Source organism: Bos indicus, chromosome 9 (assembly GCF_029378745.1).
Source record: "Bos indicus isolate NIAB-ARS_2022 breed Sahiwal x Tharparkar chromosome 9, NIAB-ARS_B.indTharparkar_mat_pri_1.0, whole genome shotgun sequence".
Taxonomy (NCBI): domain Eukaryota; kingdom Metazoa; phylum Chordata; class Mammalia; order Artiodactyla; family Bovidae; genus Bos; species Bos indicus.
The window spans coordinates 72,917,983-72,990,071 of NC_091768.1; the positions used below are offsets into that span (position 1 = coordinate 72,917,983).

At 39.4% G+C, this 72,089-nt stretch overlaps 1 long non-coding RNA gene across 1 annotated transcript; it reads left to right on the forward strand.

Annotated features, from left to right (window-relative positions):
* The first annotated feature begins 21,341 nt into the window (after nucleotides 1-21,341).
* LOC139184939 (uncharacterized) lies at nucleotides 21,342-50,627 on the forward strand. The gene is made up of 3 exons (XR_011568500.1): nucleotides 21,342-21,788; nucleotides 40,388-40,473; nucleotides 47,703-50,627. It is a non-coding gene; the product is annotated as an uncharacterized lncRNA (long non-coding RNA).
* The last annotated feature ends 21,462 nt before the right edge of the window (nucleotides 50,628-72,089 follow it).

The following is a 72,089-nucleotide window of genomic DNA, read 5'->3' on the forward strand; positions in this document are numbered from 1 at the left end:
TAGCACCATATATAAACATGGATGTGATAGGGAAAATGTGATTATATCCTCCAAACCCCTGAAAGATGGGCCCTGAAGCAGACAAGTTGTTTGGCTAAACTGGAGAAAGATGGCAATAGCAATGAGGTATTAGAGGCAACCTATTTCCATTTTCTGACTCTCTGAGCCCTGAAAATCAGGAACCTAGGTATCAGAAAGTCCATAGATTTTTTATGGATATCAAAATATATCAGTGTCTCCTTCTTAACTGCCAGAGTAAATAGGTGAGTCAAAGTTCATTTTTATGAACTTTGCAAAACAGAATCATAAAAGAAGAACTCAGTGTCCCCCTCATACTCATCACTTCATCAAAATTAATTCTGTACTGAAGGAACAATTTAACCATTGTGAAGTTTAACTGAAAAATAAACAAGTTATTTAAATCCAGGGCCTCTGTTAGGAACACAAACAAAAAAGCAACCAAGTTAAAGGAAATGCCAAGAATGTGCCAAGCTCTTGTCAGAGATCTTTCACCTCCATGTATAAAACTCAAGTTCTCGCTGATCTTTGGTGCAATAAAAAATGTAGAGTACAGCGTGAGATGAATCACCATAAACAACGCAGACTGTCATCTCATGGAAACGTGGAAGTCTTGTATAAAGGACACTGAGAAGAGGAAGGGGACTAAGGAAGATGGACAGTCCAGACAAGGGTTGAGCCAGCCAATGCAGTCTCTACACCACAGTCCTTTTCTTACTCTCGCTTTGAGAGCTACTTGCTCAAAATTAGACTCCACAGTCAAATAGGAGGGGTCTGCAGAAGACACCACTAGTTAAATGACTACTACCCTTGGCCTTCCAAGTCATCAGTAATCTTCTGTTAGGTAGCAGGAATATTTCTACATTATTGACAGTGGTGGAGGGAAAACTTTCAAAATTTTCAGACAGAAAGACTTGGGTCCCAGTCTGGCTCAGTCATTTATTAGTTGCTTGCGTTTGTGAAAGTCTTTTATTCTCTGAATACATTTCCTGATGCATAAAACAGTGTTAATGATATCTACTTGGCAAGAGCTCTCTGAGGATTAAAAGAAATATTATATGTAAAATGCCTAAAGTAATGCCTGGCACACAATAGTTGTTTAATAATAGATGCCCTCTTTTATCACCTTCTCTAGGTATAAGTTCTATTTAGTAGTTGCTTAAAAATAGTGAGAAAGCAGAGGAGGAAGAGAACAAAGAAAATTATTTTAGTAAGTTCAGATGTAATTTAAAAGTCCCAAAGACATGACAGGTTATTATAGACTCTAGAGGTTTCCTATTTATGCCCAGATGTCAGTTAATGCTATGTATGTGCAGGTGTGTGTGCCTTGTTAAAAGAATTATACTCTTAAGCTGTTTAACTGCAAAAGTTTGTGTGCATGTATTGGCATTGACCGTTGTGTATATATTTTTATTTTGCTATTAGAATTAGGAAAATAATATCTAGAGAAAAAATTCTTAGGCATTTTTCCAGAGATCAAAAGAAACTTGAGACTTATCTTCAGCAAAACTATATAGGAACTACATGGAGAGATGGCTTAATTTTAATTAATTTCCATGAAGCAAATGAGCAAGAGAGATTGAAAGTGTGAGTTTGTAGTGTGGTCCTCTATCTGAACAGCTATATAACAAATCCACTTATTTTACAAACATTTATTTGTAACCTTTTTCTGCCAAGACTGTGCTATATCCATGTGCCAATTCTGTGCTAAGAACATGGACCTTTCCCAAGCCATTAATTGCACATGGTTTCTTAAGCTAGTGCTGCAAACACCCAAAGTCATTTTCTAGCTGCTTTCTTGCTATTTTCAATTAAGTGTCAGCATCTGGGTCTAATCTGACCTGCACCAAACCAGAAGCTCCAGGATATAATTCTTCATAATTTGTAACAAGGAGGAGCCAGAAGTAACAACTAAAGGTTTAGTTACTTTTCCAGAGCAGTGAGGACTACGAAGCATGAAGCAACACTGCCAACTGGATTTTGCTGGTCCCAGGAAAGCGACTTGAAGGACATGCAACTAGCTGAGGCGTGATTTGAATGCTGCAAAATCCATTCCCATATTGCTTTTAGCTCATCTGAATGCTCATGCAATATGCAGCTATTCCTCGGTACCCGTGGGAGATTTCTAAGCAAAGTAAAATATTTCTACACAAAACTTGTCACTTGTGTGAAAGAAACTACAATTGTCAAAAATTCTTATAATTACACCTATTTCTTTGTAACTAGAGCATGTCAGCATAATACCCAGGTAGGGTACAGTTATCAACACTTTCACAGAGGGAAAATCTACCTGGTTTATTTTTCTAGTTCCTTTGGTAATGAGTGTCTTGTTTGCTAGTTCTCTGGCTTTGGGAACATAGACTATCCTTTCTCTCAATTTCTCTCTCTTTCTCTTTTCTTTAAAAAAAGCATTGTGTTGTGGAAAAAGTCTTAGTTAAAGGAAAACAACTGCTTTGATCTGATAACGTGGAAAATAATAGTTATGTAATATTCACAGGAACAATTCTTCCAATTCTTGTTTATCTTTTAAAAATTTTTGATAGAAAAATGAGCCAAGAGAAGCAAGTTTTTAAAAATGTATGCCTAATCACTTCACTTAGAGATACTGTTAGCACTTTAGTATACATCCTCTGGTTCTGTGCATGTATAAATAGACAGCTATAATTTCCTTTAGCTAAAATGGAATCATATCTCTATGATATTATATACCTCACTTCCCCAAGGCGTTCAGTGTTCTCCTACATCATTATTTCTAATGACAGTGCAGTATTCCCTGTATTATTATTTATTTAACCAATAGAAGCATATATGAATGGCTTCAGGATAAATAACGCCTTCAGAACTTCAGTTTTTAAACCACCTTTCCCCTCTCCCAGATGGTAAAGCGACTGCCTACAATGCGGAGACCTGGGTTTGATCCGTGGGTCGGGAAGATCCCCTGGAGAAGGCCATGGCAATCCACTCCAGTTCTCTTGCCTGGAAACTCCCATGGATGCAGGAGCCTGGTAGTCTACAGTCCATAGGGTCGCAAAGAGTCGGACACGACTGAGCGACTTCACTTTCACTTTCCCCTCTAGGTCATCTTGGAAATCGTATTCTCTATCCTATTCTGAGAATAGAGTTAGCTAATTGATAATTATCTTTTGAAAGGAGTGGAATGAAAGTGGTCTAGTGAGTAGAGCTTGGATGTGGCAGTCATCTCCCACTCAGCTACTCACTTGCCATAGGAGCATGGACAATTCCTTAACATCTGTAACACGATGTCTCAGACTCTTCATCTCTGGCTCTGAGAAAGAAAACATCTGGATGCAAGGCAATTAGCATTGCCTCGAAGAGTGGTGTGATGAGCATTGTGCCGTCTCCCACCACAGAACTTGGGAATTTGGGGCCCCTTTTCCAGGACTTAATCTTTGAAGTTGAGCCCATATCTCCACAGTTATTAGAAGACTTCTGAGAATCAAATCAGCCTGGACAGACTGCTCAGAATTCTTGGCTCAACCCAGGCTTTGGTATTCAATGGTCAAAATGCAAAAACAGGCAACTTTTGCTCACAGTGCTAAGTTGCAAACCATCTGCTTCTCATTTCTAGTGAGTGCTATTGGGTAGCACAGAACAAAAGTCATCATCCCCAAATCCCAATTCTAAAGTTCTCTTGATCTGTGCATTAAGTCAGAGTCAGTTCTACCTAGGTGGCAAGCCAGCGTCATCTGGCTGTCAATATCTACTATGTGACATTTGAGAAAAGGAAGGAAGGGAGAGCCAAACAGCCAAAGATTGTATCTTAATTCACACAAGGGCAGGGGAGAAAATGGAGAAGAACACAAGGACAGTGCTCACAACAATTGTTGCTGACAGTGTCAGCTAAAATAGCAGCTGGCTCTCATCCAGGGAGTTCCCCATTCAGCTGCTGTGTGTGTGTCCCAGGTCTAAAGAGCACACACAGCCCATACCTGGCCAGTCCAAGTTCCCATACATCCTGCAGTGGGTTACACACTGCTTTTACTAGCCTCCCAAAAAAATGTTGGGGAAGAAGAAAACGGTATGTAGTCCTTCCAAGTTACCTGATCTATTGAACAGTATTGCACTTTTTCAAAAGTGAAGGCTGAATTTTGATGCTTAGGCTGTTGTGTAGGCCTATGTCCTGCTGCTTTCCCTTCATTCTTAGCTTCTGATCATCACAGTGTTAGATGCTGTACAAGGAAAAGAGCAAAGACATAGACCTTTAGGAATTGACAAAACTCCTATCTCAATGGGGGTGAGAAATGAAAAATAAGAGATATGGAACACAAGAGCTGAGTGACTGAATTTTAGGGTTGGAGGTAGGAGCCCCACATACTGAGTGGGAAGACGAGTGAGCTGCCAATCAAAATCTCCTTCAGATGATACAGCAGGAGGAGGGAGAGGAGAGGGGGCGATCACTTAGTTCGCTGAGCATGAGGGGAGTATCTTGCAGTTCTAGAGAATGTTGAGAAGTGGAAGTGTGAGTGGGAAGCCTGCATTTTTTCCACACCCACCACCACACCATCTCCTTGGCTGCAAGAAGTCCGTTATTGCACCACGAAGCATTCGTGGTCCAAGTTAGGCAAATGAAAATGCATATGATTCCATCTACCTAGGATCTGTTCTGTTAAGCAAATGCCCTCACATGAAAATGGTTTTTAAAGAATGGAAACATGAGAAAACTTGACTATCTAATCAGGCTCTTGATGTTCTCTTAAACTAATCTGTACTTTACGTTTAAATTGTACCCAGGGGAGGAAATAACTGGTGGAAAGAGCACTTCCTGGGCATCTAGAAACCAGCTCCCTAGCTTCCAGTTTACAACACAGGAACTCTGGGCCTGGTGAAAAGTCTCCTAACTTATTTGATTATCAGATTCCTCATTAAGATTAAAAAAAAAACAAAAATTAGACTAAGTCACTTCTCAATTCCCTTTCCACTGCAGAATTCTGGTTTTTGCCAAAAATCATAGGATGAGGACTAACATTTACTTAGATTGGTGCTACTGACTCAGGACAGAATTCTCAAACTATCTGCTACTAAATCCTACTGGCTTAAGAGAATCCAAGTAGTTGGTAAAAGAGCTTTGCATTCTTGGAAATACATAATGCCCCTGGAGAATTTATAATCATTTTATAAATAGGCAATGACTCTGCTTTTCTTTAAGCTATACATCATGAAACCTTTGGGGGGCGGGAATAGGGGGCGGGGTAGCTCAGTGCAGTGATGGCTTTAGAAGGACAAAGCCCTCTTTTCTGTGAACAGTGGAGGCCCTTAACTTCTCTTAGTCTCAATTTTCTCATCTGTGACTTGGAAACAGTGAGAGCCACCTTGAAGGGCTGGAGGGGTGGAGGAGGAGCCTGGCTTTCCACAGAGCAGTGGATCAGGCTCCCCTAATAAGAAAGTGTGAAGCTTTGCTCTCAAGCAGGCCAAGTTCAAGGGCTGGTTCATGGTTTGGAAGTCACTTCATTTCTACAATCTCGGCTTCTTCACGTGTGATATGGGAATAATAACCTTTACCACACACATTTACTATATGTGAAAAGTTGAGCAGGGTTCATAGCACTTAGTAAGAACCCAGTTGATAAGCATAATTACTGTGCATTACCCACAGATTCAGAATTGGCCTACTCGGGCACTGCAACTGGGCTTTTACATGACAAAGGGAAGGGGTCTCACTAGAAAACAGTTCAAATAGTAATGCAAGAATGTAAGTCTAATCTACCAAGAGGATGAGCTCTGTTTACATGGAGATAACAAATTCCATATGTTGAATTTATGTGTAAATACCAATTAGGATGAAAACAAAAGTCAACAATGTTTTATTTGCATAATATTCTATTTACAATCAGGACCACTACCTAATCTTTAACTTGTGAAGTTCTTGAAATACAGAAAAAACTGTGTATTTTCCTGACACAGAATGGGGTTGGAGGAATTACAAATGCTCTTACTTTGAGGCATTAGTTAGGTTCTTTGGTTACAGGCAACAAATGCCAGCTCTGGTTCAAGTTCTTAGAAGGATGTTGGTGAGCACAATGCACCAACTTCATGGAAGTCTGCAGAAGCAGGTTTAAAGTTGGGGGGGAAAATCAGGAGGGCCTCCTGGTAGGGGCAGTTTTTTGCCCTCCTTACATCAGAATTGAAGAGAGAGGGCTTCCTTGGCCGTCTAGTGGTTTAGACTCTGTTCTTCCTCTACAGGGGGCACAGGTTCGATCCCTGGTCATGGAAGTCCTGCATGCTGTTAAGTGCAACCAAAAAAAAAAAAACAGAAGAGAATTGAAGACAGGAAGTCCAGTTGACCAGGCTTAGATCTTAGAAGACCTTCCCTTCAAATTCTTCCCAGAGGAAGGATGTAGCCAAAAGATATTCCTGGAACCTCTTTGCCTTCATGGAAGAAGAAGAGCTTATTTGAATTTTCTGACCTACCAAGACTACCCACTATGGGGTGAGAAGCAAATTCCCCAAAGGAAACAGAGATGCTGATAGGAAGAGGGGGTGGATACTGCGTGCTCTATCAACAAAGGTCTACTACTGAGAGAACTGTTTCCACAGGTGAAGAAAACTACTCCCCTCTCCCTGTCTCTTATAAGACAGAGATAATAGTACACCCAACTCTACAGGGTTGGTTTGAAGTATATATATAGTCATGCTTAACAAGTGGCCAGGACAATGTCTATCACATGTCTAGGGTGTCTATTAACTTTCCCTAAATCATACTATTCCTTCTAATTTTAATTGTACCTGTGTTAAGCTTTTCTACTTTTGTTGCATGTATAAACATATTTGTGGGATGTTTCTTAGATCCCTGCATATTAGTATTCTTTATCAAAGTGTGTATTTCTAGAGAAGAGATCATGCCTCACTTTATTTATTTATTTGGGCCACAACTTGTAGCTTGTGAGATCTTAGTTCGCAGGCCAGGGATTCAACCAGGGCCACTGCACTGAAAGCACCAAGTCCTAACCACTGGACCACCAGGGAATTCCTCATGCTTCACTACAAACAGTACAATTTGCTTTTGAATAACCGATGATGATGATAATAACAGAAAGGCATTGCCCTAGTGATTAGTTTCAAGTGTTGTTTTTAGACTTTTTTACTATCTACATATTATTTATAACATAGTCAGTGTTTAAAATTATGCTTGATCAATAGGCTTCCATTTTCTTTTCCATGATCATGTTCAAAAGCCTTGATTATACAGACTACATTGTCCATACAAGGCTTTTGATAATGGAATGGTCGGCACAGACTTCCCTTCCTAAATATTTCGCTGACTCACTTGTTCCATTTTTAAACACCAGCAGATTAGCATTGGTGACATCTGCTAATTATTTGGTTTGACTCGTGGCTGGCATAAGACTTCCATCTGCAGCAATCAGGAAGACGTGATCAGCGTGAGGCTAATGCTACCCAGTCCGTGACCAATTTGTAGTAATGAGTAGCCTTGTCTATTCTCTGTTTTCCCCAGAGGTATCATTATTTATCATGTGTTGGAAACAGAGCTGCCAGAAGTTTAGCATAAACCTGGTAAGAGTGAATCTAACTCCCATCAAGTGGAAGGTGCATGGTCTTCCTATTAACAGCAAATCAGCTCTAGAATTGTATTAATCTGATTACATATTTAAAACCTTCTACAGTCCTGGGTGTTCTTTGGAAGGAATGATGCTAAAGCTGAAAATCCAGTACTTTGGCCACCTCATGCGAAGAGTTGACTCATTGGAAAAGACTCTGATGCTGGGAGGGATTGCGGGCAGGAGGAGAAGGGGACGACAGAGGATGAGATGGCTGGATGGCATCACTGACTCGATGGACGTGAGTTTGAGCGAACTCCGGGAGTTGGTGATGGACAGGGAGGCCTGGCGTGCTGCGATTCATGGGGTCGCAAAGAGTCGGACACGACTGAGCAACTGAACTGCACATCTCTCTTAGGGCTTGCCAGGTGGTAGGGTGGTAAAGAATCCACCTGTCAATGCAGGAGACACAAGAGTTGTGGTTTGATCTCTGGGCTGGGAAGATCCCCTGGAGGAGGAAATGGCAACCCACTCCAGTATTCTTGCCTGTAAAACCCATGGACAGAGGAGCCTGGTGGGCTATAGTCCACAGGGCTGCAAGAGTCGGACATAGCAACTAAGCAACAACATCTCTCTTAAACTCTCCTTCTAGCCCTCATTCTGATGTAGAAGCAGTCTTAGAAGAGAGCTGAAAACTGACTTTTTTTGCTTCCTGGTACCAGGTTTTGAAAAGTCCCTTCACTTGGCCTTTGCTTCTTTGTTTCTTTCCCACCATCATGTGACTGCCTCAGCTTCATTAAGGCATGCTAGTGAAGCTTCCAGGCTTAATTCTGAGCAAATTAAATCATACTCTATAAGCTGACTAATAATTTTGCCTACTTATTTTTGTGATGCTCAGCCAGGATTAGAGAGGCAGTGAACTCAGATCCTGGCAGTTGCCACATTTGTTAATTCTAACTCTTTATTCAATACTTTGGGTCAAAATTGGTGTACATTTTCCCCATAATGTGGGCTACCGAAGCAAAAAAAGGATAATGCTTTCTGCCCCCTGGTGCTCCTTGCCTGCAACTGCAGCAGATGACTGAGCTCAGGGATCCTCCAGACAGGAGGAGAGGGATTTGTTCATCTGTTCATGGTGCTTGGGAAAGCCAAATTTGAGGGCTTAACATAAGCGGTGGGTGCTAGAAACCTAAGTATCAGGTAAATGAATGAAGAGGAACACTCAATTATTTACAGCAAGCCCTCCTGGAGAGAACAGAAGGCACTCTGGATTCTGGCCTTTGTTGCTCTCTTAGCCCCTCACTGGGGAGACTGCTGGGGTGGCAACCCTGGCCTTTGCTTCTTCTATTGACTCTGCCAGGTTCCTCCCACCTTAGAGCATCAACCTCCGCTGCTCCCTCTGCCTAAAAATCTCCCTAACCCCCTTCACCCACTGAACCCTCCCCTCTTTTCAGGTTTCCTCTGACAGGACTCTTTGGGCAGATGACTAAATCAAGATTCCATTAAATCTTCTCACACCACCTGGGTCTTCTCCTTCAAGGCATTCATTGTGATTGTAATCAAATAATTAATCCCAGAAACTGTTGTTTAATGAATGTGTAACCTGCTAAAATGAAAGCCCTCTAAGGTCTTATGTCTGCATTTCAATTTTCATATGCAAAGTAGATTCACAAAATATTATTTTTAAATAAATGAGTGAAATTCAGAATTGAAAACTCAACATTCTGAAACTTGACAACCCTTCTTTAGGTTTTCTAAATAAGCCATAGCCAGGTTTATTCTGGAGCACAGTTTCAATTACCCAGATGAGGGAGAGAGAAAAAAATATGGAGAGGATGGGCTGAATTGGGTCAAATTTCTCTTCTTTCTGTTTCACCCAGGAGTAGTTGTATGCTCATGTGATTAAATGCCAAAACAAGCTTGCAGGGACTTTTCTCTTTCCACAAACTCCTCTAACTGTAGAAAGGGTAAGCATTCTTTTCAAATCCCATTCCCATTTTACCATTTGCCTCACATACTGACTCACCCTCCAAGACTCTAACCATTTTTTTTTATTAAAATATAATTGATTTACAATGCCATGCCAATCTCTGCTGTACAGCAAAATTGCTCAGTTATACACATTTATACGTCCTTTTTTCACATTTTTTTCATTATGGCTTATCCCAGGAGATGGGATATAGTTCCCTTATATGGGCTGTACAGTAAGACCTTGTTGTTTATCTATTCTACATGTAATAGTTTGCATCTGCTGCTGCTAAGTCACCTCAGTCGTGTCCAACTCTGTGCGACCCCATAGATGGCAGCCCACCAGGCTCCCCCATCCCTGGGATTCTTCAGGCAAGAACACTGGAGTGGGTTGCCATTTCCTTCTCCAATGCATGAAAGTGAAAAGTGAAAGTGAAGTCGCTCAGTCGTGTCCGACTCTTAGCGACCCCATGGACTGAAGCCTACCAGGGTCCTCTGTTCATGGGATTTTCCAGGCGAGAGTACTGGAGTGGGGTGCCATAGCCTTCTCCCAATAGTTTGCATCTACCAACCCCAAACTCCCAGTCCACTCCTCTCCCTCCTCTCTGCCTGGGCAACCACAAGTCTGAGCTCTATGTCTGTGACTGTTTCTGTTTTGTAGATAGTTCCACTTGTGCCATATTTTAGATTCTATGTATATGACCCTAACCATTTTTATTTTGATATCTCATTTAGAAGAGAATCCTAGGCACCAAGTCAGGGCTCATTGCTTAGTATGACTAGCAATGATGCTTTTCATTACTGAGCTTATGATACTTTCTGGTTATTTTCTCTATAGCCTTTTTAATTTTTTTTTTAACTTATTGATTTTTCTCTACAGTCTTATACTGGAAATAAGCAATAAGTGTGACTTTCCTTTGACAGATGGAGGAAATGAGCAAGGGCAAATTTGGAGCCCTGGAACCACTGTCATGCTGGCAAGACTGGGTCACTTCCAGGACAGCAGTGGAAGAAAACCTCCAGAACTCTGGGCCTCAGGGCAGTTTCCACAAGGCCTCCAACTGATTACAGATCCAGGGTTTCCTCCCATTGACTGAAAGTATAATAAATACAAGTGACAGTCTGAATACCTTCTGAGATAATCTTGTAATGGTTAGGAGGGGAAAGAAGAGACAATCCAGCTGTTTGCCCATTTTTATCCTGCCTAGTGTGAGCTGAATGCTAACTTGAGAGCCCCTTTTTAAGATGGGCTGTAAAGTACCATCTCTTAAGGAAACGACCCCATATCAGAAAATTGGTTGGATCCAAACAACACAGTGTATTTACTGGAGGACCTGGATGGGGGAAGGGACTGGGGCAGCAAGGTGTGGTCATTATTATTCCACTGACCTGAAACCTAGCATGAGGGGTGAAAGGCTTAAACAGCAAAAGTCATACGGACTCATTATTTTAACAGTACATCAGTTTCTTGTTCATCTAACTTTCAACAAATATTTATTGAAAACTGGCAATAGACTAAGTTTGGTGGATACAGCCAAGAATAAAAAGAAACTCTTGGTCTCTTAGATTTTTCATTTCAGGGTAGGGGGCTCATAATGGATGGAAGGAGAGATTATATACAAGGAAATAAACAAACAGAATGACTTCAAACACTAATAAATATCCCAGTAATGATAAATCAGAGTAATATGGTAGAGAGTGGCTGGAGGCAGTGGGTTATCCTAGGTCTGTGTGGTCCAATACCAGTTAGCCACCAGTTGCAATGTGGTTGGTCTAAATGTCCTGAAGAAACATGCCAATTTCAAGGACCTAGAATGAGAAAAAAGAATGCAAACTATCTTATTAGTATTGAAATGACAATATGTTACCTATATGGGGTTAAATTAAAGTAGCATTAAAATTGATTTTATCTTTTTTTAATTTTTTTTAATGTAGCTACTAGAAGATGTACCATTACATGTCTGACTCACATTGTCTCACCTGATGTGTCTACTGGACAGTCTCGTGTGGACAGAGGGGGCAGGGAAGACTGCCTGAGGAGATGATAATACATGTAGGGGGTGACAGGCCATATGATTGTCTGATGAGGGCAAAGGGAATTATAGAGAATAGGTGGGAACCAGTATGATGAGTTAGAAAAGAAAGCCAGAAAGCCAGTGTGCCTGGAGAGAAGAATGGATGGGAGATGCTAGGCTCCTGAGACTAAGGCTTGCCTACACAGGGCCTTGTAGACTAGAGGAAGAAGTTAGAACTTTATAGAAAACATAAATCTTCTATAAAATATGGGAGCAGATTTGCTTCTGTGCAATTTTCCAGGCACAGCTCCAAAATATCAACATTCAGTATAAATGCTGGCTTAAAACATGCAAAGAATCCCACTCGGCTCAGAATATCTCTATGCTAATAGAGGCTTGCATGGGGATATGCATTTATTAAATTTGTCTACTTTCACATAGTAACTATGATGTTTATATATAAACTTTTTATGAGGAGGAACACAGGTGGACAGAGAATGAACTCATCTAGATTAAATGAAAATCTCAGCTTCATCTTCTACTTTACTCAAGTTCAAACTCTGATTGTATATGTAATAGCACAGGCAGATAAACTCAAGTTTATCCAGAAAGTACAAAGTGCAGATTGAGAGACAAACATTGAATATTTCATTCACTATACGTGAGTGTGCAGATAGAAGGTTTGTAGATGATAGATCCATTTATGCCATATTTTAGAGTCTACATATATGACCCTAACCATTTTTATTTTGATACCTCATTTAGAAGAGACTCCTAGGCACCAGTCAGGGCTCATTGCTTAGTATGACTAGCAATGATGCTTTTCATTACTGAGCTTATGATACTTTCTGGTTATTTTCTCTATAGCCTTTTTTATTTTTTTTTTTAACTTATTGATTTTTCTCTACAGTCTTATACTGGAAATAAGCAATAAGTGTGACTTTCCTTTGACAGATGTGGGAAATGAGCAAGGGCAAATCTGGAGTCCTGGAACCATGTCACTCTGGCAAGACTGGGTCACCTCCAGAGCAACAGTGGAAGGAAACCTCCAGAACTCTGCGCCTCGGGGCAATTTCCACAATTGGGCTGTTTTTTTTTTTTCCTACTGGGCTACTCCCAGGAAGAGGAAAATAAACTGAATATGTCCTTCCTTCCCCTAGCCCTACCCCTGGGGGAGTGGTTATTTAAAAAAGTAGTGAATCATTTTAATGATCATATATTTCAGATGTATTTTGAAGTTTATATAATGAATGTATTGCCATAAAAGCAAAAATTTAAGTTTCACAAGTGAAGTGGAAACATGTTTGTTCTCAATTATCAAAGGGAAACTTATATCCATAATTACCAGGTAACTCTTACACAATAAAAGGCAAAAAAGAACATGTCCTAACTAGGGCTAAGTGTTCACAAAATTAAAAGGGAATGAGCCCAAGTGCTCAAATTATCCACAGGCAGCATCAAGGTTGGTGCTTAGCCAAAACACATTAAACTCTACCAGCTGACAGCAATAAGAAATCTCCAAATCCTGAGCTGGTCTGAGCCACTCTTATTGTGGTTCCTGAGAGAGGTATGTATACAAGGAAAAAGGACATGTGAAAAATAAAAACACATATTTAATATTAGTTACAAGAGATCCTGGTATCCCAATAATAGACTCTCTGGCCAGCTGAACTGGAGCCCATGTGTAGGCCCAAGCCTGCCATCAGCCCAGCTTCACTTCTAATTCCCAGACTTTCCACAGGCTGACAGCAGAGTCTGAAGGGATGAGTTCTGAGCACTGAAAACTATTCTACATTAAGAGAGGAGGCAAATGACTGGGCCTGCACTTTTTTTTTTTAAGTCTTTATTGAATTTGTTAACAATACTGTTCTAGTTTATGTTTTGGTTTTTTGGCTATGAGACACTTGGGATCTTAGCTTGCCAACCAGGGATGGAACCTGCACCCCCTGCATTGGAAGGCAAAGTCTTAACCACTGGACCAGGGAACCCTCTGGGCCTGCACTTCCTGCCAGACAATTGGCATGGCCCCATCCACATCCTTGAATTCCATAGATTTACTACTCCTCCCTCCTGGGACCTGAGGGTTCTTGAGCTAGCAGTGATCTCAATAGGGGGAAAACGAAAATGGAAATTAAGGATAGGTGGTTATAATCTGACAATTTTAAGGAAAAAAATGTAAATGCAATTAAAAAAAGAACGTGCATAAATGTATAATGGAACGGTGTACAGCAGAAACCAATGCAACATTGTAAAAAAAATGTACTTCAGTTTGAAAAAATACAATTTTGAAAATGTGCATGCATATAGTCGTCACCATTACTAAGCACAGACTCTGAAAAGTAAGTTTTATGAAGCCTATTTAAAATGAAATCAAATTGAGGTTCACAGTAATTAAGCCACTTGCCAGGGCCAAAAGATAGCCTGATGGTATGTGTTCAGTCACTTCAGTTGTGTCCAACTCTTTGCAACCCTCTGGACTGTAACCTGCCATGCTCCTCTGTTCATGGGATTCTCCAGGCAGGAATATTGGAGTGGGTAACCATGCCCTCCTCCAGGGAATCTTCCCAACCCAGGGATCAAACCTGTGTCTCCTGTGTTTCCTGCATTGCAGGCAGATTCTTTACCCACTGAGCCACCTGAGAAGCTCCAGCCTAGTGGAGGAGCAGCTATCTGAGCCCAGGTCTGTGTTCCTTCTTTTCTGCCACACTGAGCATAGACATACGTCTGTGAATTGAAATAAGAGCAGAACATTATCACCAACATTAGTGTCATGAAAGCACTAACAGAATTTTCAAATAGGAAATTGTTCAGTACATTATGTGTTATCCATTATTGCTATTGATATAAATTGCATTCATTATACTTACAAGGCATAAATAATTAATAGACAATGTAGCAAGGAGTAACCATTTATGATTCTTCCAGGTCCACAGCAAGGAAAAGAAATATATGTGTCTTATGGTCTCATTTCCCGACATGCCTACCCTGAGCTTTCTCTGAAGGCATCTTCAACTCACACTCAATATGAAAGTATAAAATCTGGTTTATTAACTTCTTTACCAAACAGCTCATCTTTTCGATGTCTGAAGGGGAAGGCCGTTCCAGTTTAAATCAGTGGCTCATATCATCATCAAGAAATCAGATCTCTTGGATATTTGCTTTGTCCATGGACTAGTTCCTCTTTTCACAGCAAAATGGTGAACTGGCAGTTCCAAGTGCCACATGGAGACACCTTTTGGCAGGAGAGGCTGTCTCTTGCTCAAAGAGACAAAACAAAGAAGACATTTCCCAGGAGTCCCTAGAGGACTTTCTTCACATCTCTTTGACTAGAAATGGACTCCATAGTCTCATCCTAGAGCAGATTCATCCTCTGAGCAGGGAATAGTGCTTCTTCTTCTGAAGCCCAGGGCTAGGAAAAGGAGAAAGGAGGGGAGATAATAGAACAAAACCGGGATTCAGCTAGAAAGGAAGAGCAAGAGCAGGGACAGAACAGATGGTAGATCGGGAGTATCTCCAAGCTGTCACTATAGACTTTAAGCTGTGTCCTGGGCCCTAGGGTCTCCCTGTAGTAATCCATTTCATAGGCCTTTTCCAGAGCAGTCTTCCTAAAGTACAGCATTGGCGGTTTCTGTTCTCACAGAACTCAATGCCAACGCTTCAATCTGGCCTCCAAAGCTCTCTACAGTTCACTCTAAATTTCCCTGTTCCTAGCCCACATTGCCATGTAAGGCTCTGTCTGTTCAGGGCACCTCCTCCTTACCTCCCCTGCACCACATCTCCTGTGTTACCTCTCTCATGTCCCCAAAATGATATTTCTAAATGCAGAGATCTGAACTATACTGTTTTACTTAAAACAATGTCTTCTAGGATGAAGTTTAAATTCCATAGCATCACATGCCTTGCCTTTCACAAATTAGCCTCTATATGTCTTTCCAGGCATTTTCTCCGTTCATCTCCATTTCCATCCTCACCTCCTCCCCTGACACTCTTACCACATAGAAGCTTCTCACCCTTCCCAAATGTGTTCTGTTCTTTTATGCCTTCATGGTTTGTCATATGTTGTGATCATTGCCTGGGATATATTTCTCATCTTTTCCATCTGGTAAAACTCTATTCATTATTCAAGCCCAGATCAAAGTTCATTTCCTTTAGAAATGCTTTTTCAATCTCCCAGGCAGAAATAATTTCTTCCTCCATAGTTGCGTCTAAAGAGTGCTATTACACCAGTTAATACATTGTGTGGTAACAATTTCCACTGAAGTGTTTTTCTATAACAGATTATTATTATTATCATCAACAACATTATATTACTCTTTGCACCTTCAGCTCCTAGTACAGAGCATATTATCAATGAAAGTTGGAGGATGATCCATCTAGAATATCTACTTTGAATTCTGCTAATTCTTCAGATCTCATCTCAAATATCATCTCTTTTAGGACTTTGTTGTTATCCCCTATGACTAACCTAGACAGCATATTAAAAAGCAGAGACATTACTTTACCAACAAAGGTCTGTTTAGTCAAAGCTATGGTTTTTCCAGTAGTCATGTATATATGCGAGACCTGGACTATCAAGAAAGCTGAGCACCAAAGAACTGATGCTTTTGAACTGTGGTGTTGGAGAAGACTCTTGAGAGTCCCTTGGACTGCAAGGAGATCCAACCAGTCAATCCTAAAGGAAATGAGTCCTGAATATTCATTGGAAGGACTGATGCTGAAGCTGAAGCTCCAATACTTTGGCCAACTGATGTGAAGATCTGACTCATTGGAAAAGACCCTGATGCTGGGAAAGATTGAAGGCAGGAGGAGAAGAGGATGACAAAGGATGAGATGGTTGGATGGCATCACCAATGGGATGGACATGAGTTTGAGTAGGCTCCGGGAGTTGGTGATGGACAGGGAAGCCTGGCATGCTGCAGTCCATGGGATCACAAAGAATCAGACATGACTGAGCGGCTGAACTGAACTGAACTGAACTAATGAAAAGTTTTCTTCTTTCAAATCCCCATAACTTTGATTTGCGCAATTACATCCCTCCTGCATATCCTGTCCTGTCTGATGGTTGCCCTACCCCCCTCTCTCTGCCCCACTAGCCTGTGGGCTCCTTTGGTATTCTCTCGCTGTGTTCCAACTCCCAGTGTGGTACCAACTCCCAGTGTGATCTGCTAGTATATGTGTAGATATAGTCAAGGGAGAATGATTCTTTCCTTTGCATTTCAGTTTTGGGGTCAGTATTATTTGGGGATTCTAGACTTTAGAGAGTAGGAAGTTAGAAAAAATAGTTAAATGTGTTTGTGAAGCCAAATATTTCTTAAATATCCTAGGCATGGGGGGATCTTAAAGTTCTATAAGAATTTTTGAAAATATATTTATTTGGAGAGTATTTTCTAAAATATACAGACATTCTTGGTGTTTATGACTTTTTTTTTTAACCAAATCTTATCACGAGTCCTTGCTCTCAATGGCACCATGTTTGCAATTGTATTGATGTCAATGGATCTAATTTTCAGAGGCTTCTCTGAAGTTTAAAGGTAGACAGGGCTACCAATGTATGCTTATTTCAGAGGACAATGAAAGATGAAGATTAAAAAGTACCATTAAATCTAAATACCTAAACAACATTTACATTTTATTAATATGTCAAAAGGTTAGAGTTATCAGTGATTGTGTCTATCTTACAGTAAATAAACACCCAGTTGACTTGGCTGAGTCAGTGAAAAAAAATCAACCAACCAGTAAAGCTTGAGAAACACTCAAACTTCCCAGAAACCAATATTTCCTAAGTTTCTATTGTTTACATACCAACTGCCCAACCTGTGCCCTACCTCTATATCACCAATGATGTAGTAAAATTAATAATTCTTGGAATAAAACAATCATAAATTTTATACTAAAATCATGTGTAATAAACAAAAGGTAATTACTTAAAAAAATCATAACAGTGTGATTACAATTCTAGCTGGAATGTAGGAAAGCCCTTGCTTTCTTTTTTAAGATGGGAGATTAACAAGTGGAGTTGAAAAAAATGCCAGACTAAGAAGGACTGAAAAGACTTTTAAGAAGACATAGTTTTCTCTTTACATAATTCATTTAATAGTAATCTTTGTCCCTCTGAAAATCACCTCCATACATGAGTAACATCATCTTGGCATTGGGAATTATAACTATAACTAAAAAAATTAAGCAGTTGATTAAAGTTAAAGTTTTTAAAGCACTGTTCTGGTTTATGATCATGTGTTTTGCAAGATTACAATGTGTTTTGCAAGACTACAATATGTTTTGCTAAAGACAATACTTCACCATTTTTGAAGGATTTATAATGTTTGACCAAGTAGGTTATATTCAGGAGTTAAAATCTGAAACTCAATTTTATGAGAAAACAAGTTACACTTAAATAAGACTTTTAGAGAAAGAACAATGAAAAAATGTAGGTGGATTTAGAAGATTTCCCTATTTCAATTTACACCTTAAGAGCATTTCTCTTATTATTGGGCATTTAATGGCTTATTGAGTAGGAGGCTTATTTCTGAAAGAAGTAAAAAAAAAAAAGAAAAAGATAAATGTTGTTATCTCCTTTATTTCTTCCAGAACATAAAAAAGAATTAAAGACTCTTACTTGAAGATACCTCTTGGGAGTGTATTTTCATGCATCAGCCTTCATTTTAATCATTCTGAGATTTTTCAAGTTCAAAGTATCTCAAAAAACTCCCTTTGTTTAAAGGGTATTCAGAGCTGCAGCAATTCAACTATGGAATCCTGGTGCTTTCACTCAGCACCCAGATGGACTGGAAGAAGACAGCACCAGGTACACAGGCCCACATGGCCAGGACTTTACCGCTGTAGAAGCTGGGATGGCAGAGCACAGTTTACCTGATGGAGGCAGATAGCAAGGACAGGTCTCTACCCCTGCTAACCCGTGTCAAAGACTGTCCCAGGGAATCACAATTTCAGCTCACAGTAAAGGAATCGAGAATAATAGAGGTTTTTTTCCTTCCTTCAACCAAACACAGTGTTCTTTCCATGGGCAACTTTAGACCAACTTACTCCTTGCAGTAGATGACTCTTAAGTGCTGAAATTATTTTGTTATTTAGTTAAGAATTCACTGGGAGGGCTCAGACTTATAGGAATTGAAAAAAGCACGTATCCATCTAAGTGGATTAGGTTTTTAGGGAGCAGATGGAGCTGTAGGCAATGGGAGAAAATCAGCTTGCCCTACAGGTTACAGATTGACAAGAGGAAGGCAGAGGCAACAAGGAGGACATCAGCAGGACCAGGGATATTCAAGTATTAGAGCAGGTGGGTGGAGCCAGGGAAGGGGAAGTCGAAACTGTCACAAACAGGTGGGCAGGTGGGCAGCTCAGAAAAGGCTGTGAGCAAGAAACCAGACTCAAGCTACAAACTCTGAGTTGAGGACACTGGGGAGAAGTGACCTTTGTGTGGCTAGAAATAAGAGAGGGAAGAGCTTAAAGCTGGGAAGAAATAAGTACTGGGTGGCATATCAGGGCTGTCTTGGGCATAGAAACAAAGCAGGGGGCTCCCAGAAGAGGTACAAGAGGAGAGCTTGGCCATAAAAAAGAGGCAAAAATCCATTTATTAGAACTGGGGCAGGGATAGCAGTCAGAGGGTTCAGTAAATGAAAGGCAGTGGGAAATTGAGCCATTCCCTAAATGACATGAATTTCTAAGTTTCTTCATTTCTGTTTATATATTTGATCTCTCTTTTGTGTTGGAGGCTTTCCTAGAACATCTGATGATCCTTGGCCACCAATCAACGTTTAAGAACAAAGCACTGACAGCTCTGTGTGCAAGCACAGAGGTTATCAACTGATGAGACTCATTGTGAAATAGTCAGGATGGAAGTCAAATATTTTGGGTGAGACTCAAACATCAGGATGAGGAAATCTCTGATGACATTTATCCCTTCCAAGAAGAGTTTCTGCCTGAAGAGTAAATATCTGGAAGATAAACACAGCAGTAAAAAGGGAGGGGGTTACTAGTATTCAATGTGCAGGGCCTTTCAATGCCTCTGTGATCAGCCCATGTCTCAAATATCTTCACACCTCCATATCTGAAGTTTTCTCCCTTCAGTGCTGCTTGAGAATAAATTTCAAATCTCCTGCTCTTGGTAAGAGTGTAGGTTAACTACAGGCTATATTCAGTCCAGAAAGAGATCAAAGAGCCCAGTCACTCTAGTGCTAGCTTCTTAGGGATTCAATGATGGCGATAAGCTCATTTTGCATTAGCACTTTTACTTTGAAGGTCATGTAAGTTATAGCTTCCTCCTCTCTTTTGAGGCAGTTACCACTTCTCCATCTACTTTGTGTCTCGTAAAAAGGTTGAAATCTTTCATCCTATTTTTCTTCTGTTTTGTCTTTAAGGCTTTGTAGTCTTCTCTCTTTGTGTGTGCTAAGTTGCTTCAATTGCGTCTGACTCTGTGACGCTATGGACTGTAGCACACCAGGCTCCTCTGCCATGGGTTTCTCCAGGCAAGAATATTAGAGTGGGTTGCCATGCCCCGAGCCAGGGGATCTTCCCAACCCAGGGATCGAACCAGCCTCTCTTATATCTCTTGCATTGGCAGATGGGATCTTTGCCACTAGTGCCACCTGGGAAGCTAGTAAAGGCTTCTCTTACTAGCATATTATTATGCTTTTGAGAAGAGTTTAAATTGTCATCTTTAATGAAAACTCCCTTTTGGTACCGATTGACAACATGAAAAGTGAAGTAGAATTTCAAGGGTAGGCTTTAGTGAGTTCAGTTCAGTCACTCAGTCATGTGCAACTCTTTGCAACTCCATGAACCACAGCACACCAGACCTCCCTGTCCATCACCAACTCCTGGAGTCCACCCAAACCCATGTCCATCTAGTCGGTGATGCCATCCAACCATCTCATCCTCTGTCATCCCCTTCTCCTCCTGCCCTCAATCCCTCCTAGCATCAGGGTCTTTTCAAATGAGTCAGCTCTTTGCATCAGCTGGCCAAAGTATTGGAGTTTCAGCTCTGACATCAGTCCTTCCAGTGAACACCCAGGACCAATCTCCTTTAGGATGGACTGGTTGGATCTCCTTGTAGTCCAAGGGACTCTCAAGAGTCTTCTCCAACACCACAGTTCAAAAGCATCAATTCTTCTGCACTCAGCTTTCTTTATAGTCCAACTCTCACATCCATACATGACTACAACCATAGCCTTGACTAGATGGACCTTTGTTGGCAAAGTAATGTTACTGCTTTTTAATATGCTATCTAGGTTGGTCATAACTTTCCTTCCAAGAAGTAAGCATCTTTTAATTTCATGGCCGCAATCGCCATCCGCAGTGATTTTGGAGCCCAGAAAAATAAAGTCAGCCACTGTTCCCACTGTTTCCCCATCTATTTGCCATGAAGTGATGGGACCGGATGCCATGATCTTAGTTTTCTGAATGTTGAGCTTTAAGCCAACCCTTTCACTCTCCTCTTTCACTTTCATCAAGAGGCTTTTTAGTTCTTCACTTTCTGCCATAAGGGTGGTGTCATCTGCATATCTGAGGTTATTGATATTTCTCCCGGCAATCTTGATTCCAGCTTGTGCTTCTTCCAGCCCAGCGTTTCTCTTGATGTACTCTGCATATAAGTTAAAGAAGCAGGGTGACAATATACAGCCTTGACGTACTCCTTTTCCTATTTGGAACCAGTCTGTTGTTCCATGTCCAGTTCTAACTGTTGCTTCCTGGCCTGCATACAGGTTTCTCAAGAGGCAGGTCAGGTTTCTGGTATTCCCATCTCTTTCAGAATTTTCCACAGTTTATTGTGATTCACACAGTCAAAGGCTTTGGCATAGTCAATAAAGCAGAAATAGATGTTTTTCTGGAACTCTCTTCCTTTTTCCATGATCCAGTGGATGTCGGCAATTTGATCTCTGGTTCCTCTGCTTTTTCTAAAACCAGCTTGAACATCTGCAAGTTCACGGTTCACTGAACTTTGCTGAAGCCTGACTTGGAGAATTTTAAGCATTACTTTACTAGCGTGTGAGATGAGTGCAATTGTGAGGTAGTTTGAGCATTCTTTGGCATTGATTTTCTTTGGGATTGGAATGAAAACTGATCTTTTCCAGTCCTGTGGCCACTGCTGCATTTTCCAAATTTGCTGGCATATTGAGTGCAGCACTTTCACAGCAACATCTTTCAGGATTTGAAATAGCTCAACTGGAATTCCATCACCTCCACTAGCTTTGTTCATAATGATGCTTCCTAAGGCCCACTTGACTTCACATTCCAGGATGTCTGGCTCTAGGTGAGTGATTACACCATTGTGATTATCTGGGTGGTGAAGATCTTTTTTGTACAGTTCTCTGTGTATTCTTGCCACCTCTTTTTAATATCTTCTGTTTCTGTTAGGTCCCTACATTTCTGTCCTTTATTGAGCCCATCTTTGCATGAAATGTTCCCTTGGTATCTCTAATTTTCTTGAAGAGATCTCTAGTCTTTCCCATTCTATTGTTTTCCTCTACTTCTTTGCACTGATCGCTGAGGAAGGCTTTCTTATCTCTTCTTGCTATTCTTTGGAACTCTGCATTCAAATGGGTATATCTTTCCTTTTCTCTTTTGCTTTTCGCTTCCCTTCTTTTCACAGCTATTTGTAAGGCCTCCTCAGACATACAGTAAAGTTATTATAACAGGTCTTGATGGAAAAAAATGACAATTATTCTGATAACTCATGGGGAACAAGAAAGTGTATCAAAGCCTCCTTAGTGGTCTTACTTTAACTCTTCATTGGGTATGAATGGGACTGGACTTACTAGGCAGAATTGACTCAGATTTTCTCCAGAAAAGTGGCTTTACCTAAATTACCAGCCAATTTCACTGCCAGTTGATATCTACTGTTACTTGCTTTTAGAGACCTTCCATTATTCTTATTTCCCCTTAGAAACAGTTTGCCCATTCTCTGATAATTACTTGAACTCATGGTGAACATACCTCACAAGCACACAAAGATGAACTTTATATCCGACTGATTTATTGGTGAGTGATTCCCAAATGCTACTGGTGCAAGATGCCTGTCTGACTTTATGTGAACAACTTGGGCAGTCTCTTAAAAATAATAGAATTGCAGATCCTACCACCACCACCCCCCATGCCTAGAAGAACTGATTCAATAGGTAGAGTATACAGGATTTTGACAAGGTAATTCTGAGTTACTGTTATAAAACAGTCATTTCATTGACTTATTCATACTTATTCATATTGTTTATTTTTAGATGACTAGTGCACTAGTCAAAAAGTATGAATAGACAGTTTTTGCCTTTGAAGAATTATTATTTAGTAGAAAACACAGGGCCTTTTCTGGTGGCTCAGATGGTAAAGAATCTGCTTGCAATGAGGGTGACCTGGGTTCAATCCCTGGGTCAGGAAGATCCCCTGGAGAAGGGAATAGCTACCCACTCCAATATTCTTGCCTGGAGAATCCAATGGACCGAGGAGCCTGGGGGACTACAGTCCATGGGGTTGCCAAGAGTTGGATACAACTGAGTGACTAATACACACACGCAGATGACACAGACTTAACAGAAAGAATTTTAATTAAAATCAGTGTGTAATTATGAGGACAAAGTGAATCAACTAAAGTACTGTGGACATTTGGAAGAGTCATAAATGACTTAGAGGGGATCAGGGAAGGTCTTATGAGGAAGTGGTCACTTAATTGGGCTTTGAAGAGTAAGTGAGGTTTCCATGGGCAGAAATGGAGAGCATTTGGGTAGGTTTTTTCAGACATATTATCAAAAGAAAGTGCTCAAAACAAAAATTATGTCATACTAGATTTATTTTCATTTTTATATATTCTGTATTGATGAGCATAAGTAAATATTCCAAGTCAAACGTTTAAGTTTTCAGATATTTTCAAGAGCTTTAATTCATATTAATAATCATTGTCACATACTTACTAAGTACCCATCATGTATTGAAATCTGTAAGCTGATATAGGACAAATTACAACAATAGCCTAAAATTTGTCTGCCTTGAAGAAGCTAGGAAATAATAAGACACAGAAATATTAATATAAAAATACTCAATATTTTTTAGTAAATATTTTGATAATGTTCCTTATTCTTTCAACTTGATCCACCTCTCCTCTAATTAGTATGTAGATTGATTCTTATTGTAGATCAGTTTTTGGGTAAAGATGAACATTTTTTTAAGCTTCTATTTTAATATCATCAACCAGCAATACTTCCTCCTGTAATAATAGGGGAACGTTTTATACTGTCCTTCCCTTATTCTATTTATAGTTAAAAGTCATTTTTAAATTTTCCCTTTCCTCTCAAAGGTCCCATCTCATCTCTTGCATTGCTTTTCCAATTTTACATCAATATGTCTTTGCTATTTCTTGGTAATCTTTGCTTTCTTTATTAGTTTCAAAAACAATATTCCCTTTATATTAGCTTCAAGCTCTTCTTTCAGTTAAAGTACAAAATTATGTTGGAATTTCTCCAGAACTTTTTCAAAGAAAAATGCTAATGATGGTAGTGTGATGCACTCTGTATATCATCATTAAAATGATTAAAACTGTTATAAAACACCTTTTTGTGCTCTGCAGTGTACAAAGAAATGGAAATTATTGCTATTCTCTAGAGAATCTAATACTGAGGATGAATCAGTAAAGGACATAAATTGTGAGCAAAACATAAGCAAAGTAATATAACTGTTAAGGAAGATAAACTCTAGGCATTAATGAAGAGAAAGTATTGCAGAATACACTTGGTTTCAGAGACCATATACAGAGAAAAGTGGCATCATTATGGGATACACTTGACCATCTTTTCTTTTGACTCCACTTCAATACAACTCCTTCTCTGCATTCTGCGCTCTCTTTTCTTCTCTTTTTGTGCGCATTTCTCTTTTTCCTCCCCCAATCTCTTCTCCACTCAATGAAAGAACAGTCTCCCAGCCTTTTTGGGTCCTATAAAGAGCATTTACCCTTCTCTTAAATTGGTCCTTGCCCAGTGACAGTGGCACAGTGATTAAGAATCCACCAGCCAATGCAGGAGACACAGAAGATGTGGGTTTGACCCCTGGGTTGGGAAGATCCCCTGGAGGAGGAAATGACAACCCACTCCAGTATTCTTGCCTGGAAAATTCCCCGGACAGAGGAGGCTGGTGGTCTATAGTCCATGGGATTGCAGAGTCAGACACAATTGAGTGACTGAGCACTCAGTGACACTAAGTATGAAGAAGCTTCTTCAGTCCTAAAAAGCCACTCTGGGTGCTTCTGATCAGTTCCAGTCTCAGCTGATTGGAATCTCTGCCTTTCAAAAGCACCACCAGTTCCTCACTGAAAGCATGGGAAGACTGACATTATGGTACAGTGTCTACAGCTACTCGTATGACCTTATACCAAGCTGGATCTGAACATGCTACTTTACAAAACGTGGAGGTTTGTGGCAGGCTAAATGATGCCCCATCCCCTTGCCAATATGTCTACATCCTAGTCTCTGAAACCTATGAGTGTTACTTTATTTGGCAAAAGGGATTTTGCGAAAGTGATCGTTAAAGAACTTGAGATGGGGAGATAGTCTTACATTACCTAGGTAGACCCGAGATAATCACAACTATTCTTATCAAAGGGGCCCAGAAGGATTCAATCAGAGGAGAAGGCGAGGTGATGATGGAAGCATAAACTGGAGTGAGATGATCTGAAGATGAAAGAACTGGCCACAAGCCTATGAACACAGGTGTCCACCCTTGAAACCAGCCCCAACTGGAAAAGGAGAGCAAAAGAAATTTTCCCTCAGATTTTCCAGAAAGAACTAGCCCTCTAGGCAACTTGAGTTAGCCCAGTGAAACTGATTTCAGACTTCTGGCCTACAGAACTGAAAGAGAGTAAGTTTGTGTTGTGTTAAGTCGCTACGTTTATGGTAACTTGTCACAGCGGCCATAAGAAACTAGTACATAGTAGCACTAGATGACTTCTGTGGCTCTTTCTAATCCTAACTGCTACTTCCTAGCTATGGCCCGTTGCTAAGTGGCCTAGACTTGGCAATACTTGGGTGCCTTAAGAGATCTTGTTTTGTTTGTTTTTTTTTAAAAAAAAACATTGTTTGACATAGCAAGTGCATTCAAAGAAGGTAATTAAAGAAGAGTGTCTGCAGGTTCACATGAGATTTTGTTCCCTAAAGAATTGGTATGCAGAGAAAAACATTCATCTTCCCCTAGAATCTGAACCCAAACTTCATTCCAACTTTCTCTCCTACTATGTCCTGCTCTCCAGCCCTATCAGTCTTCCTGTCACTTCCCAAACAGGCTCTTCCATGTTCACATTTCTTGGTTGGTCCTCAGCATGAAGGGCCATGTCCCCAAAGTTCCAACCAAGTGCAAATTCTCAAAATCTCTCCCTGACCACCCAGGTCACATTTACTCTTTCCTTCTTCTATTTTCTCTAAATATATCATTTGAGTTGCTTGTGTTCAGACTCTTAAATCCACGTTCTATATAGTGCTTGCACATCAGTCTCCTCCATTAGACAGAAGGAACATGGAAGGCAATGTGCACAGCTTATTCATTTTGGTGTTTCCTGAGCAGCATCTACTAAAGTAGACGGGCCATGTTTCTGGTATCAAACTCACAGATGACTAGAGCCAAAGAATCAATTATTGTTGCTTTTCATAAGTGCAACATTTTTCTATATGAAAAGTTGTGAAGGAACATTTATTTATGAGTGCTCCGTATCTTTTTCTCCTTATGTTCTAGTGTTTTACTTTAGTGTAAATTTCCTAGGATTACCCTTCCTCTGACACACCATAAATAAGTAGGGAAAAAATTAGCCAAATCTTACTTGCAATTTTTTTCCCCTTTAAAAGTATTAAAAGTTAACTCAGGAGCCAGGGAAACTGTTAAGAGTTTTTTTTTAAAGCATGATACATTGCAATTACATAAGCCCATCTGATTTTTACCTTTACCCATCATTCTTTCTCTTCCTTAAAACTTAGGATTAGGGGCATTTTAAGAGCTTAAAAACTATTTAAAAGTGTCAGGAGTAATCATTGATAATAAGTCTTTGCCCCCGTGTTCCAAAAACAAATTCAGACTAAGTAAAGCTTGTCAATAGACCCTGAACAGTAAAGGCAATTTATTCCACCTTTTTTGTATTAAGCCATATCCCAGTCTGGATTTGATGATGGAGAACAAAGCGGTAAAATTAGTTCACTCCAGAAATACCTTCCAGTGGTAGAATGCTTGTCATCTTACTCATTTCCTTGATCATAGTTGGTGATGATGCCAAACCCTTCATTTGGATAGCTAAGGGAGCTTAACTCTTAAATCCTCAGTACACCAAAAAAGGAGATAAATAGATAGTACCAAAGTGCCTATTACCGTTATTTTTCAGACGGGTAAATAGATCCAAAGGTCAAGTTCTCATAGTATGTCTGTGAACAAACCACAAAGAGGATGAAGCTAATGGGTGCCCAGTGTTGCTTTATGACCACTTGTCTGATCAAGACAGTCAACTGAAAGCCCCTGACTTGTTTGAACACAGGCGTGTGAATTCACACATGATGCATTTGAGTGACAGCGATACTGAAGGAGAGTCCACATAACAGCTGTTCAGATTTAGCAGCAGCATCAATAATTTTATCTTTATAAACAATAAATAGATACTGGTTCTTTAAAGAAAAAAAGTCTGCTAATTCTTCTGATAACAAGAGAACATCAATGATATGTTACTATCTACAAATAAATAAACAAACCTCTCAAACTAAACCCAGGTCACCCACATATACTAACATCTTCTTTCATCATTGGTCTTCAGGGACACAAGGATGTTCTAAGTATTTTCCGGTCCATTCTCCTCTTTAAGACACAGGTCAGGACAGTACAACCTCAAGGCTAAGATTTGGGATGAATGTTTATACTGCTGCTCTCTCCCATCAAAAGAATTACAATGACATAACAACCTGAATATCTCTGGAAAAACCTAAGGGGAGAGGTCTTTATTCCAAAAAAAGATCTAGCAGCTAAAGCAGGACAGAATAAAAAGTGCCTGGTTCAGAAAATCTGGCCAAGTCAGTGCATTCTGTACAAAGTAAGTTTTATCTGTTGTCTAGTAAAAAAAAAAAAAAAATGTAGGAACACATTGTGAATGTGAATTTTCAACAAATATATGTGCATTCTGGATTAGTTAATTATTCTATTGCTTTTTAGTACCTTGAAAGGTAAATTTAAAGTTAAGTGTTTGATCTGTATATTTTGAGGACTGCTGCTGCTGCTGCTGCTAAGTCGCTTCAGTCGTGTCTGACTCTGTGCGACCCCATAGACGGCAGCCCACCAGGCTCCCCTGTCCCTGGGATTCTCCAGGCAAGAACACTGGAGTGGATTGCCATTTCTTCCTCCAATGCATGAAAGTGAAAGGTAAAAGTGAAGTCGCTCAGTCGTGTCCGACTCTTAGCGACCCCATGGACTGCAGCCTACCAGGCTCCCCTGTCCATGGGATTTTCCAGGCAAGAGTACTTGAGTGGGTTGCCATTGCCTTCTCCGATTTTGAGGACAGAAAGGCCCAGATCTGGGATAGGAAACTGCCAAGCTAGAAATGGTTCTTGGCAGAATTCCATCTGGCCATCCACTGATTTTCTAAAATTAAGTGTTCTTTGCTTTTTTCTCTAATTATTTGGATGAATAAAATTTAAGAGAAAGCATGTCATCTCAGACTTCATAATACTGGGTATAGTCAGATGTGTAATTTACAGAAGGAAGTACATCTCTGAAACTTTCATAAAAAGCACAAACCAAAGTCAGGCCAATGTAAGTTCAAATTTTGATTATGCCATTTGGCTTATGTACCCTAGGACAAGGAACTTAAACTCTCTGAGTTTCAGTCTCCTTATCCATAAAATAAAAATAACAGTACTTCTTTGCAGTGTTAATAAGTTGAAACATGTCATCAAGTCCACACACAACCTGTAGACACTCCAAAAGTGGCAGCTGTTATCCATTATATAAAGCAGCACTATTTATAGAATGGACACATAAAATATCCTTTAGAATGTTTTAAACTCTGTGAGCTTGAGTTCTAATAGACTGCCTTTTATAAACCGTTAGACCTCGTATCTCTAGCTGGCACTAAATAAGGATGTGCTAATTTGTTTAATTATATATTTTCTTCAAAACAAACAAATTATACCAACTTTCACCCAGAGCTTCCATTTCCCTTGCTTACTTTATTCATTTCATCAATGTCTCTGGAAGTAGTTTGCCACTAAATGGTAAAGAGCAAAACAATAGCAACAAAACTATTTTGGCGATAGAACAACAAATAGGCCCCAACGGAATAGAGAAAAATAATCTAAAGCAGGAAAGTCTGCCTCAGGAAGGTTGGTCTTGGCTGTCTGTGATGCTGTGTTGAGAAGGAAGTTAAGGTAATAGAATAGGGCACAGTGGATGCAATGAGGAGTAGTGGACAAGGTAGAATAATTCCAAGTTCAGCTCCAGGGAAGTCACAACCATTTATCAGCAGAGCCAGAGCTATAACCAAGGTCATCAGATTTGGACAGAAACAGCTGAGATCATAAATCACCATCCAGAGTATGTGAAGCTTTCTACCATGATGCCTTTAGCTGGGAGCTTTGGTGAATTCCATCACCCTTTCTGATCTGTTTCCTTATCTGTTAATTGAAAGGGTTGGACTAGATGAACTCTCAGATCCTTTCCAGTATTAATAGTCTATGTGCATATGTTTCTATATAGTACAACTTGGCTCTCTAGATTAAGAAGATTACATTTTTAATAGTGCTTTAGAGTTTACCAAAAGCTTTTGAAGTTACCATTCTATTTGACCTTTACAACTACTTTGTAAGTCATGCATTTTCATCCTGCAATTTTATGGAATAGTGAAAACCACTCAGTCATGTCTGACTCTTTGCAATCCTATCTACTGTAGTTTACCAGGCTCCTCTGTCCATGGGATTCTCCAGGCAATAATACTGGAGTGGGTAGTCATTCCCTTCTCCAGGGGATCTTCCTGACCCAGGGATTGAACCTAGGTCTCCTGCATTGCAGCAGATTCTTTACCATCTGAGCCAACAGGGAAGAAATTTTACAGATGAAGGAACTTAATCTCTGAGAGATCAAGCGAGTCAGCCAAGGGTACAGGATTTGCTAGCAATGGAAATGTGCACATTCAGGCCTCAAAATAAGCTGAGGGACTTAGTATTAAAAATACAAATGTATAATATACAAGAAAAAAAGTGCAAGTAAGTGAGATAGAAAGGGTTGGAGGGAGAGGTGTCAGGGAAGAGAAAATACTTACAGGCTGAAATAAGAAGCTAAAAGGCCAGAAGCACTTGTACAAATTGCCAAGGGCAGGTAAAGACTTTTCTAAAAACAAAGAAGAGGTAGCCCCACTGCTTGGCAGATGGCTTAAAATTAAAAGGCTCAAGAGGGAGGGTATAGTATATATGAATAATTATGGCTGATTTGCATTGTTATATGGTAGAAGCCAACACAGCATTGTAAAACAATTTTCCTCCAATTAAAAAATAAATTTAAAAATACTTTAAAAAAAACAGACAAGAAAGGATGAGCAAATTCTCTCCTATTTTGTTTCTGCCTTAGAAAGAGTATCTTTCAGTTGGAAAGTATAGAACATAGTAAGGCTTTGAGATCAAAACACTATCTGCCCTATTTATCCAAAGTCAAGTTCCTAGGCTTGGATAAGCTATCTCAAGTTTCTAGAAGGATCCTATTGTGATTGGAAGATCAATTTCTGAAATCTCAGCATTCATAGAAACTAAAAAAATGTTGGAAATGTAGAGATGGACAAAAGTTCCAATTTTTTTTAAAAAGCAGTTTCCAAAAATTATTGATGAATGTTTGATATCAATCTTTAACAAAGTTCTACAAAGATAGGTTGGTTAAACAGATGATATGCAGAACTTATGAAAGGAAGTACCAACCAGAGAGAGCTCCCATTAGTTGACCAAGAATAAGTCAAGGTCATGTAGCCTCATGATGAAGTTATTAGACTACCGTCAGTTTAGAAATGCTATAGATGTGGTAAATATTCATTTCTAAAGATATTTGGCACCTTTTTCTTTAATATCTTCGTAGAATCTGCTTGATAGTATAGTTAGTGGAGTCATAATAAACTGAATAATTCAAAGAGAATTGATAAACATTGATTAATCAAATTTGCACATGAGGCAAAGAAGGATAAACAATGTCTCAAAAGACAGCTCAAGATTTAAAAGAATCTCGCAGTGCTGAAACTATAGATTTAAACGTTACCAAGGATCAGTGAAAAGGTGCACTTGGGTTCTAAGAAACAACCTAAAGGGACTTGTTGGTTGCTTTGAGAAATTTGAAAATTTCTTGTGTGCTAAGGACATCATGACACTCAGTCCTAAATTCTTTGATGATATGAAGCATAATTGCATGCATATGCATAGAAGTGCTGAGAGCTATGGGTCCCACCTTCTATGAGGGACTGTCAGATCGGATACTGCACCCCTAAAACAGAGGACTAAAGAAAAGACCCAGCAGTAAATTCTCACCATGTGATTTTGACACTGAGATGGATGAAGGACAAAGACCCATGTCACATGAAGAATGTTTATGATGGCATGTGGCCTTGATTGGGGGCTTCCCAGATGGCTCAGTGGTAAAGAATTAGCCTGCCAATACAGGAGATGCAGGTTTGATCTCTGTGTTGGGAAGATCTCCTGGAAAAGGAAATGGCAACCCACTCCAGTATTCTTGCTGGGATAATTCCACAGACAGAGGAGCCTGGTGGGCTACAGTTCATGGAGTCACAAAGAGTCAGAGGTGACTGAGCATGCATGCATGCCTGAAGTGGCCTTTATTAGAAAATATATCACATTCTTAGCTGAGAAAAAGGAAAATGTTTTTAATGAATGAATGAACGGATCAGTCGACAAATGAATGTCTGAGGACAGAGTACTGATTTCTGGCCTTTTCCCCTTCCCCAAAATATGTTAGTAATGATCAGAGCTGGTAAAAGAATACCCACAATCTTCCAGAAACCTAGATTTTATTCAGAAGGCTGGTCCCCTCGTTTCTGAACTCCCTTAATGTTGTCCATTGGCCCTCTGGCATTCACAACCTTGACCAAATCGTTTTTGCTTTAATTTCTACTGGTTGTGTTTTTGAGAAATTCAGTGAAAATAAGAATTCCTAATTAGAGCACTCAGTGTTCTTCTAAAAATTGGCCGCTGGTACACATTCTCTGTTGACACACCTGTGGGAGGAAAGGACAACCAGTGAAGCACTGATGCTGAGTGCGGGGGGCCCAGGAAGGCTGGGTGGGAATAAGGTCGTGTCCGGTGTCACAGTTTTGTAATTCACACAGCAGAAGAGAAGCATGAGGAAGCCCATAGGTTCCCAAGAGAAAGGGAAGTATATGAGGGAAGAACTCATGACCTTTCATTTACAAAGACCAAATTATATACTTTATTTCAGTATAGCATAGCAACTGTTTTCTTTTTTTTCCCCCATAGAGAAATTTGACCAAAAGCTCCCGAGGGAGAAAATACAGTCAGGCAAACCTATATTTATATAGTTGAGGCTTCATCTTCAATTAGGATAAGGACTGAAAAGTTTAAACACTTCTACACAGTTTGTTTCCAGGACTCTCCTCTGTACGGCCATGCAGAGGCCACGGACCTGCAGACTCGGACCCTGAGGACTAAGACACAGCAAACTTCTTCCAATTCTGTGTCCCCACCCTCAGAAATACTCACACATACACATGCATACCATACACAGTCTGCTTCTATCTACAGATATAATTTCCTTTTATTTTTATTTTTAGTACATTAATTTACTCATAAAAACATTCCAAAAATGTACAATTTTTCCTTTTTAACACAGTGTGATAAAACATTAAAAAACCCCAAACAGAATACTTGACATTGATAATCTAAAATCAAATTAGCAGAGGATTAAATATTTACAAAACTCTATCTTTTAGAGATATTTATAGTTACATGCAACATTGCAGGATTGACATAAATGAATGGCTCAAAAATGGGAGAATTTTCCTTCATTCCTAAAAAAGAGAATACGTCCAATAGAAGATGTGAAAATATCTTATCAAAGACACTGATCATCTGATTTCATGATCCCAAATATTTAAATTTCAAGATGCAATTAACAATGCCACCCAATATGCATAGCTACAGAAAACAAATGTGTTGATGTTTACTTGCTTTGTCATGTCCAGCTCTTTGCAACCCCATGGACTGTAGCCCACCAGGCTCCTCTGTCCATGGGATTTCCCAGACAAAAATACTAAATGAATGTGTAGTGGGGAAAAAAAGAAAAAGGAGATACAGGAAAAGATGGAATCATGTTTGTTTCTATGATGCAAATGGACTGACAGGGGTTTCCATCACCACTGATACCAGGTGTAACTCTGAGGGACTCCAAGCATGGCATTTTCTTTAATTCTCATGGCAGCTCTGACAAAAAGGTACTATCATCCTTATTTTAAAGAAGAGGAGATTGAGATTTGGCAAGGGAGGTAATTCATCTGAGCCTCACAGTCCGAGAGACATAACCCATCTGCCAGCTCCAGAGTCTGTGCTTTCCCTTTTATACAACATGCACCTCCAGTGACGACAATACAGACTAACACACGAAAGTGTGATAATGACCGAATGAAGACCTAAACAGGGTGGGAGAAGAAAGAAATCCCGGCTGGCTGGCTGGGAGCAGGAAAGCCTTTGAGAAGAATAAGTCATTTGAAACGTGGAAAAAACTAGAACGTCAGCAAGTGGAGCTGCAGAGAACATGATAAAAACTTCTAAGCGTGGCCTGAAATGCACCCTAGGCAGCAATGACATTCGTCCCTCTAACTTTAGGTAGATAAAAATTAGTATCATTCTTCAAGCTCAGGTGTTGTCCTAAGAGACTGTGCCTTTCATCATTACTGATAACCATACAAAGAAAATGAACTAGAATTGCAACACAGGTTTTAAGTTCATATCACATGGCTTATAATTTAAGAATGGTTTGGATACTGACACCAGTAATCAAACAAAATAAAAGAACATCTCAATAGCTAGAGAATTTAATTCAACTTTTCTTTTCAAGGTCACACTGTCTGTGAGTAAGAGATTGGAATAAAGACCCTTGGTGAACTCAGTACTTGAACATATCCATAACAAAGCCTTGCAAGTAAAGACCAAAAAATACTAGCCTATGCTTTTTTTTTTTTAACTTCATACTGTGCCACCAGGAAATAAAATAATTCATATTTGTTAGTTAAGAAAAATTACATAAAGGTGCTATTCCAAGCAAATAACAAAACCAAACCAGGGCGATGAATAGCAGTTGGGCTTGTTTTTCAAGATTTCTCAGACAGGTGTGTTAGATTAGTAAGGACAAGAGGACCTGTACTTGCCATGTTATACTGAGATTCACACAAGAATACAGATTTTAGATGAGATGCCAGATGACAGGATGTGTGGTCAAGGTGAAGTGGAGATCCTATGGTCAAGCCTCCAGCCTTTGGGATAGGTTTAGAATGTTACTGCTATGGTCTGAATGTTTGGGTCCCCCAGAAAACTCATATAGTAAAATGCTATGCTCAGTGCAATGGTATTAGGAGGTAAGACCTTCGGGGAGTGATGAGGTCAGAGGGTGGAGTTTTCATAAATGAGATTAGTGCTCTTATAAAAGAGACCCCGCTGAGCTCATCTTCCTCCATGTGAGGACACAGGGAGAAGCCAGCAGTCTGCAACCCAGAAGAGGACCTTCACCAGAGCTCCACCACCCTGACCCTGACGTCCAGTGAGGAGACTGTTATTATTTTTTAGTCGTGAAGGCACATACAACACTTTTGCCACCCTGTGGACTGTAGGCCACCAGGCTCTCCATCCAAGGGATTTTCTAGGCAAGAATACTGAAGTGGTTGGCATTTCCTTCTCCAAGATGAGATCAGTAGATGATAATTCATTTTGGAACATGACACCTCAGGGCTTGTGATCCTCAAAAGAAATCTGGGGCAGGGAGTGGGGGAAGGGGCGGGGCTTTAAGCAAACAGTTAAAAATGTAACAGGAACAAAGTTCAAGAAATTTACAAAATCAAAAAGAACAAATTCTTGTTTCTACTACAGTTATTAATAACAATGATTAGGATAGCAGAGACTTGGAAAATGGGCTGGGCATAGCCAGATTTTTTTTAGGAACAATAACAGACAAGAGCATGAAAGAAGGAATAGGAAACAATCTAGAGGTGGGCATCTCAGTTCAGTTCAGTCACTCAGTCGTGTCTGACTCTTTGCGACCCCGTGAATCGCAGCGTGCCAGGCCTCCCTGTCCATCACCAACTCCCGGAGTTCACTCAGACTCATGTCCATCGAGTCAGTGATGCCATCCACCCATCTTATCCTCTGTCGTCCCCTTCTCCTCCTGCCCCCAATCCCTCCCAGCATCAGAGTCTTTTCCAATGAGTCAACTCTTTGCATGAGGTGGCCAAAGTACTGGAGTTTCAGCTTTAGCATCATTCCTTCCAAAGAAATCCCAGGGCTGATCTCCTTCAGAATGGACTGGTTGGATCTCCTTGCAGTCCAAGGGACTCTCAAGAGTCTTCTCCAACACCACAGTTCAAAAGCATCAATTCTTCGGCACTCAGCCCTCTTCACAGTCCAACTCTCACATCCATACATGACCACAGGAAAAACCATAGCCTTGACTAGACGAACCTTTGTTGGCAAAGTAATGTCTCTGCTTTTGAATATGCTATCTAGGTTGGTCATAACTTTCCTTCACAAACATCCATCTGGAGGTGGTGAGGGACTAATTCAGAGAGTGACCACAGGAATGACATAGGATAGCCAAATTTGAAATTCATTTTAGAGCAAAATTTCTTGAAAAAATTGGGCTACAAAGTGAGAGAGAGGGAAGCATGAGGACATTCCTAAGATTTCTGAGAACAGGTGAGTAGACATTATTAATCAGCCCAGAGTATACCAAAGTTTTCCTTTCTGCCTTGTTCTTTCCTTTGTACTCACATACCACACCTACCCCAGGCTCTGACAGGTTTCAAAGATATTGGGCCTGACTCTAATCCTGCTGGTAAGAAGAAAATAAATCATTAGCCTTTTTTAAATACTTACAATTTCTAGTGCGTGAATAAATAGCTTGTAGTACTTGAAAATAATAAATCGGGTCTTGGAACTGAAAGTAGTGATTCACTAGTGATGAATGATGCTATTGTTTAATTCCATCACTCATTACTTCATTAGTCTTCACAACATCTCTTACAAGTCTCTGCTTCTCCAAGTGGAAATTAATGCAGATCAGCTCACCTAACTCTATTATAGCCCATCCATCTCCATTCCACCTCCTTAGTACCCCAGAGACTGAAGAGCTACAGACCTTTTGTCATATGCCAGATTTCCTTACAGCTAGCCCAGAGGAAACCACCAGAAGCTCTGTTTTTTCTTAGGCAGTAAAGTATGTGAACCTATAACAACCAAGTGTTAGCCTCTCAGTCGTGTCTGACTCTTTGCGACCCAATGAACTGTAGCCCGCCAGGCCCTTCAGGCCATGTAATTTTCCAGGCAAGAATATTGGAGTGGGTTTCCATTCCCTTCTCTAGGGGATTTTGCCAACCCAGGGACTGAACCCAGGTCTCCTGCATTGTAGGCAGATTCTTTACCATCACAGTCACAAGGAAAAGCAGAGTGAAATTAGGTAGTGAGTCTAATTGAAATCAGGTCACAAATCTCAAACAAATAAAAGGCCTGTTCCTTTTAGAGATTTCTGATTTGTAGGAAGAACACTGACTTTTACTGCAATAGTAAGCTAGTTTTTTTCCTTCACTAGGTAAAATGAAGGAAAGCAGACAGACCAGGGGTAGGGTGGAGAAGGACGGAATTTGTAAATATGAGCATAAGCATTGTAAACTTTGCTGGTCAAATAGAAATTTTGGCAGTCTTACAGTTTTGGAAAGCTCCTTTTGAGATCTAGAGAGAGAAATAAAATCACTAAAAAACTGAGGCCCAAGGCTTAAGTGACGTGTAGGCAATGCTTCATAGATAATGTAAATGAAAGTCAAGGCTTAAACTCACAATATTGTTAATAATCACGATAGTTTACAGTTGTTTTTTTTAAAGACAGTGCCTCCAGAGTCTAGACCTTTTCTATTGCAAATGGGTTAACCAAGTCTCAGAGAGACGAGGTGACTAACTCAACGTCAAGCAAATAGTGATCTGATTATTTGAAGGACACACAGCTAACCCTTACGTAAGAAAAAATTTACTCATTGCCCTCAGAAAGCATGTTTTGAGAGCCAGGTGTATATTACATGCTAATAGATATGCACAGAGAAATTCGGGCGAAGTTCTTATCTCATGCTGAGAGCACTGACTCAGATGGACAGTTGTACAAAGAGCATCAGATAGAGAGTTCAGCTGAGTCTTCAAGGCCTAGGTCAAATGCAGTCTCCACCCTGAGCCATCCTAGACTCCCAGCACATGGCTGCCTCTGAATTCCAGGGCACTTCAGTCATTTCTCTGCTAGTAATTTGGCACTTATTTTTTTGTAGCTTTTACCTTAGTGCCAACCCTGTTCCAAGTGAGTTCCTCAAAACAAGCCTATGTGATGTGCCCTAGTATCATCCTCATTTAATAAATGGAGATCTAAGGGACAGAGATAGGAGGTCTCTGCCAAGGTGGAACAGGATTCAAGTCAAGGCTGTCTGGGCTCCCCCACACTCTTTTCACCATGTTAAGGCTATAGGCATCCACACCCAACTTTTTGTTCAACCTTCAGGATTACTGAGAGCAGAGTTCAGTCTGATTCATGCCTGTGTTCCAGAGAACATTTAACATAGTGCCTGGGGCAGATCTAAAAATCAAATCATTAACTAAATAGATGAATAGCAAGTAGGTGAAGATGGCATCAAGGCATCTGGGCTTAGATCACATAGGATACACACGGGCTTAGATCACATGGGATACACACGGGCTTAGATCACATGGGATACGCACGGGCTTAGATCACATGGGATACGCACGGGCTTAGATCACATGAGATACACACAGGCTGATGGAACTAGAGAAAGATGTCCTTTCTCTTTGGTCATTTCATTCCCACGTACTGCCCGCCTGCTACCTTCCTTGGGCTGCTGCACTAAAAAGAGTTAAAAAGTATGACTTGCAAGGGAAATTGTCCACTGCAGGATGACAGCAGCTCTTGATGAAACTCAGAAGAAGAAATGTGACTTTGTTGCTCTTTCTTCCCCTTCTATTTTGTTCTTCCCCAATCTGGGTGGCTCCCATGTGAAGTGACCTCGTCTTAGGTTGATGGGTTTGGAGAAGTCACTGCTGGGTTGCCAGGAAGAGAACAGTCTGACCACACCAGTGGGACAATCACCTGAACAATCTACAGGCACATGCTATAAAATATATATCCACTCACACGTATGATTCAGCCTCACTCAAATGTTCCCTGCAGTTTAGATTTGAATATTTGATTTACCCTTCCCTCATAAAGCACCATAAAATCGCCTTAGTGCATGACTCACTTTCTTTCATTTACTCACATTTCAATGATGATAATTAACCTTGGCTAATAGTTTTCTTCACTGGACTGACTCAGAGGTTGTTAAAACCAGCAAGCTCACATAATAGACAGTGGAAGATAGAAACACGCAATGCAGTTTGGCTCATGTGTTCCCACATTGACATCTAACACATCCTTGGGAACTCTCAGCTGGGAGGTATCTCGGTCAAAAGCAGGGACCCTGGAGCCCAAGTCCTCCATTTTGGTCAGTCTCATGACAGAAGTAGTTCAAGAGCCGGCAACTGGGATAGAAAAAGCAAGAAAAGGAATGGAAGTGTTTTCTTGTTATTATTATATTTTATAATAAAACTGTGTATTTGATTATCTATTTGGCTTTAAATTACATGACTTGTTCCTCAAAAAGTTAAACATAGAAGTACCATATGACCCAGCAATTTTACTCCTAGGTATGTACCTAAAGAACTGAAATCAGATATTGAAACCAATATACCCACTTGCACTTTCAGAGTGGCACTATTCCCAGTAACTAGAACATGGAAAAATCCCAATGTCCATCAACAGATAAATGGGTAAACAGACTGTGGCATACACATAGAGTAGAATACTGTTCATTCATAAAAAGAAGTGAGTGCTGATACATGCTGCACTAAGGTTAACCTTGAAAACACATGCTAAGTCAAAGAAGCCAAACACAAAGGTCACTTATTAGTGACTCCGTTTATACAAGACTTTCAGAATAGGTAAATCCACAGAAACAGAAAATGCATTAATGGCAGCCAGAGGCTGAAGGAAAGGAGAAATGGGAGAATGATTGCTTAATGGGGACCATATTTTCTTTTAAGGAGATGAAGATGCTTGGGAACTAGATAAACATGATGACTATATGGCATTGTGAATGAACTAATTGCCACTGAGTTGTTCACTTAAAAATAGTTAACTTTATGTGATGTGAATTTAATGTCAGTTTTCAAAAATTGCATGCCTTCCCATTGAGATATTGTTAATATAAATAAAATTATAAACTTTCCATTCTTGGGTAAATCAATTTGGCATACAGCCTACCATATAAGGATGATGTTCAAGATACTTAATAACAGCAAGGAACACATGACCCCAGTCAGAAATGACACCCCTCATTAGTGCGAGTCAGCTGACTGTCAGCACTTCCTGGCCTTCAGACCAAAAAACCACTAAAGAATCATTTTCTATATGAGCTACGCATTGCAGGTCAGCAGGCATGATGTCACTGACTCCTCACCAACAATTCAGACTCATTTGTTAAGAGATCGTTCTTCCATTTTAGAAGAAACTAAAGTTCAGTGAGACTAAGCAATTTATTGATAATCACACAAATATTAACGGCAGAACCAGGACTCACATTCAGGCATTCTTATTTCAAACCAAGATCTCTTTAGTGCACAAAAGTCCTTTTCCTCAAGACAACTTGCATCCAAACAACGCAACTGCTACAGATTTTTTTTTTTTTTAACTTTACAGATTTTTGAAAAGGATATTGGCCCAGATTTTTAAATTAATGAAAGAAGATGGTATAAAATACCAAATGAAGAAACAGATTAGATTTCTTGAAATAAGCTCAATGGTATGGTTGCATTAATAAAAACTAGTATTTGACAGTTTAGTATTTTGCTAAAATATGTACCCTGAATATAAATATAGCAAAAAACTTTTACCCCTTCCCCAACGCTTTACCAACAAATCTGATGATAGCAAAGTGTTCAGGGCTGACCTTCACAAGAAGGCGACCTGTTGGGTCACACAGGGCCCTGTGCTCAGAGGTTTCATGGTTCAAAACCCTGCAGTTGCCACTTTGAAATTCTTAATTATTTTTGAACACAAAGTCCTGCTTTTTTATTTTGCACCAGGTACTACAAATTATGTAGCTGGACTTACCAGCTTCCAACTAATATTAATCCTTATCTGACCTACTTAGAAGAGCTATTATGAATGCTGAATAGAGGTCATGTTATAAAATTCTTTATAGTTTACAAAGCATTTTCACATAAGAGTTACTCTTCTTCAGTTAACGGTTTTGTAATTATTTAGATTCACTGTAAAGTGGCTCCTTGAGAAATATACTGCCCATCTAAACCCAGGTCTCCTGACTCTCAGGGAAGGGTTCTTCTAGAAGCTTCTACTGATGCCTTTGCAGCCTTCGGCAGTAAGTTCTAGTGATTCTTCTCCAAAAAGGCCTTGTCGTTTGCACCCTAAAGCATATGAAGAATCTCCTTGCTAATTCTCACTCTCACTTACTCTCTGTCATGTCACTCATGCCCTTCATAACACTGTCAGCATCTGTAATTATTTCTTTCTTGTTTGTTCATTATCTGTCAGCTTCACTGGAATGTAAACTCTACAAGAGCAAGAGCCTCTCTGATTTCATCAGTCAGTATGTACCTCCAGCACATGGAAGGCACTCAGTAAGTCATTTCTTGAATGAGTGAGTGAATGAAGAAATGAATGAATACTCCTTTCTAGTAGACAGGAGAAGGCTGCTTTCTGCACCAATTCTAAAGCACCATGATGTCCTTTGGTCCCACGGTCAATGGGTGGACTTTGTTGGAATGTATTGGTTCACAAATGTTTAACTATCAGCTTATTTATCTACCTGAGATTCTAAATGATAATATAAAATGGCTTTGGAATTTGTACTAAGCCAACAGTACACATGGTACAGAATGTTCTCAGAAGCAACAGGACTCATGAATAATGAAGCAGCCACTTCTCCAACTTTATGGCCCTGCCTGTCTGGTGTTCTTGCCCATAAACCTTTCACCTTCTGATCTGAATCTGGATTCTCCCCTTCCATGTGAGATAACAGATGAAATCCAAGGGAATTACCTATATCCTGATTCTTGGCTGCCACACGGACATGACAGCTTCCACCCAGCTTGTGCCTAGAGCCCTGCTATTTTATGGAAAGAATGTAATTAACACCATCTACCACAAACTTTGCTCCCCTCAGAGGCTCTGACCAAAGCAGCTTTATTCCATTCAGAATGTGAGTGCTAGATGACTCCAGATGGCAAAGCTGAATCAACAGACCCTGGCAGGAAGGCTGGGTTTATTTCACAGCAGGTAGGAATGTGCAGCTGAAGCACAAACAGAAAATTTCTTTGACCTTCCCTGAATTATGTGAATGTTTGCTGTGCTAATAAAAATCATAACCTATTGGCCTATTTGCTCCATACACAAAATTTTTTGACTAGCAAATTTACACATAGCTTTACTCACATCGATGTCATTTATACACACACAGAGAGACAAAAATTCTCTCATTACATGCTCACTCCCCTCTTGTAGAGGTATTTTTTAACATTTTAAAGTATATTTCTGTTAACATTTTAGAATATATTGTTCTTATACTCTTCCTGCCTTTAAAAACATTTATTTAAAAATAATCATAAATAGCATTTATAATAACCTTTATAAACCTATTTTAAAGTGTACCTGTGCTCACATATTAACATGTCTGAAATTGGACTGGCTTATATTTGATAGCTTCTGAGATTGAGTGAAACACCAAATTGTTCAGTTTTCAATTAAATGGTTCATATTTGATGCATTGTTTTGAAACATGTTTTTCAAGAAAATCTAAAAAAGTATTTTACACAATATTTACCCTTCTCATTGCATTTATATCCACATTACTGTTCAATATTTTCAACCTATAAAATAAATGGTTATAGCTTTCATGTCTTCAAATTGCTTCTAAATTTACTCCTGACCCCTCACACACAGTGCCATAAGCATAAAGGTCCAAGCCCTTTATACAACTTGTTTGTGGATGAGATAAAGAAGTTGGATCATACTCTTGGGAACACCCTTACAATCTGTAATTAATATGCATACAAACATCTTTCCTAAAGCTGAGGGCACTTGGTGTGTCATTTGACTTAAACACTGGTTTATATTTTCTTTCTTATTTATATTTTCTTTAAGCTGCTGGTCGAGAATGTTCCACCATATCATACAAGCATACCCCATCTGAGAACCATGGGTTTTGTAATATCTCACCATTTTCTCCTGATAGAAAATGGGGAAGTGAAGTATGGTTCATTTCTGCTTTTGCCCACAGCAGCTGTCACATTACATCTTCCCCCTCATCCCACTGGGTTTCCTAGGTGGTGCGATGGTAAAGAATCTGCCTGCCCAAGCAGGAGACATGGGTTTGATCCCTGGGTCAGGAAATTCCCCTGGAGAAGGAAATGGCAACCCACTTCAGTATTCAGGCCTGAAAAATCCCTTGCACAGAGGAGCTTGGCAAACTGCAGTGCATGGGGTCACAGAGTCAGACACAACTGAGCCTGCTTGCATGGGGCATTGGGCCCCATCCCCCAGTTCCTTACCTGTCTGATACTTTCTGGAGATGGCCCAGGGGCTGAGTAGGGCTGGGTTGAACTCGCAAAGACCGCAGTCACATTGAGTACGTGTGTAGAGAATGGGAGGACTACACCCTGTACTCAGATTGACTCAGGCTCAGAATCAACCTCTGAGAAGCTAGTTAGCTCTGGTCCTCTCAAGAGAGAGGTCCCGATGCTTCAGGTGAGGTCGGGACTACTCAAGAACATGGAACAGATGCCCCGTAGACTCTGGAGCCACCCCTCATCTACAGCACATCTCCTGGGACTGAGGAAGCCTAGACTTATTCTACCTCTGATGAAAGAGAGTAATTAAATGAGCCCCAAATGTTGCCCAGAATATGGAACTCTGCAGCTGAAAACTGATCCCTTGGTGAAAACAGCATCTCACCCTCTTGACACAGTAAGGCATTTACAACTGCCACAGTGCAACTATCTAATGATCCAAAGGACAAATGGGAACTTGGACTTTGAATGTATGAGACCAGTCAGCATTCTCTCCATTAACCTCCATTTACCTTCATGGGAAGGAGGCCCTGCAGTGGCTTTTGATCCAAGGGCCTGAATCTACAATTGCCACATAGCCAATCAGAACCGTGAATCTGCCACAAATACTAGTTGCCAACTACCACCAAAGAAACTCCAACTTGATTCATGCCTCTCCAGCCCTCTACTACCCCTAAGTCCAAGCTTCCATCATCTGTTGCCTGGGTTATTGCAATGGTCTTCCGAGTTTCCTTGCTTCTGCTATTACGTTCCATATATCTCCATATATTAAACCAGTGCAATCTTTGAAAACATGGATTTCCTACGTCACCTCCACCATACCCCACTGAAAAGCTTGTGGTTTTTTAAGTACATTTAGAATAAACCCCAAACTCCTTGGCCTGGACAAGTCCCCATGAAGTGACCTCCCCAGAATCTCCTCCTACACATGGTGTTCCAGACACCAAACTTGAACATGCAGAGTTCTTTCCTGTTGCGGTGGCCCTATCATGGTGGCTGTTGCCTCTGCCTGGAAGACATTCACTTCTATTCTGGGCATAAACTGCTCCCTCTCATCTCAGAGTCTCCACTACAATATCACCTGCTCAGCATAGCTGTCCCTGGGCACCTGTCTCAAGGATCCTCTCCCATCACTCTATCAAATCAGCCCCTTTATTTCATCTTAAGACCACTTATTACATTCTATAAATATCCTTTATGTTTACTTCTGTCTTCCTACATGAAAATATAAACTTCTGAGGATGAGGAATGTTGTTTCTCCTTTTTCTAACCTAGAATATTTCCTGAAAAATTTGGAAAATTAATTGAAATTCATTGGGAAGTGCTGTATGCCATTAAAATCCATCAATCGAAGGCTACCGGTGTCAGGATATGAGGAAAGCTGAATGAAAACAGAATAAAGCAGCTGATCACAACCCAGGTGCCCATCAGCATCACAATTATGCAAGCGCCCTCTGACCTGCCAAATCATAGTCTTCAAGGGCAGAGTGAACATCCTTAGTCAGGAAGTTCCATGGGTGATTCTGCTGCACCTTTGTCTTAAAATGATCAGAAAGAACCTTTCCTTTTCCTCTGGAATCATCAGGGCTCATAATGGACTGTTATGGGATTATGACACACGGTCAGAACAATGCTTCAACGGTCCTGTCTTAGGAGATGCAGTGAGCATAGAGGTACCCTGGCAGGAACCATGACAAGTGAAAGCAGAGCTCTCAGAAGAAATGTTTTGCCACATCCCAATCTTCCAGGGAAGTGTATGAAGCAACTCAGATCAAAAGACTTCTGTGGGGGTGTATGTGAGTAGTACGTGTGTGTGTGTTTCAACTAGCTCTTTTTATAAAAGTAAAATATTGTAGAAAATTTGGAAAATAAAGAAAAAATATAAAGGAGATATTTTAGTCCTGAGGAACAAAAAGCTATAGCCACTAATACATGTATTGAGTACTTACAATCTGTCAGGCGTTTCCCTATATGCTTCACATGTATTTATTTATTTAACTCTTACAACAACCCAATGAGATGTTTTCCTCACCCATTTTACTGATGACAATACGGAGGCACAGTGAGGTCAGAAAAGTTGCCCCAAATCATACAACCCTAGGATTTTAATTTAGCAATTTTACTCCAGAACTCATGTTCTTAACTACTATGCAATAAAGCTCTGTGTAGTTGTGTATATTTATATTTGTACAAACACACACATTTATAAATGTAATGGGCAAAAATATGGTTTAAATGTTTACAATCTTTTCTCATTTTTATATGGAGCAAGAAAGCTTATTTTTAATTGCCTTCTAGATCTCTGAAAAATAAATACAATTTTTTAGATTCACCTTTTCTGGCTAAGGTAGTGATGATCTTATTACCAGGAGTTATGTTTGCTTACTTGTTAAACCATGAACAAGTGTGTAATTTTATCAAATGTTTGTTCTACTACTGTAGAGGTAACCATATTCCTATTTCCTCTCCCACATTCCCTTAACCTATTAAATATATTAGCCTATATTTGTAAGTTTGGCTGTGACTTAGCTGGACATGACTGAAGTGACTTAGCAGGAGCAGCCGTGACTTTTTTCTAATCGATGGTTAAATTTTGGTTGCTGGTATTTTGTTTCAGAATTTTGCCTCTATATTTAATATTTTCTTTTAATAATTTCTTTTTTATACCATTCTTATCTTGTTTTGATATCAAGGTTGTCATGGACTCATGAAATGAGTTGAGAAGTGCTTCATCTGTTTCTCTTCTGTAAGAGTTTAAGTTTGGAATTATCAATACCTTGAACTTGTCTAAGAAGATAATCAAGGGCATAAGATTTTGCTCACAGAAAGAGTTTAAATTTTTAATTCAATTTTTCCATGGTTATAGCACAAATTGGGTTTTGTTTATTTTTTTAGTCAGTTCTGATCATTTTTATTTTCTTTGTAACACATCTATTTCTTACAAGTTTTTTAATTTATGAGCATAAACTTGTTTTCTCTCATTCATCTAATCCTGTAATGCAACATGTGTAGAAACATTCTTTTCTCATTTTTCCCCCCTTGACAAAGCCTCACAGAGGTTGCTATCTTTATTACTCTTTTTCTTTTTTTGGTTGTCCTGGGTCTTTGTTGCTGCCCATGGGCTTTCTCTTGCTGTGGTGAGCGGGACTACTATTCATTGCAGTGCAAGGGCTTCTCACTGCAGTGGCTTCTCTTGTTGCAGAGCATGGGCTCTAGACACCTGCGCTCAGTAGCTCAGTGGTACATGGGCTTAGTTGCTCTGCAGTATATGGAATCTTCCTGGACCAGGGATTGAAACCTTGTCCCTGCACTGGCAGGCAGATTCCCCTCCACTGTACTACCAGGGAAGTCCTTTATTACTCTTTTAAAAGCAGACTCTTTTTTTTTTTTCTATTTTTTAGCTTTAAATTTATTTAAAAAATTTTTACAATGTTGTGTTGGTTTCTGCCATACAATGCAAATCTCATTTGTACCTTTGATTCCTGTCTCATTAGTTTCTGTCTCTTCAACTTTCTTTGGGTTATTCAGTGAGTTTGTTCTTCCCTCTGATCTCTTAAATTGAATGCTTAGCTCATTTTTTTTTTTTTTGCATTTATTTTTTAAAACAAGCATTTAAGGATACAAATTTATCTCTCAGTGCAATCTTACTAAATCCCACAGGTTTTGACATATAGTATTTTATCTATTATTCATGTCTAAGAATTTCCTAATTTCAATTCTTTCTTGAATGGTTTGGAAGTATGTTTTAAACTCTGAATGTACAGAACATTTTTGGTCATCTATTTACTGTATTATAGTAAGAAAATGTGACAGGTATGTTGTGATCTTTCAGATGAGATCGGGCACGTTCAGGGTGGTATGACTGTAGACGTGTTGAGATCTTTCAAAAAAAATTGAGATCTTTAGGCCAAATATATCAAATTGACTTTCAGAAATGTCCCATGTGTGTTTAAAAACTGTAAGTTTCGTGCCAATAACCCCACAAATGTCAACTTCCATACCCCTGTAGATGTTTTACTAGCCTTCAAAGAATTTCCATATTTTCTTACTAGTAAAAGTTGCATTAAAATAACATTTCAAAAAATGTACTTTATCCAAAAATGCTTACATATGCTTCACCGGCAAGGAATCTTGGTTTTAGAAATGAAATTTTTCTATAAATTGAAGATGAATTATTCTCTCTCTCTCTCTTTTGAGCAGCTTGACCTTGATTTTAGCACAGATTTATGTTGTGTTATGATCAGATATTCAGAAGTCTGTCTCTCTCTTTTGATGTGAACAGCTTGGGGAAAATGCCTATGTCATATTCACTTTGTAAGCCCTCTTTTGCCTGAAACATAATATTTTATTAACAGATTTCTCTTAAATTGATGAAATGCATTAATAGTAACCCTCCCTGACAAATGGATGGGCTTCCCCAGTGGCTCAGTGGTAAAGAACCCACCTACCAATGCAAGAGCCACAGGAGATACAGGTTTGATCCCTGGGTTGGGAAGATCCCCTGGAGGAGGGCAGGGCAACCCATTCCAGTATTCTTGCCTGGAAAATGCCATGGATAGAGGAGCCTGGCAGGCTACAGTCCATGGGATCACAAAGAGCTGGACATGACCAAGGCAACTTAGCATACATGCTCGCTGACACTTGGGTACACACTACTGCTCTCTATAGTACAGAAATTATTTAGTTCCCCTGAAACTTGATTTGTCTTTCAGCCTCACTAAACCTGGTGTAATTGAATGCACACACCGTAGAACAAAAATCCAAAAGCCCTGAACACTTCACCCTATTAATTCAATGTGTAAAGAACTCTTACTCTATGTGTAGTGCTGTGTCCTCAGGCTATCTGCCATCTTATCTTCTTGAGAGTTTCTATTACTCTTCTTTCACCAATAATATAGGAATGCTGAAGAGTGAGAGTGGTTAAGTCAGAACTAAGGATCCATAATCCAATAGCCAAGGGTACTTTTTACAGCAAAATGTGTTAAACTTTTAAATTTTATTAAACAATGATAAGAGCCTACAAATCTAGTACTGGAAGAAATGAACCAGAACATTCATTCATATCTATTATAAAAGAGAATTCAGTGAATGAATGAAATGCTGGTGTTTAATAGCTTGCCTTGCACTTTGCTGTATAGATGAACTAGAATTACACAGGGATAAAGATTTGATTGGTAGGTATTTTTAAAGTGTCAACTCTTCACTTGGTTTCAGACTAGGATTTAAAAACTAGTATTTGAGAAGATTAAACATTCTCATAGTCAAAGCTATGGTTTTTCCAGGAATCATGTATGGATGTGAGAATTGGACCATAAAGAAGCATGAGCACCAAAAAAATTGATGCTTTTGAACCGTGATGTTGGAGAAGACTTTTGAGAGTCCCTTGGACTGCAAGGAATTCAAATCAGTCAATCTTAAAGGAATTTCCTTAAAGAAATTCCTTCAATTTCTTAAAGGAAATCAGTCCTGAATATTCATTGGAAGGACTGATGCTAAAGCTGAAGCTCCAATACTTTGGTCACCTGATGTGAAGAACTGACTCATTGGAGAAGATCTTGATGCTGGAAAAAATTGAAGGCAGGAGGAGAAGGGGACAAGAGAGGATGAGATGGTTGGATGGCATCACCGACTCAATGGACATGAGTTTGAGCAAGCTCTGGGAGTTGGTGATGGACAGGGAAGCTTGGCGTGCTGCAGTCTATGGGGTCGCAAAGAGTCAGACATGACTGAGCAACTAAACTGACTGAAAAATTCTTATTTAGGGTAACTGAGATGAAGTGATTTATACCAAGAAAAGGAGAGAGAAAGAGAGAAACACAGACAGACAGAGATAAAGAAACCATAATTCTGTATCTAATCAGAAAGTTGCATTAATCCCAAGTTCATAAAACTATGTAAAATGCGTCTCCCCAAACTGCAATAGTAACCTCAAAAGTTGGGGGAGGGAGAACCAAAATATTTATGTTGGATGAGTAAATTTGGATTTTTTTCCTCTGCACACATTCACAGAAGTATTATTGTATTAATTTTACAACACTTTATTCTATTTTACAACAGAGACACTGCTTTCTGTCTGTGATTTTAATGCCATGACAGTTGTAAGTGACTTTGGGTTGTACCTTTTAATATTAGCCTTGATTTTTCTTTATATTCTATTTTCAGGCTGATTTCACATGATGAGAATAGCGTGAAATATATGGATTTAGTTTGTATATCTTACCAGGAATTATAGTCAGGCAATTCTGGGGAGAGGGGGAATCGACCCTCCTTGAGTTCCAAAAAAGTTTATCACAGTAGGAAAGCCATTTTATGGTTTTTCTTCTAACCACAAGTGCACGTTAAACTAGATTTCCAGATATATTCATTAAAAGGAAAAAAGCCTACCTGCCAAAAAAATCTTTGCCATGTCCTCTGGCCCTGGGTGACAGTGGGCACTATTCATCCTTTCTAAATTAGTGAGTGTTCACGTCTCTATCTGCGGGGGTGTGTGGGGGACTCAAGTGCTTGTTAGCACTGCCTCTGATCATTAGATGGACAAACCTTGTGTTTTTCTGACACTGTCCTTACATCTTCTTGCCCATTAATCAGGCAGGATCAGCAGAGCCCAGGGAACAATTGGCCCAGGGCTACACCCCTGGGAAGCAGAGGTTTTGATCAGAATGCCTCTCCATGATCTCCTGAACTCATCTGAGGAGATTTCTTCCTTTATTCCAAAGAAGGTTTGGTTTCTGAAAAAAATTTTGGCCACCTTAGTTCCCTGACCAGGGATATTGAACCCATGCTCCCTGGAGTGGAAGCACAGTCTTAACCACTGAATTGTCAAGGAAGGAAGTCCCCAAAAGAAGGTTTCCATTGCCATAGGTTATTCATAGCAACCGATTACACCACAAAAGCTATTATTGTTAATATACTTTTAGCAAAGTCAAGGCACACACGATACATCAAAAATGCATCCTCAAGGAACTTGATTCCCTTTCCACTGCACCTGTTATTCTTTGTTATGCAAAATGTTATCAGTGCACATAGGCTACTGTCAAAATATTTACACAAGGCAATGAAAACATGCTTAGAATGTAATAGTCTGCAAGATCCTAATTGCCTAATGACAGTTCAGAGTCCTACAATACACTGCTTCAATCTCTGGACCACCCAGATAGAATGCTGAGGTATACTCTTTTAAATGAATAAAAATAGTTGGAGTTATAAGCACAAAGATCTTAAAAACATCAAGTCATCATTGCCAGGTTCTCTGACCAGGCTTAGAAACACATATGCTTTCCTAGTGGCCTTAAATAAAACATCTGAACTTGATGGTGATTTTAATATAGAACACATTTAATTTGATGAAACCCATCTATTGAGTTGCTAATGTTTCCATTAGCTGTTTATTGTTTTAATAGATATATACTACTTCAGTAATATGAAAAGGAAAACATGCTAGAAGATAAATAAGTCATGGGGTGTGTATATATGTATATACACATAAGAAATATTATCAATAATACTGTAATAACTTTTTATGGGGGCAGATGGTTATTAGACTTTGTAGTAATCATTTTTTGTGTGTATCTAATGTCAAATCACTTCATGGTACACCTGAAACTACCATAGTACTGTCTGTTAACTATGATACAGTACAATAAAAACAGTGTAAAAAAAAAGAAAAGCATGCAATGCTTGCCTTCCTATATTTTTCTTACAGTTAATTTACTCATCCCTCTACATGTTCACACACCACACTGCCACAACTTGTAGACATATATATGTGTATGTGTACTGCTGCTGCTGCTAAGTCGCTTCATTCGTGTCCGACTCTGTGTGACCCCATAGATGGCAGCCCACCAGGCTCCCCCGTCCCTGGGATTCTCCAGGCAAGAACACTGGAGTGGGTTGCCATTTCCTTCTCCAATGAATGAAAGTGAAAAGTGAAAGTGAAATCGCTCAGTCGGGTCTGACTCTACGTGACTCCATGGACTGCAGCCCACCAGGCTCCTCTGTCCATGGGATTTTCCAGGCAAGAGTACTGGAGTGGGTTGCCACTAACATACAGTATATATGTAGATAGACTTATTTACTTTTATCAAGGTAAAATTATGATTTGCATATCATTCTGTAGTTATTCCCACTGCCTACAACATGTTTATTGTTCTTAGTTAATACCTCAAACTTCCTTAATTTTTAAATACTGAATAATTGGATTAAATGAATGCAACACTGTTTAGCTATTTTAATTTTAATTGTTTTCAATTGTTCTTATTACAAACAATGCTGGAATGAGCTCACTTATTTTTTCATAATAAATATACTTAGTTTGGACTTCTCTGGTGGCACAGCGGGTAAAGAGTCACCTGCAATGCAGGAAACCCAGGTTTGATCTCTGGGTCAGAAAGATCCCCTGGCAAAGGAAATGGCACCCCACTCCAGTATTCTTTCCTGGAGAATCCAATGGACGTAGAAACCCTGCTGGCTACAGTCCATGGGGTCACAAAGAGTCAGACACAACTTAGCAACTAAAGGACAGCAACAAATACTTAGCTTGTTGCTGCTGCTTAAGGGTACTCATATTTTTGACTCTTCCTATCTGAGATGGCAAATGTGAGTTTTTTCAAGATCCCAATTACTATATTGATGCAAAGTGCTGGAAACCACTCTTTGAACTGCCTCTGATGCAGTGAGATCACAAATCAGATCATGTCATCATTAGAAATTATATCCTTGGCTGCTTCAATCTCCCCTACATGAACACAGGAAGTCTGTATTCTGTGTGTTAAGCTTGTTCCTGTCAACATGGGGTCTCAAAAAGTCAGACATGACTGAGTGACGATGACAATATCAACATTGCTATCACTTGTTTCTGATCTATTATAAAATATTTTTTCTTGCAAGAGAAACTAAAACATAAGCTTTAAATCAAATAAAAGAAATGCTACGTTCATTCCGTCATTAGATCTGTATTCAGGGTGTTGTGTAAGATGAGGAAATTAAGAACCCACCCAGCTAAGGTTACTGGATGGTGGTTTGGCTGGAAATTCCCAATAATGTAAATAAATTTAACCTAATGATGTGAATGTAGTCAGGAATCAAATACACAATGTAACCTGCCCAGTTCCTTGGACAGGGATTAACATTGTTGATAAAGGCAAGCACTATTAGAATCACATCACTTCATTCCACTATTTCTGGTTTTCAAAGGGAGGAGTAAGTCCCTGAAAGGGGCTGGGAGACACTTAATAAAAATATTTATCACTTCTAACTCCTAAGATTAGATTCTTAGGATTCTAAGTGATAGAATTCCTATCACTTCTAAGTCCATAAGATTATTCCTAAGCAAATATCATGTAATTTTTATAAGCATAGAAACTGAGTTGTGTTCTAATGAAATGAATCATTTGTTCAGTAAGAGTCATTCGTCCTAGGTCTCCCAGCTCTGTGTTCAGTACCTGGGCATCACCACTTCCCCTGACATGAACAACATCACCAAGATAACCTATCCTTTCACAGCCGCCGTACAAATCCAGTGCTGTCCCCTGCAGTCCTCAGAATGTGCTATTTTTCATCTAGCAGGCTGGCTTCTATCTCGCTAAATGAGAGCTATCCTATGCACCCTCTAGCAGTTTTTTTTCTACATCTCTTCTCCTGTGAAATTGAAAGATTTTTCTGAAATGTTATCCCGCTGATACAACCTTGACTGCCTGTTCCCCTGGAGAGGAAACAACAGCTCAAAGAATCAAGCTATAGCTTTTTTTTTTTTTAATATCTGACAATGTTTCAGACCCTAAGGATGTTCTTAAATGGTGGCTACAGTTACACTGTACTAGTAGTGCCCACACCTTGAGGGCAGAGGGGAGCATTAGAGCTCTGGAAAGGAGTTGCGGCATTGCTAACAACCAGACCATGGCAGCGGGCACTTGGACAACTCACTCTGTGGGCATTGACCCTGGGCAGGAGATGCCTCAGAGGAAACCCAGGAATCAGAGCACCTGGAGAGACCCAGAGAGTCGAAGACAACTAGGAGTGGGTATCTGGAAAAGTCCTTCTTATCCTCCACTTACTTCCAAGCCCCCATTCAGTCCTCTCCCTTCCTCCTTCCCTCACTGCTTCCCCTACCACCACTCTATACACTTAGTGGATAAAGAAAGCAGTGAAATTAATCCACCACTTTTAAACAGAGTGGCTTAATTCCCCAGACATTATTTTTCAAAGACACTGCAGCATGAGCTATGTTTGCTTACCATGTAGTTAGCACTGCATCTAGCCACTTGATAAACTAGAATTTATGGAACAATTTCTCACAGTTCTACCCTACACAACGATGAAAGCTGTAGTGTTAGAAACATTAATCCCGTGGCTGAATTCCTCCTCACCTCTTTCTACCTCTTCATGCCCACCCCCACTTTCATCCATATACCCTTCGCCTCTGAAATCCATTCTGGGGCCATGACCGCTGCGGGGTCCACCTGCTGATGATGGCACCCAGTGTTTCTGTCAGATGAGCATCACCATGGGTTTAGAAGAGAAATCAAACACCCCTCTGATGTGTCCTCAGCGACCTCAGTGCTAGGACCGCTGCGACAATGTTTCATTTACATTGTGATCACAAAAATGTCTGAAAACACAAAAAGTTTCCCACCATGACTCTGATCTCAGTTTCCTGAGTGCAGTCCTTCTCAGAGAAACAAAATCAAATGATCATATCTAACAACTGGGTTTCTCCAAAAGGTTTGAAACGCTGGATTCAATTAAAGAGAACACAACTGAGCAGCTACTGTATAAACTGTGAGTAGCCCACAGGTGCACAGGGGGAAACACAAAGCCTGGCCCCTACTTCCCAAGGAACCACTATTCAGTGATTCTGGAAATAAATACACGCATGTAACAATACTTTCAAATCTGATAGGATAGTAAGTATAGCAAAGTGCAATAAAAAAAAAAGGGAAGAATGGTTAATTTTGACCGGAAGAGAAATAGATTGACATATTACTTCTATTCATGTCTAAATATAGTTTTGGAACAAATAATGATCTTTTAAGATAAGTTGTTTCTCTTGTCTTTATATTTTCCTTCCCTAATACACAAATACACGTGGCATCACAATCGTGGATTTCCTTTGAAACGGCACCATTAAGAATTTGCCATATGGGGAATGGTGGGAGGTTGGGGATTCAAGTAATTTAAAAATAATTTCAAAAGGAACTTCAGCCTTGGGCCATCTGCAGATACCAGCACAGCAGTCTGTTCTGAGAAGGAACATTTACCACTATTTTCTGTCATCTCTGAAACATGTCTTCCAAAAGTACAACTCAGGATGTGTATTATCCTGTACGAGAAATAAATTCAAAATAAAGCTCACTGAGAATCACCTCTTACAAGCTTAGCTCTACACATGTATTGTTTATAAAGTATTAGAAGTTGAAAATATTGTTCAGCTTGGTACAATGAGACTATATCCTTAAATGTCCACATATAACCAACTCTCTTTTAGATAATATTTTACTGCAGATGAAATGATTGTCATGGAGGTGGATGATAAGAAGCAGCCTCCTGTCTTGCATATTCAAATAACAAGTGTAGCACAGATCAAAGTACGGAGTACACAGGGTCCACTGACATATTGTCTCAATTTGTTGAAACCTTTAAAAATATCAAGTTATTTAATAACCAAAGAAATACAAGGATCGGTTCTTCTATAACAGGACAAGAATGCAAATAAAGAAAGCAAGGCAGAGGTAGGATATACTGCCTGGGATGTGGACAGTGTGGGTAACCAAAATACTGAATGCTGTTCAGAATATCTCAGAAAATCTGAGTAAGAAAATCTGAGTAAGCCAGGTGTCTCTTTTGTTCTGGCTGAACTGTTACTCAAAAAGCCACTTTGTATCACATTAACACTCAGAAGAGTATGAGCCTATATATGACCATATATATGCATACATACTGTGAAAAAAGTGAAAAATTGATGCTTTTGAACTGTGGTCTTGGAGAAAACTCTTGAGAGTCCCTTGGACTGCAAGGAGATCCAACCAGTCCATTCTGAAGGACACCAGCCCTGGGTGTTTTTTGGAAGGAATGATGCTAAAGCTGAAACTCCAGTACTTTGGCCACCTCATGTGAAGAGCTGACTCATTGGAAAAGACCCTGATTCTGGGAGGGATTGGGGGCAGGAGGAGAAGGGGACAACAGAGGATGAGATGGCTGGATGGCATCACCGACTTGATGGACATGAGTTTGAGTGAACTCCAGGAGTTGGTGATGGACAGGGAGGCCTGGCGTGCTGCAATTCATGGGGTCGCAGAGTCGGACATGACTGAGCGACTGAATTGAACTCAACTGATATGTATATATATATAATCAAAAATTTAGCAAAAAAGCTCTTGCCAAATGGAAATGAGTACTGGGGCTCACTGCTCCATTTGTAAAGAATCCACTAGTGACTTTTCTTCCACTGTCTTCCCCCTATAGTTATCATTCTTTTGTATTTCTGTTTATTAATATTTACACTGTAAAGTCTGAAGTATCATCTAAAAAGACATTGAAAGCTAGCTATTGATTTTTCCCATAGGCAGAGATAATGAAAAATTGTTCTGTTATTTTGCTACCTCAATAAAATTATAAATGGCTCTTAAGGCACTAGGAGACTGAATTAATTTTGTTAATCATTGTATGTTTTACATATTTGATATATTTCTTTAGGAAAGACTAAATCATCAAGGTCTATTGGACAGAAATTACATCTTTTAGCAAACACTTTCTCCTTATTAAAAAATCACATCCTGAATACAGGTTAATATGTCAGGATTTCTGAAATCTTGTTCTTATAAAGCAAATCCTCCCATTGACTTTTCCAGGGACTTCATGACCAGACCAGCCCTCCAACTTCAGCTCCAAGTCAGCCATAGGGATGAAAAAATAGCAACAAGAAACAAAGAATTATGCCTTTAGAGGCAGGACCAATGTCTCAGTTATTCATTTGACTTTGCTCAAAATAGAAATACATTTGAATATTCAGCATTTTTATTCACTCATTCATTGATTTAGCCCAAGAGGAGAAACTAAAGGCTATTGTAAAAGTCCAGTTTTAAAGTCAGTAGAACGATTTTGCGGAAAAGGCAATGGCACCCCACTCCAGTACTCTTGCCTGGAAAATCCCATGGGCGGAGGAGCCTGGTAGGCTGCAGTCCATGGGGTCACGAAGAGTCAGACATGACTGAGTGACTTCACTTTCACTTTTCCCTTTCATGCACTGGAGAAGGAAATGGCAACCCACTCCAGTGTTCTTGCCTGGAGAATCCCAGGGACGGGGGACCCTGGTGGGCTGTGGTCTATGGGGTTGCACAGAGTCAGACACGACTGAAGCGACTTAGCAGCAGCAGAATGATTTTGGATGTTTTTGATGACCAGGGTGAAAACGGACAGGAGGTAGGAAAGATAATATTAATTCACAGGCCTCTGGAAAGCTTTCAAAATGTATTTGGAACAACCAAGTCTTTGAAAAAAAAAATTTGTGAGTTTAATAATTAGCCTGCCTTGTTAGAGCCAGCACCTTTGCCTTACACTGATTTACGGTGCAGTAAAGCCTTCCCCGTAGTGTGTCTTATGTTCCCTCCCCAGAAAATTGAGGCCTTTTGTACCATCAGAATGAGTGGTTTATTAGCAAGCACTTATTAGAGCCTCCAAAGTCATCTCAATATTTTAAGTGAGTATAGAAGTTTGAAACTGTTACATTTTTAGTTTTAGGAAATCCTGGTAGAAATAGGCACAATTTGATTATAGTTTTTTTTTTTTTTTTTTTAAGAAAAATAATCTCTGATTATAATATGTTCCTAGAGGCAAATATGGCTGACTCTATGTCATGAAGAAATGCCTTGTTATTAGAATCGGAGCCCCTTTCTAATGCACTTAGAAAACACAAGGGGTTTAGCAAGGTATGTGAATAATGACCTGAGACTTGCCATGCCTAGTGTGTGCTCAGTTGTGTCCAACTCTTTTGTGACCCCGTGGACTACAGCCCTCAAGGCTCCTCTGTCCATGGGATTTTTCCAGGCAAGAATACCAGAGTCAGTTACCAATTCTTCTCCATGCCTGCTAGTCAACATTCTCATCTTAGTCCAGTGGCTGGTGGTGGCCCTACTTAGTAAGACTCAGAGGGAACACACAGATAAAGTGGAGAAACTATCAATTTGACAGCCCACAATTAGGGCTGGGATTCTCACACAATCTCTTCGTCTTCCCTTGTCTGGTCTAGTATCTAACAGCTTTCATAAACAATTTCTTAGTCACATGATTTAAAAGAAATTCCCTACTTCACTACATACTCATAAAGCTTCTCTTTCTTTTACTACTAGACACCCATATGTATTGGGAGGAGTGGGGGATGATTATGACAAAAAATTTAATTATAAATATCCATAAATATTTTCTTAAAAACAAATTCTGAAATCCTGTATACATTTTTTAAGCCAATTTTTAAAATTAAAATTAAAAAAAAATCTCTTAGCACCTCAGATTATTCCTCTTATCTTTCATGATTTCCCCCTGGATTAATCAGCTACGTGTTTACTGGTGTCAGCTGTCCCTTTTCAGTGGGATATCAGACACACTTTAACTCGGGGTATATGGAGATGAACAGTACATGCTTCCTGACTTCAGGAAATACACCATCAGAGGCACGGTACAGACACATTGCAAATAATTGCATTACCCGTGTGCAGTGTTAAATAAACCACGAGCACAGAACAGTGAAGGGGGGTCAGGAAGAGAGAGAGCATCAAGAAAGGCTGCCTGGAGGAGAAGACATGCAAACTGATCTTGAATGGATATGTACATTCCAAAGGATACGTATTACCCAAGAAACCAGAATCTTTTCAAACTTTCAAGTTCCTTGCTTTCTAGCCCTGCCTCCTTCATCTTTTCCTAGGTTATAACCCTGGCCTCTTCCTACCTCTCTCACTGCTCCCACACGGATGGCATTCTTAGATTTTCTAGCTCTCCTTCATGCCTCAGGGCCACCTGGAATGCTCTTTCCTGTGTCTGGAGCTGTCTTCTACATAGATTCATTCTTACCCATTCTTCAAAGCTCAGTTCATATGTTAGTTTCTCAAGGAAGCCTTCCTGTAACTACAAGTCTAAGGCAAATAGATATAAAAAGTGGTTAACATATTTGAAAAACAGAGTAACCACAAATCAAAAACATACAACAGACTCACAGAAACCAAAAAAAAAAAAAAAAGAGAGAGAGAACATAAATATAATACAAAAGAAAATCATCAAACCACAAAAGGAAAAACAAAAAGGAAACAGAGAGACAAAGAAGAAATATAAAATCAATGGGAAAACACAGTTTAAAATGGCAATAAATATGTATCTATTAATAATTACCTTAAATGTCAATGAACTAAATGCTCCAATTAAAAAACAGAGTGGCAGATTGGATTAAAAAAACAAGAGGCAACAATATGCTGCCTACAAGAAATCCACTTTAGGGCTAAGGACACACATAGATTGAAAGTAAAGGGATAGAAAATGGTATTTCACATACACAGAAATGACAAGAAAGCAGGGGCCTCAATACTTGTATCAGACAAAATAGACTTTACAACAAAAGCTATAAAGGAAGATAAAGAAGGACCCTATATAAATAAAAAAAGGATCAAAAAAAGAAGAGGATTTTACACTCATCAGTGTATATGCACCTAATATGTTGTTGTTTAGTCGCTAAACCATGTCCAACTCTTTGGGGCTCCTCTGTCAACGAGATTTCCCAGGCGAGAAACCTGGAGTGAGTTGCCATTTCCTTCTCCAGGGGATCTTCCTGAGTCAGGGATCAAACCCTTGTTCCTGAATCGGCAGGCTGATTCTTGACTGCTGAACCACCTGGAAAGCCCACGCCTAATATCAGTTCAGTTCAGTGTAGTTCAGCTGTTCAGTCGTGTCCGACTCTTTGCAACCCCATGAATCACAGCACGCTAGGCCTCCCTGTCCAAAACCAACTCCCAGAGTTCACTCAAACTCATGTCCATCGAGTCAGTGACACCTAATATAGGAGCACCGAAATACATAAAACAAATACTAACAGACATAAAAGGAGAAACTGACAGGAATACAATAATATTAAAAGACTTTAATACCCCATTCATATCAATGGACAGATCTTTTAGACAACAAATCAGTAAGGCAACAGAGAATCAAAATGATACAATAGCACAATTAATATTTTCAGAACATTCAGTCGGTTCAGTCACTCAGATATGTCCAACTCTTTGCGACCCCACAAACAGCAGCACACCAATCTTCCCTGTCCATCACCAACTCCCAGAGCTTACTCAACCTCATGCTCACTGAGTCAGTGATGCCATCCAACCATCTCATCCTCAGCCATCCCCTTCTCCTTCTACCACCAATCTTTCCCAGCATCAGGATCTTTTCCAATGAGTCAGTTCTTTGCATCAGGTGGCCAAGGCATTGGAGTTTCAACCTAAGCATCAATTCTTCCAATGAATATTCAGGACTGATTTCCTTCAGGATTGACTGGTTTGATTTCTTTGCAGTCCAAGAGACTCTCAAGAGTCATCTCCAACACCACAGTTCAAAAGCATCAATTCTTTGGTGCTCAGCTTTCTTTATAGTACAACTCTCACATCCATACATGACTACTGGAAAAACCATAGCCTTGACTAGATGGACCTTTGTTGGCAAAGCAATGTCTCTGCTTTTCAATATGCTGTCTAGGTTGGTCATAATTTTCCTTCCACGGAGTAAGTGTCTTTTAATTTCATGGCTGCAGTCACCATCTGCAGTGATTTTGGAGCCCAAATAAATAAAGTCTGCCACTGTTTCCATTGTTTCCCATCTATTTGCCATGAAGTGGTGGGACCAGATGCCATGATCCTCATTTTCTGAATGTTGAGTTTTAAGCTGACTTTTTCCACTCTCCTCTTTTACTTTCATCAAGAGATTCTTTAGTTCTTCTTCACTTTCTGCAATAAGTGTGGTGTCATCTGCATCTGAGGTAGTTGATATTTCTCCCAGCAATCTTGATTCCAGCTTGTGCTTCATCCAGTCCAGCATTTCTCATGATGTACTCCGCATATAAGTTAAATAAGCAGGGTGACAATATACAGCCTTGACGCACTCCTTTTCCTATTAGGAACCAGTCTGTTGTTCCATGTCCAGTTCTAACTGTTGCTTCTTGATCTGTATACAGATTTCTTAGGAGGCAGGTCAGGTGGTCTGGTATTCTCATCTCTTGAAGAATTTTCCAGTTTGTTGTGATCCACACTGTCAAAGGCTTTGGTGTAGTCAGTAAAACAGAAGTAGATGCTTTTCTGGAATTCTCTTGCTGTTTCGATGATCTAGCAGATGTTGGCAATTTGATCTCTGGTTCCTCTGCCTTTTCTAAAACCAGCTTGAACATCTGCAAGCTCACGGATCATGTACTGTTGAAGCTTGGCTTGGAGAATTTTGAGCATTACTTTGCAAGCGTGTGAGATGAGTGAAATTCTGCAGTAGTTTGAGCATTCTTTGGCATTGCCTTTCTTTGGGATTGGAATGAAAACTGACCTTTTCCAGTCCTGTGGCCACTGCTGCATTTTCCAAATTTGCTGGCATATTGAGTGCAGCTCTTTCACAGCATCATCTTTTAGGATTTGAAATAGCTCAACTGGAATTCTATCACCTCCACTAGCTTTGTTTGTAGTGATGCTTCCTAAGGCCCACTTGACTTTGCATTCCAGGACGTCTGGCTCTATGTGAGTGATCACACCACTGCAGTTATCTGGGTGGTGAAGATCTTTTTTGTACAGTTCTTCTGTGTATTCTTGCCACCTCTTGTTAATATCTTCTGCTTCTGTTATGTCCATACCATTTCTGTCCTTTATTGTGCCCATCTTTGCTTGAAATGTTCCCTTGGTGTCTCTAATTTTCTTAAAGAGATCTCTAGTCTTTCCCATTCTATTGTTTTCCTCTATTTCTTTGCATAATCACTGAGGAAGGCTTTCTTATCTCTCCTTGCTATTCTTTTGAACTCTGCATTCAAATGGGTATATCCTTCCTTTTCTCCTTAGCTTCTCTTGTTTTCATCCTCTCTCATCCCTTGTTGCTTCTTTCACTCTGCTCCCAGACCATCCCTCCCTCTTCCTAGGAGAGAGCTAATCTGTGAGGCTGTGACTTTGTCTGAAATATGGAACAAGATTGATTCCATTGTTCTCTCCTACCCTGAGTTCCATATAAAGAGGACTTGTAGTTTTGCCTTTCCTTTTCTCAACCTCAGGGCCTTCTCAGCCAAGAATGAATGCAAAATGGGATCATTTAAAGCCTACCACCATTTATTATGTTTGTCTGTAGAGAAAGACAAAGTTGGGGCTGGAAATGAATGAATTATCACGCATTTTCTAGTATCTCAAACATTTCTTCCCCATCCATACCCTTTCCCCCAAACCACCTACCATAGTAGTAGTATTTGTGGTTTCAATGTATATAGCAATGCTTGTCTCTCATAGGCATTTTTGGTCAAGAATTTAAATCTCAAGTAAGGTTTTCCATCTTTGGAGGAACAACTCATCATGTAATAGGATGGACTCTCCAAGTTCTCAGCCTGTAATTCTGGAAGGAATTTCAGTAAACATTTATGTAACTAGAGAAATATATCAAATATGAAGTATATCTCCTTAAGTGAAAGAAATTTGACTTGCCTTTCAAAGCCTTAGGATAACCACAGTTTACTTAAGTGGAACGAATTTGTATGTTTGATCCAATTGATAAAGAAACCCTGGAATGTCCCTAAATCCCTCAGTGACTTGGCTCCAGAGTACAGGACTCACGCTGAATGTCTGACTGGATCTATTCAGTCTATCAACTGACAGCTACCTGGTGCTGATTCTCACTCTACTTTGGCAGGTTGTTGCCATAATTGTTCTCTCTCTCTCTTCTGTCTCAAATGCTTCCTCAAGTTTTATTTTTTCTTCTTTTTTTAATAAACAGAAATTTTTTTCTCACAGTTCTGGAGGCTAGAAGTTAAAGCTTAAGATACCAGCAGATTAGGTGTCTGGTGAGAGAGAGCCTCCTTCTTGGCTCATAGATGGCTGTCTTTTTACTGAATCCTCAGTGACAGAAGGGGCAAGGGAACTTCCTGGGTCTCTTTGACAAGTACACTAATCTCATTCAAGGCGGCACAGTGGTAAAGAATCCACCTGCCAATGCAGGAGATGCGGGTTCAATTCCTGGGTCAGGAAAATCCCCTGGAAGAGGAAATGGCAACCTACTCCAGTATTCTTGCTTGGAAAATTTTATGGACAGAGAAGTGTGGTGGGCCACAGTGCATAGGGTCACAAAGAGTTAGACACAAGTAAACACAAGCACAAGCACAATCCCATAAGCACAAGCACACTTGCCCATTCATGAGGGCTCCACCCTCATGACCTAATCATCTCCCAAGACCCCCATCTCCAAACATCATCACACCGGGGTTTGGGTTCTACATAAAAATTTAGCAGAGACACAACATTCACTTTTCTTTTCCTAAACAGTCAATAATTCAACAGTTCCTATTGTAACATGCCCATGACTAGAAAGGCTACTGATTAGTGCTGGAACTAACAGTCTAAGTCCAATAAAACAGCATCTTCACCATACAGAGCTCTATGTAATGGCCACGTTGAGCAGATAACCATGGCGATGCCTCAGATAAACAAGACCATCACATGAAAAGAGGTTCAAACAGCAAAGTTATATATGTCTAGAGGCAGACTTCTGTTATCGAAGCTCTTACTTAGATCAAGGGATGAAGTTCAAGGTTCATATTACTTAACTATATGTCCCTTAGGTACAAAATACTAGTGACTCACTTCACTTCCATGGTGATGTTTTATATCCTTGGCACAAACTGGCATAGCACATGACTAATTCTAAGAGTGTAACCAATTAACCGTGGAGAGTGCTGTGCTTATAACACACATGCCCACCTTCTCCTGCTGTTGTGCCATATCATACACTCTGACCTTGAGAAACATATCAACTCAAAGTGTCCCCAACTTTGCCTTTGCTCCACTCATACAGCAAGTTCCAGTGACCTAATTGTTCCAGGTCAACCCCTGCTGGGAAAGTCTGGCTCCTTGATTTTAAGCCAACAGCAGGGAGTCCAAGTTGTTTGTTGAGAATGATTGTGACTCATGTAAAATCGCAACAATATTCCCAGATGCAAACCCACTGTTGCCTTGCCTCCACATGTTAAGAAGGCCACTGTAGAGAAATGAAATGCATATGATCAAAACTAAGTGGAGGTAACATCCCTCTTTCTTCACCCACATGCATCTTCAGACTGCTCTTTGTGAGTTTTTCTTCTCCTCCAAGGCTGCTTTTGCTGGATATAGTGTCCCGTTTCACTAGGGTATGTGTATTCCATGTAAGTTTGCCTCACAGCCCTTCCCCTTTTATCCCCCGCATAAACCCATAGCAAGACTAAGATTAAAGTAGCTCGTAGAGGGAGGAGTATATTAGGGAGTATGGTAAACTCCTGGTGTCTTCCCCTATTTGGTTAATTGCTATCTCATCAGCTATTCTATCCTCTCCCTGAGAATAAATAAAATAAGGACATAACAAGGAAAATCAAATTCTTCTCTAGTAGAGGATTCTAATAGACAATTCCCTCTTTAGTTCTGGAGTTCCCTATGAAAGACCAGACAATCATACTGGTGACTGCAGTTTTCCTCTTTGTTTAGAGAAAGTACTTTTTCCAAGAATCCTAGAATCTCAGCATGGGCATAGACCTTTAAAAGTCCTAAGCTTTATCCAATGCAAAAATTGCCTCTTCATCCAGGAATCGGTGTCTGCTTTCAGTCCTAATCATCCTAGCAACAGACAACATTGTCTGTTCCATTTTTGGACACGTCAATTTGATGGAAAGTTTAGACCTTGTATGATCTTGGTTAAGACTTTAGAAGCACTAAGCATTAAAAAGATTATGGTGTTTCCTGTCTTGTAGGCAATAGGTAATTTAAAATGTAAAAACATTGAACTCTAAAGTAAGGAAAGCAAATTTCATTCTAAATGTCCTCATAATGAAAACTTTGATGTGTTGTTTTAAATCTTAAATGTAAAATTCTTTTTAAAAAATTCTTTAATATCCTTTCAGCTTTTGATGCCTGCTTGTGGTGTCCTATGCTTATGTGTAATTTGCTGGGAATCTATCATGACCCTTCTAAGTTTTCCCTTCTTCAAACTCAACAATCTTTTTCACTATACCTCAGAGATCGCAGTTTTCAGAGTTTTCAGCTTTCTCCTCTAGCTGTGCTCCAATTCACCAGTGCTCTGCTTTCCACTATCAATATATCCAATTAGTTTGGACAGTGACTACCCACCTCCACCCCGCCTCCTATTCTGAACATGGTGTGTCAAGGATTACCCTCCCCAGCTCATTGTTGATCACACTATTTTAGTAGTTCACTGAGTTCATAGTTAAACAAAACCCCTCACTTGCATTTTCCCAAGACTTCATCCTTCTGCTTTACGGTGACTTCTTGGAAATAAGGAAAAGATACTGTCTTTGGATGGACACAGTCCCTGCTCACGTCCTCAGCCAGGCACCTGTGTGCAGGATCAGTTCAGTTCAGTTCAGCTCAGCTGCTCAGTTGTGTCTGACTCTTTGCAACCCCATGAACCGCAGCACACCAGGCCTTCCTGTCCATCACCAACTCCCAGAGTTCACCAAGACCCATGTCCATCGAGTCGGTGATGCCATCCAGCCATCTCGTCCTCTGTCATCCCCTTCTCCTCCTGCCCCCAATCCCTCACAGCATCAGGGTCTTTTCCAATGAGTCAGCTTTTTGCATCAGGTGTCCAAAGTATTGCCATTTTAGCTTCAACATCGGTCCTTCCAATGAACACCCAGGACTGATATCTTTTAGGATGGACTGGTTGGATCTCCTTGCACTCCAAGGGACTCTCAAGAGTCTTCTCCCACACCACAGTTCAAAAACATCGATTCTTCTGTGCTCAGCTTTCTTTATAGTGCAACTCTCACATCCATACATGACTACTGGAAAAACCATAGCCCTGACTAGACGGACCTTTGTTGCCAAAGTACTGTCTCTGCTTTTGAATATGCTATCTAGGTTGGTCATAACTTTCCTTCAAAGGAGTAAGTGTCTTTTAATTTCATGGCTGCAGTCACCATCTGCAGTGATTTTGGAGGCCAAAAAGATATAAAGTCAGCCACTGTGTCCCCATCTATTTGCCATGAGGTGATGGGACCAGATGTCATGATCTTCGTTTTCTGAATGTTGAGCTTTAAGCCAACTTTTTCACTCTCCTTTTTCACTTTCATCAAGAGACTCTTTAGTTCTTTACTTTCTGCCATAAGGGTGATGTTATCTGCATATTTGAGGTTATTGATATTTCTCCCAGCAATCTTGATTCCAGCTTGTGCTTCCTCCAGCCCAGCATTTCTCATGATGTACTCTGCATATAAGTTAAATAATTGTATCCTGTGTGCAGGATACAATCTGTTTAAACCTTGGAGTTGGCCTTGCAATCTGCCCACTCCTCCCGTGTTTGTGTTGTTAATTTTCTGGAACAAAGGGCAACCTTTATATTTCTCCTTTCTACTTTTTATCTTGCTAGATTTGGCCCATTGTTCAACCCTGTCAAGCTATTTTGGGTTCTAACAGGCTTGCCCTCCTACCCAGCTGCAGAGTCACCAAGAGATCTTGAGTTGTTCAGTCTCCTAGCTCCATGGGCTGACCAAATGAAAGTGAAGTCTCTAAAGGGAGTTCTTATTCATCTCATTCTAACTTAAATGAGCACCTCTCGCCTATCTACCGGCTCATAATGACAATCCACTTCAAAGTTTTTTTCACTATTAATATCAAATTTTCCACTTTGTGGTCTGCAGAGTCTATATTTCTTCCCCTTTCAGAAAACTGAGACATCTCTTTCCCATCCAGTCTCAGGGCATATTTTCTTTGCTCCACAATTCCTCAACCAGCAATGACAATGATTTTCAGTTAAATCACACCGAGCCAAGGGTAGAGGTCACCTGAAATTTCTTTTGAAGTAGCTTAACTGGATTTTTTACAAATACATGGAAAATTGCTACAATATAGGGATTATTATTTTTTTTAACTACAGTTTAGAAGCTCCTTTACTCACCTTTTTCAGGAAAGGCAAACTGCTATACATTAGCTTATTGTATTTTTTGTGTGTGTGTGCAAAGAAAAACTTCCAATAACTACAGAAACAATGATTTCATATATATATAAGTACACATAAAATTTTTGTTCCTTTTCCTGTTTGTCATGCAAGTTATTTTCCCTTATTTGGGAACCTTATTTGGAACAGTTTAAAAATATAATTAGTATCTTATCTTGTTTATGAGTTAGAATCCAGCACATAAATCTTATTTATAATTTTGTATAATCATATTGCTGTAATTATGTAGCTCTATTGTTAGTGAATTGTTTTTAACCCATGTTTTAACTATTATCAAAAAATAGAATATACTGAGCTCTTTAGATCAAAGTTGCATCACTAGATAAAAAATCCAGTCTCTACTTAGCATTGCTTCTGATTGGCATACAGAAAAAGGTGATGGAGACATTTTTTTCCTATATATGAGCCATTTTAGAACTGTTTAAAGTATACCTACAGAAAAAATAATTTCAGCTAACAAACTTTTATTTCCCACACTTATATTGCCAAAAAGCATATTATCCTGCCCATATTCTCATTCCTCTGATTGCCAAGTTGCCTAAATAAGAAATTGTGGGCATCTGTCAGCACCTTATATAGTCAAAGACTTCTCAGCTAATTCCATTTCCTTTACTGATGATGTAGTGATATTAAGAAGCCAAATGAAGATATGTGCCATTCAAATAGGAAGAATCTTTCTTCTCCAAAGTTGATATGGGGCAATCACGCAAGCCTAACCTAGGATTGAAAAGTGAAAATGGGGTACAGTGACTAGAATATCTGGAAAAGACTTATGAATTAGAACAGAACTAAATAAAGGAGACGTTGCATTTTTAGCCTAATCAGTCTAATATGGAACTATTGTTACTACTATTAATACTATTAATAATAAACTATTGCTACTACTTTTTACATGGTTGGATAATATGCAAAGAATCCTTAGTTTTTAGTACTGAAGTTCCCCAAAGCACATGAATTTTTAGTGGCCAGGGGGTGGGATGGGGAGGGAGATGGGAGGGAGGTTCAAGAGGGAGGGGACATATGTATACCTATGACTGATTCATGTTGATATTTGGCAGAAAACAACAAACTTCTGTAAAGCAATTATCCTTCAATTAAATAATAAATTAATTTAAAAAAACAATGATTACTAAATATTTCACAAATCAAAGGCATGCTGCCTGATTCAAAGGTCAGCTTGCAAAAGTTGACAAGCAGAGAAAGGCTTTTGCTTTTATAATGATGTCAGACTCAATGGACGTGAGTTTGAGCAAATTCTGGGAGTCGGTGATAGACAGGGAAGCTTGTCATGCTGCAGTCCATGGGGTCTCAAAGAGTCAGACCCGACTGAGTGACTGAACTGAACTGATTGAAACGGTTTTTTGTTTAACAGGAAATTATTAATGCATATAAATGCTGGTTTAAAACCTGGGAATATTTAATTTTATCCTAGCCATTATTCTTTAAGATTTCAGGTGCTAGTGTCCACAACTATAGTCCAAAGCGTAACAGAAACAAATCTGGTAGCAGGAAGCCCAGGGCCCACTCACAGACACCTGTTACAACTTGAACCACAAGTGGTACATATAAGACGATGCATATGGATGCCAACAAGAGAGCAGCAAGTATAACCACTGGCGATGCCTCACTAACACAGAGGGGATGACAACTCCATGGGAACAGTAGACACAGAGGAGCTGGAATGAAAGAAGTATCTGATCACTTATTAACACACACTCAGGACACTAGCCAATTTCGCTGTGCCAGGCAGCAATTCCTGTTGGATGAGCTCTCCATCAGGAGATTTCTGTCCTTAACTATCACAGAAATAGACCCACCCCTGGACAGGCATGTTCAAAAGGTGTGAAGGCCAGAGTCCACCTCGCTCACCTCGTGACCCCACACTGTGAAAGGGGAGGAGCCAGACAGAGTAACAGAGGACGAGGTCTACAAAATCACTGACCATGTTTCATTTTTCATGTTGTTCATTTTTAACCAAACCTTTTATTGAAATTCTAAACTGCCAAGTTAAATGTATCATGTAGTAGAGTCACTTGAATAGAAAGAGCCCCACCAACTTTGCAGTTACTCTTGGGGTCCCGCTAGGCAGAACATATAAGCCCTGTTCATCACAGGACAGGAATACACTGTCCTGGGGAAGCTTATCACATACAGCATCCAAAGATGTGTTTCCATGTGCTCTGAACAAAAACAAACCAAAAATAAATAAATAAATAAATAAATGTAGCATTTGTTGTAAGATTCATGTCTGCCTATAAAAACAATTTAGAATATCCATAAAAATATAAAGTTAAAATATTAAAATATCCATTATCCTCCAACATAGGAAAAAGAACTACAGATAACTTCTGATTTCTTTCCCTCCTGTTGTTATTTTTGTTTTCCTAAATTTATAAACAAACACATTCTTTTTCCTTGTTTCCCTGCCACCACCACCTCCTCCAATATTCAGATCACATTGTTCTGTATTCTGATTTTTCTTTAAGAATATATAATTGGCATTTCATTTTGTCATTATTCTTAGAAATGCAGCTTCTAAAGATTGCATAATAGGCCATGATATAATTCTCTCAAATTTTATTTAATTATTTAATTGAATATTTGTGTTTTCTTAATATTGCATCAAAAGATAAAATGTCACATGAATATACTCACACAAAAATAATTGCTACGTCTCTTATTATTCCCTTTGGGTAAATTCTTAAAAGTACAACTTTTGTATCAAAATGCAATTTTTTAAGGCTTTTAAAATATGAGTTCCAAATTGTTTTCCAGAAAGCTGTATCTATATCCCTAAAAGTATAGAGTGCCTCCCAATGCAGAACATTATAATTTTTAAATTTTGGATAATTTGATGGGACAAAAACAATATCATATTGATTTTATTTGCATTTCTTTGATTATTGAGCCTGAATTTCTGATATTTATTAGCTCTTTATATGTGGTCATTTGTCAATTAACTATAATATCTTTATTCAATACTTTTGTATCTTCCAATTTTTGTTGTTAATTCATAAAAGTCTTTTACAAAATGATAGTAATAATCAGTTACATATGCTACAATATTTTTCAAAATCATTTTGCTATTAAAAATCAATTTTAGATTTTTTATAGACATGTGAAGGTTCTGAAAGGTTTTTTATGTTTTCAAATGTAACAGTGTTCACTCTAAGGTTTCTTTTTTTTTTTTCTTAGAAAGCTTATTTCTGTTGTAAGATTTAAAAAAAAACAAACCTATATTTTCTTTCAGTTGTTTAATGGCTTTATTTTAATGTATAAATATTTTATTTTGCTCTATTTTTGTGTGTAGTATTAAGTGTGAACCTAGTGAGGCACTGCACAGGCTTGTGGAGAATGCTGCTCACCTGGGCTATTCAGTTGTTACCAGCAATCATGTTGTTGAATCTAAGGAAAAGAAACAAGAAGTTGAAAAACCAATAGCTGTTTCTGAACTCTTTACAACTTTGCCAATTGTATAGGGAAAATCAAAACCAATTAAAATTTTAACTAGATGAACAGTTACCATTTCAGATCTATCTCACTGTAATGTTTTGAGAGAAACTTCTTCAAGAGTCCAGCTGTATGATATTGTTGCAGTTTTTCCAAAGACAGAAAAAGTTTTTCAAGTTCCTTATACACAGTTAGATGTGGATTTGGTCTGCATAACTGTAACAGAGAAGCTACCATTTTATTTCAGAAGACCCCCTATTAATGTGAGATCAAGCCCCTGAGCCTTTGGAGTAGGAGCACTCCAAGACCCTACACTACCTGAGAACTAACCCTAGGGAATATCAACTAGTGAGAGCTCACACAAAGGAAACCATTTGCATACAAGACCCAGCATCACCCAACCACCAGTAGCACCCTGTGCAGGATGCCTCATCTAAACAACAAACAAACCAAAATTGCAAACCCAATCATCAGCAGAGAGCATTACCACCTCACTCAACCTTCCCCATCAGAGGAAAAACAAACAAACAACAAAAACTCAGAACAAATCTCACCCCATAAGAAGCTCATACAAACAACTGGACCAACATTAGGAGGGCAGAAACCAAAAGGAAGAAAGACATCAACCTTCTTCAAGGAAGGAATTCAACTTTCCTTGAAGCCTGGGGAAAGGAGATCTCAAACATGATAAGTTAAAAGAAAATAATGAAAAGGCAGAGAAATAATACACAAATGAAGGAACAAACTAGAAACACAGAAGTACAAATAAATGAAGAGGAAATAGGCAAACTACCTGAAAAAGAATTCAGAATAATGATAGTAAAGATGATCAAAAACCTTGAAAACAGAATGGAGAAAATGCAGGAATCAATCAACAAAGACCTAGAAGAATTAAAGAATAAACATACAGAGACAAACGACACAATTACTGAAATTAAAAATACTCTAGAGGGAATCAATGGCAGAATATCTGAAGCAGAAGAACGAATCAGTGAGCTGGAAGATAAAATGGTGGAAATAATTTCTGAAGAGCAGAATAAAGTAAAAAGAATGAAAAGAACGGAGGATAGTCTCAGAGACCTCTGGGACAATATCAAATGCACCAATATTTGAATTATAGGGGTCCCAGAAGAAGAGAAAAAGAAAGGGTATGAGGAAATTTTTGAAGAGATTATAGTTGAAAATTTTCCCAACATGGTTAAGGAAATGGTCAGTCAAGTCCAAGAGGTGCAAAGAGTCCCATACAGGATAAACCCAAGGAGAAACACACCAAGACACATACTAATCAAACTAACAAAGACTAAACACAAAGAAAGAATATTATAAGCAGCAAGAGAGAAGCAACAAGTAACATACAAGAGAAACCCCATACAATTAATGGCTGATCTTTCAGCATAAACTCTACAGGCCAGAAGGGAATGGCAGGATATATTTAAAGTACTGAAAGGGAAAAATCTACAACCAAGATTACTGTACCTGGCAAGGATCTCATTCAAAATAGATGGAGAAATAAAAAGGTTTTCAGATAAGCAAAAGTTAAAAGAATTCAGTACCACCAAACCAGCTTTACAACAAATGTTAAAGGACTTCTATAGTCAAGAAATACAAAAGAGAGAGAAAAAAAGAAAGAAATACAAGAGAGAAAAAAAAAGATCTATAAAAATCAACCCCAAACAATTAAGAATATGTCAATAAGACATATATATATCAATAATTACTTTAAATGTAAACAGATTAAATGCTCCAACCAAAGGACACAGACTGGCTGAATGGATACAAAAACAAGACACATATACATGCTGTCTACAAGAAACCCACTTCAGACCTAAAAATACATATAGGCTTAAAGTGAGAGGATGGAAAAATATATTCCATGCAATGGGAAGCAAAAGAAAGCTGGAGTAGCAATCCTCATATCAGACAAAATAGACCTTTAAATAAAGATTACAAGAGATAAGGAAGGACACTACATAATGATCAAGGGATCAATCCAAAAGGAAGACATAACAATTGTAAATATCTATGCACCCAACATAAAGGAGCACCTCAATACATAAGACAAACACTAACAGACATAAAAGGAGAAATTGACAGTAAAACAATAATAGTAGGAGACTTTAACACTCCACTCACACCAATGGACAGATTATCAAAACAGAAAATTAATAAGGAAACACATCTTAAATGATACATTAGATGAGATGGATCTCATTGATAACTTCAGGACACTCCATCCAAATGCAGAAGAATACACCTTCTTCTCAAGTGCACATGGAACATTCTCCAGGATAGACCACATCTTGGGTCACAAATCAAACCTCAGTATATTTAATAAAATTGAAATCATATCAAGATTCTTCTCTGACCACAATGCTGTGAGACTAGATACATGGAGATTAAACAACACATTTCTAAATAACCAACAGGTTACTACCAAATGCAATCTACAGATTCAGTGCAATCCCTGTCATATTCCCAATAGCACTTCTCACAGAACTAGAACAGAAAATTTCACAATTGTTATGGAAACACAAAAGACCCCGAATAGCCAAAGCAGTCTTGAGAAAGAAGAGTGGAGCTGGAGGAATCAACCTTCCTGACTTCAGATTATATCACAAAGCTACAGTCATCAGGACAGTATGGTGCTGGCACAAAAACAGAAATATAGACCAATGGAACAAGATAGAAAGCCCAGAAATAAACCCATGCACCTATGGGTACCTTATTTTTGACAAAGGAGGCAAGAATATACAACGGGCAAGACAGCCTCTTCAATAAATGGTGCTGGGAAAACTGGACAGCTACTTGTAAAAGATTGAAATTAGAACACTTCCTAACACCATACACAAAAATAAACTCAAAATGGATTAAAGACCTACATGTAAGACCAAAAACTATAAAAATCTTAGAGGAAAACATAGGCAGAACACTCAATGACATAAATCAAAGCAAGATCCTCTATGACCCACCTCCTAGAGTAATTGGAAATAAAAACAAAAGTAGATAAGTGGGACCTGATT